Genomic DNA, 72,089 nt, shown 5'->3' on the forward strand with positions numbered 1-72,089 from the left:
TATAGTGTATCGCGAGCCAAATGACAAAATCTACTAGTTCTATATCCTCTAAAAGAATTTAAAAGCATCTCATAACAAAATCAAAATTAGTTAATTACAATCTTAAAGAACAAAAGTGTGGTTCAAAAGGGTGAAATGGCAAAACACCATCTAGTATCAAAACTCCAATGCCACATTCAATAAAATTGACAAAAGGTGATAGCAGGCTTGCAATGACAACTTTTACTTCAATGTTGAAATGTATTTGACACATGGCTACAATATTGATCCTAGTATCTATTCATTTATCGACTAAATTTGATGGATGTTCCTATGTCAATTGGAGAAAAGCTTCAAAACTCCATCCTTCTACCATAAATTAATACCTTAAGATGTGTATTGATTAGATTTTGATACCTTCTATTATTATTTTTTTTTATTGGAACACCTTCTATTATTGATTCCATGATACGTTATTGCGTTGATTCTAGTGTTGCAATAAGCCTTGCATTTCAACACTAGATGCAATTTTTCCTTTCTCACACTTTATTATGTTGTATTTCCATCTTATCCGTCCCTTGCTTCCTTTCTTGATTAAAGATATGACTTTCTTTCCTGATTTTCTACATAAAATTAACAATTCCATCAATTTATCGCCAAAAAAAAAGTATTAGCATTAATATATGTTTAAGTATAATGATTTATACATTTTTTTTCTTTCATTAAACTGTTCTTTAAGCTCTTTGAAAGCCATGATTTACATACAAATCACATTTGACATAAAATCTCCTTCAAACCACAAGTGTAATTTTCCAAATGCTCAAGTTATAGCTCCATGCTTGGCTTTGATACCATATAAGTTACAACCATCATTAAAAAAAAAAAAAAAAACAAAAAACCAAAATGGTGCTTACAATTTCGGTACTCTAAAGGACTACACCTCCACCTCTCACAATGGTTGAAAATGAAATTCAAGCCATCTTGCAATATTGATTAATCAAATTAAATAATAGCTATAATTTAAAATATTTCCACCAAACTAGGATTGAGACTTTGTTTAATTTGTTTTTAAGATAAGAGTCTTGAAGATTTTATGAGAAAATTGGGTTTTGAGTAATATAACAAAGTTGTAGTTTGAAAGAGAAAACAGAAAGGAGGAAAAAGAAAAGAGAGAGAGAGAAAAAAAAAAAACTTCTTCTTTCATTAAAATAAAAGTAAAAGATTGTTTTAGAAAAAATGGTTAAATGAGTGTTTGATAAAACTTAATGATTTAAATTGATTTTAAGTGTTAAAGTTGTTTGATAAAATTAATTTATAATTTATTCTAAATTATCAATTGATATATTTATCTTCATAAATTATAAATATGACAAAAGAAGTCAATTAGCAATGCAAGTGGTGAAGTAACAAAAGAGATCATAAAGGTAATTAGGGCAAATGATGGTAAAAAGGTAAAATAAACATGTAAACTTAAAAATAAGTTAATTCTTTTTATTTGTTACTTAAAGTTATTTTTTACTTTAAGTCATTCTATTAAATTATTTTATCAAATATATTTAATTTACTTAATAACTTAATTGGTTTACAAAACACCCACTCAGTTAAAAAATAAATATTTTTTAAAAATGGTTTTAAACCAAATTTAAGACTGAGCATAAAAAAAGTCTTTAACAAAATAAAACTTCATATAATGTGCCACCAAGACTATATTATTATTATTAGTCAATAAAATTTTCAATCACCATAGAACCACAACCTATGGGTCCATCCAACCTTCAAACCCTAAGTCAACTAATTTATAAAATAAGTTGTATTTTTTCCTACACCAACTCAAACTCAAATAAGATCAAATTAGATCATATGCATTGAATTCATACAAATTTTGGTGGCTCTAATTAAACCATGTTTGACATACATATTTTTCTCAATATCTAAAAACTCCTTATCTTCAAAAGTCCATGTTTTGCCACAAGAATTTATGAGAAATGATTTGAGAATTAATTTCTTTAATTAAAATTTGGCGTTGTACCTGCTTTGATGTAAATGTTTTCCAAATTATATTTCATTAGAAGGTATAATTTACTAGATACTTTGTTGGGATATATTTTATATTTTTTGTTTTGTTTTTAAAAATTAATAATAATAATAATAATAATAATAATAATTTCTATATAAAATATAAAAATATTAAATTTTTTATATTCTTAAAAATTATTTTTAAAATTTACCTTAATATTTTAAATAGTTTTTAACAGTTATTTATTTATTTATTTATTAAATAAGCTTCAAAGACTTGCCATATATATATATATATAAAAGAAAATATAATTTCAAAAATTTAAAAATTAATAATTAAAAAAAAAAAGTTCTGTTGGTGGGTCTGTCTACTGTAACCCAGGCCCAACCCAGTCATCCATATTGGCTCATAAAAAATTAAAAATAAGCATTAGGCAGAGAGATATTTGAGAGAGAGAGAGAGAGAGTTGCAGTTTTCATATAGAAGCTCACACCCAAGCAAGCAGTCTGTGAAACCCTAAACTCTGAATCTCTCATTCTCTCTGCTCTTTTTTCGTTTTTGGTGATAGGTATGAATCTGCCATTCTCTCAATCTCTTGCAAAGGAGCTTCACTGAATATAGGTGTTTCTTCTTCTTCTTCTTCTTCTGATTCACTAATTCAAATTCAAATCCAAATCGTAGAACCCTAATCATCGAAAACCCTAGAGCGGAGGAGGTCTTCAAAGAGAGAGGGGCAAGATGAGGATAATGATAAAGGGAGGCGTGTGGAAGAACACAGAGGATGAAATTCTGAAAGCGGCGGTGATGAAGTATGGGAAGAACCAGTGGGCCAGGATCTCTTCTCTTCTCGTTCGCAAATCGGCCAAGCAGTGCAAGGCTCGCTGGTACGAGTGGCTTGACCCTTCTATCAAGAAGGTCAGTTTAGTTTTTTTTTTTTTTGTTTTTTTCCCCAACACCCTCCAGGAAAATTTTGAACTGAATGCTGTGTTAAATCTTGTTAAGTTAGTTTACCCGGCTCTGCCGAGGCCCATTTAAGCGGGATTTTTATTTCTATTCTTTCCTTCCTTTTCTAAGAAACCAAGGGTACATTGATTTATTTTACAATGGCCTGTTAGTAGGGTTTGCAATCTCTCATCCTCTGTTTGGTTTCCGAGAAACTAGATGAAAATTAAAGCAAATGCTGGATAAGTCTTGTGGAAATGACAACTCAGCTCGGTCTTGGGTCAAGTCAAATGGGGTTTTTGTTTTATTTGCTGCTAATCTATATTTGTTTTTAGGGTTTTTTAGTGCATTGTTTGATCATAGGAAGCTTTGTTTTTAGGCTCTATGTTATCCTCTATTTGGTTTCCAAGAAACTGGTGGAAAATTAAATAAAACGTTGGGTATTCTCAGCAACCACATCCAGCATTTATATGCTAGATATATCCTGTTACTAGGGTTAATAATTCAATTATACTTTATTTGGTTGCTTAGGAAATGGAGGAAAAGCAAATGAGATGAGATTTTGAATATTTGTTTTCTAAAATTTCTAGAGAATGAAAAACTTCATGGAATTGAGTTAAATAGTTGTCTTAGGAACCTGAAGGGTGGCTTTTGCTTTCTCCAAATCTGATTAATGGTAAGCTTAAAATTCAAATTCTTAGTTTTTGTTCGTTTTGTATGTTTTCTGGGCAAAAGCATGCAGTTCCTTGATTACATTTCCATAATTGCACACACTTTACTGTAGAATATTTGCAGTTTGTGTTGTCTTATTGTATTTTTTACTTATTACTGTTGGTTTTATCATTGTTGCTTGAATCTCTTTTTATTTTTATTTTTTGATCAGTAAATGAAAATAGTATTGAAAAGTGCCAAAAAAGGGCGCACTAAAGTACACACGATGTATACAATGGTCTCCATAAAGCGCCAAAAAAAGGAAAAGAAAACAAAAAAAATTACTCCCTCTCTTAAAACGAACCAGACCAATCAATAAAATCAATTATGGACATTGAGTTTTCGTTTGTAAACAGTTTGGTCCAGGTTAATGAGTTACACAAAAACAAGATTTTCAGCATTTGGACAGAGAGTTTCACATTCTCAAAAGATCTTCTATTTCTCTCTTTCCAAACTGTCCAGAAGAGACTTAAGGGTGCCAAACTTTTTTCTGCTTTCTTCCAAAAAAAAAGAACCATGCCCACATAACAAAGTATCTTTAAGAGTGGGCTGCATCACCCAACAAACCCTAAAAAGAGAGAATAAGAGCTCCCACAACATCCTTGCCTTACCACAATGCAATAGAATATGGTCAATTGACTTCTCATGAGCTAAACAAAGGAAGAAATGATTGGCCAATCACCAACTCCTCCTTTGAAGTTGGTTGAGAGTCAAAGCTTTCCTCTAAGTCGCTTCCTATGCAAAAGAAGCTCATCTTAAGTGGAACCCACACATTCCACACAACACCAGTTGGAAACTGAACTAAACTTCCTATCTTAAGGCTAGCGTAAAGGGATTTAACAGAGAAGGTTTCATTCTTAGTTTCCACCAATCACACCTTATCCTCACTACCCTCAATTATCACCTTATCTTGTAGTCATGCCAAAAAGTGCTCCACAATATTAATCTCCCAATCATTTAGGGGCCTTGGGAAGTTAGGATTCCAAACATCCCTCTTATTCAAATGCTACCATAGGTCCGCTACCAAAGCCTCTTTGGAGCTAGTTAAGGCAAATAAGGAGGGAAAAGAAACATTTAATGATTCATCTTCACACCATTTATCTTTAAAAAACTTGATCCTTATCTCATTGTTCACCGAGAAGGACAATCTACAATTAACTAAATTCCACAGCTTCCTTATGGTTTTTCATAACCCAACGCCATAGTTGCCTCTCACATCCTTAGAGCACCAACCCCCTTCCATTTCTCCATATTTCTCTCAAATAATTTGTCTCCAAAGGGCCTCCCTTGTTGAAGCAAAACGCCAATTCAACTTACAAAGGAGGGCCTTGTTAAGTGAATGAAGACACCTAACTCTTAGACCCCCATTCCTTTTGTCAGAGCAAATGGTAGCCCACTTCACCGAATGAGGCTTACTTTCTAAGGTCTCACCTCCCCAAAGAAAGTCCCTTTGAATTTTTTCCAACCTTAAACATACAATCCTCGATATTTGGAATAGAGACATTAAGTAGATTGGCAAACCAGATAATGTACTCCTTATCAATATAAGTCTCCCCCCTTTGGACCATGCTAGTCTTTTACAAAACCTTTCTTCCACTCCATCCCAAGCCACCAACAAATTATGAGGGGTGCCTAGCGGAAGCCCCAAATAAGTGGTTGGGAGCACCCCCACTTTACAACCAATTTCAAGAGCCAAGTCCTCCACACTCCCAATTAGAATGAACTCACTCTTGGTTAGGTTAATCTTCATGTTCGAAATGACTTCAAACCACATGAGCAACCAACTTAAGTAAGTCATTTGAGCACGAGAGACCTCACAAAACACTAAGATATCATCAACAAACAACAGATGAGTAACCTCCAAACCCTCTCCATCTCTACCATTCACTTTGAAACTAGCCAAAAAACCACCTTCCCTTGCCCTTCTAAGGAAATAGCTAAGTGCCTCCATGGTAAGCACAAACAAATATGGAGAAAGTGGATCCCTTGGCCTTAATTCCCTAGAGCTCCAAAAAAACCTTGAAGGGCTACCATTGATTATAATCGAGAACCTTGGAGATGAAATGCACTAACTAATCCAACCGATCCACCTTTGCCCAAAGCCCATTTTTTCCAAAACCTCAAGTAAAAAGTCTTAATTGACATGATCATATGTCTTCTCAATATCAAGCTTACAGGGCACCTTGGACCTATTACTTTTCAGCATCGAGTCAATTGCTCTATTTGCTATAAGCACAACATCAAGGATTTGCCTATCTTCTACAAAGGCATTGTGAAAATTGGAGACTACTTTACTCACCATCTTTTTAAGCCAATTAGCCGACACTTTAGCCAATAACTTGTAAAGACCGCCCACCAAACTTATAGGCCTGATATCCTTAAGATCTTTAGTCCCTCCTTTCTTTGGCACCAACACCAAACGTAGAATTGAGGCTTTTTACAAATCTGCCCTGTTTATGAAATTCCATAAAGAATCCCATCACATCTCCCGTAACGAAATCCCAACAACATTGCTAGAACGCCATTGAAAATCCATTCAGCCTCGGGGCTTTACCACCATTTAGAGCTGACAAAGCATTGAACACCGCTTCCTTTACAAAAGGTTCCTCCAACTTGGTTGCATCTTGAATACTAAGGCTTCGAAGCTCATGTCCCTTATATTGGGGCTCTAGTCCCTTGGATTTGTCAAGAATTTGGAAAGCTTGGAAAATACCCACCTTAATGTTAGCCTCCTCAGTTAATGAAACCCCATTAATCTTGACCTTAGCCAAAGTATTCCTCCTATGTGCATTTGCCATTTTGTGAAGGAAACTGGTGTTTCTATCACCCTCCTTCAGCCAAACCTCCCTTAACTTGTGTCTCCAGCTTGTTTCCTCCATAAGAGCCCATTAGGAAATTCTACCCTTGAAGCTTCCTTGGCAGTCTCCTCCTTAAAAGATAAAGTCCCCACCTATGACATGACCAAATTCTTTCTAACGACCACATTGCCAAAAACTTCGTTGTTTTGACTATTCAAAAATCCCTTCAGTTTTTTTAGTTTTTTTGCTAGAATGAAGCTAGCGGATCCCCTAAAGTTGAGCCACATCCACCAAGACTTCACCAAGTCCTTGAAGCCCTCCTCTTTAAGCCACATATTCTTAGACCTAAAAGGAGAAGGTCCTCTCCGTAACCCACCCACATCCAACAAAATCAGAGAATGATTTGACACAGGTCTAGGTAAGATACACTGCATCACTCCGCTAAAATGGCCTTCCCATTCCTTAGATACCAGGACACGATCTAACCTTGAAAGGGCCTTATTATTCAAGCCCCCACTCCAAGTAAAAGATCCCCCAAGCAAAGGAAGATCCCTCAATTGAAGATCATCTATGACCTTTGTAAATCTTCTCATTGCTGAAGACAACCTAGAGGCACCAGTACGCTCCCCTGGAAATCTCACAACATTGAAATCTCCACCAATGCACCATGGGTCTGTAAATCTTCTCTTTGTTTATTATGCTTTGGTTGGTTGCAAGAACATCTTGTGAAAGATGAGAAATTAGAAGTACAAAAACCATATTAGAATATCTCTTTTTGATGGATTTCTTATCCTGATTTACACATCTTTGTACATCTTATGCAACTTTGGCTCTTGTTTCTTATGATATTATATGTTTTTAATTAAAGAAAAAAAACTACTAGCATTAATTATTTTGATTGCCTTGTAGTTTTTTTTGTGATTTAAATTTATGAGTTTACTGTTTTAGGTTCTTCCTTGTCAATACTAACGATTTATTTCCATCTTTATTTTATTTTCTTGTTTTTTTTTTCAAAAAAAAAAAAAAAAGTTCCTTACACTAGAAAATCCATAATTTTTTTGTTGTTGCAATATAAACTAAACTTAATTCTCTCTTTGGTTGCTGAGAAAAGCTAGAAAAAGATGTGAAATTAGATTTTTAATCTTAAAATTTTTTATCATTTGAGTTTTGGAAAAACCAAAAACTCCATTCAACTTCCTTTTCTTCGAGCTTTTTGCTTATCAGTTGTGTTAACTCTTTCAACTACTAAATCCCTGTGATACCCTGATCCTTCAATTTCACCCAACTTGCTCATGTTGATGTGACATGGGTGTGGGTATGGGATCCTTGTTGGACACTCTTATTTTACTTTAGGTGTAGCTGTTTGTTTTTTCATTAATAGTCTGTTATTCTTTCAACTTTCTTAGTAAATTACATAAGAGAAAAAGAAGAGTTAGTTGAAAAGTGAATTTTGTAAGAATATTTTAGGATAAGAAGACAAAAAGGGTTGGAGAGATATTTTCAATTTATTTTTAATTGATTTTTCTTTTATTGTGCCGTATCCCAACACATGTACCCATTTTTATTTATTTATTTTTTATTTTTTATCCTTTTTAGTCGAGTTCCCATATTGTAAAATTTGAGTGGTGTAGGATCAGGCACATACCTCCTTCCAACTCGCATATCCAAACCTGTGCAACATAGCTAAATCCTGAAGAAAGCATGTGGGGAGCAGGGTAGGGAAAAAAAGGATTAGAGAGAAACGATGAGAGGTTTTAAAAAGGATATGCTAGCTTCCAATTTATTTTAGTTAATTTTTTCTTCTATTATGACGTATTCCAGCACCTGTACGTGTTTTTGGATCCTTTTTAACCGAGTCCCTGTATCGTAAAATTTGATGTTGTGAAGGATCAGAGACTTAGATGCATACTGCAACTGATGGTTATACTCAAACCCATGCAAAATAGCTAAATCCTCCCAAAAAAAGCATGGGAGCAAGGTTTTTTTTGGTGGTGGGGGACTGTTTTTTTTTCAGCAATCAAAGGGAGCATAAAACATCTAAGCTTAATTGAATTTTGATCTAAAATTTGTTCATTTGTTTATTATTTATTTAATGGATGACTTCCTTCGGTATATGAAAATTTGTTCATTTATAGCTTGCATTTTCATTTTCAGTTATTGTTGTATTGGTGCAATTGATTTCATTGTAAAATCTTATTTTTGCATTTGGTTCATTTGTTTTTCTACACCTGGGGAGTGGTGATTTAACTCCTTTATTCTTTGCAGACTGAATGGACCAGAGAAGAAGATGAGAAACTACTTCATCTTGCCAAGCTCATGCCAACACAATGGAGAACAATTGCTCCCATTGTTGGACGTACTCCTTCTCAGTGCCTTGAGCGTTATGAAAAGCTCCTTGATGCAGCCTGTGTCAAGGATGAGAACTACGAACCCGGAGATGACCCGCGTAAACTGCGTCCTGGAGAGATTGACCCAAACCCAGAATCAAAGCCTGCCCGTCCAGATCCTGTTGATATGGATGAGGATGAGAAGGAAATGCTTTCAGAAGCTCGAGCTCGGTTAGCCAACACGAGAGGTAAGAAGGCCAAAAGAAAAGCTAGAGAAAAGCAGCTTGAAGAAGCCAGGAGGCTCGCGTCTTTGCAGAAAAGGAGAGAACTTAAGGCTGCTGGAATTGATGGTAGACATCGTAAGAGGAAAAGGAAAGGAATAGATTACAATGCGGAAATCCCCTTTGAGAAGAAGCCACCTCCAGGCTTTTTTGATGTCACTGATGAAGAAAGGCTAGTTGAGCAGCCCAAGTTTCCTACCACCATTGAAGAACTTGAAGGCAAAAGAAGGGTTGATGTAGAAGCACAATTAAGAAAACAGGATGTTGCAAAGAATAAAATTGCACAAAGACAAGATGCCCCATCAGCTATATTGCAAGCCAATAAGATGAATGACCCAGAAACAGTTAGGAAAAGGTCAAAACTGATGCTTCCTGCCCCACAGATTTCAGACCATGAGTTAGAGGAAATTGCAAAGATGGGTTATGCTAGCGATCTTCTTGCTGGGAACGAGGAGCTCACAGAAGGGAGTGGGGCAACACGTGCTCTTCTTGCAAATTATTCCCAGACACCACGACAGGGGATGACTCCTTTACGAACCCCACAAAGAACACCGGCTGGTAAGGGTGATGCTATCATGATGGAAGCAGAAAACTTAGCTAGATTGAGAGAATCACAGACACCATTATTAGGAGGAGAAAATCCTGAGTTGCACCCTTCAGATTTTTCAGGGGTCACCCCCAAAAGAAGGGACGTCCAAACGCCAAATCTAATGCTGACTCCTTCTGCGACTCCTGGAGGTGTGGGCTCGACTCCTAGAATTAGCATGACTCCATCAAGGGATGCCCATTCTTTTGGTATAACCCCAAAAGGAACTCCCATTAGAGATGAGCTCCACATTAATGAAGATATGGATATGCATGATAGTGCAAAACTTGAGCTCCGGAGGCAGGCTGATCTAAGAAGGAACTTACGTTCTGGTTTAGGCAGTCTTCCACAGCCCAAGAATGAGTACCAAGTAGTTATCCAACCTATTCCAGAAGATAATGAAGAACCAGAGGAGAAGATAGAAGAAGATATGTCTGATAGGCTAGCTAGAGAAAGGGCTGAGGAGGAAGCCAGGCAGCAGGCATTACTTAGGAAGAGATCAAAAGTACTGCAGAGAGAGCTCCCTAGACCTCCTGTTGCTTCATTAGACCTCATTAGAAATTCTCTGATGAGGGCTGATGAAGACAAGAGTTCCTTTGTTCCTCCTACGTTGATTGAGCAGGCTGATGAAATGATAAGAAAGGAGCTGCTTGGCTTACTTGAGCATGATAATGCAAAGTATCCACTTGATGAAAAAACAGAGAAGGAGAAAAAGAAAGGAGGCAAGCGCTCTGCAAATGGAAAATCTGCTGGTTCTGTCCCTGACATAGAAGATTTTGAAGAAGCTGAACTAAAAGAGGTATATGCTATGTTGCAACTCTATTTAAATTAAGTCTTTTGTTAGTTTCTTTACTGCTTCTATCATCGTCTAACTTTTATGACATTTTTTCTTGTTGTGGTTAGTATCTAAGCATCATGGTGAAATTAATAATGATATTAACATAGAATAGGTGATCTACCTTTTTTCTTTTGTTAATGACCCTGGAATTATGTCTTTAATGAATGATAATTGTTTTTGTGTTTGTTTTTTGTTTCATGGCACCCTTCTAGGTGAGACTCATAGAAGGTATTAGTGAGACTCAGGTTTCTCTTTCTCTTCTTTCTTTCTCTTTGTTTTTCTGAGACTCTTAAGGTTTAATTTTATCACTCTCCTCTTTCTCTTCTCTATCCTTTTTTCTTGTTTCACTTTCTTTCCACTGCTACAACTTTACTTCTTAATAACCTGCTAGGGCAGCCTAGTTGGTTAGGATAAACACTGGGAAGTGTGGTCATAGTAAGTGGTACATGGTTCTGGGTTCAAATCCTACCACTGATGATACCTTAAATTTACCCGATGCTGGTTGTTACGGGGCGGTTAGCATCCCGAGGTTTGGGTCCCTATGGAGAGTCCTAAGTCCTGGGTTCGAAACTTTACTTCTTATTTCCCCTCCTTACATTATAAAAGAGTGACTGTGTAACCCACCTTATTTGATCATGGAGCATCCACCTTAAGGCTACTCAAATCAGGACTGTTAAACGAAATCTTAACAAATGAATAAAGTTTCATTTATTGCTATGTCTAACTTGATTAAAATTTCTTTACTTGTATATGATTATTCAAGCATCCTGCATGAGTAGGTAAATAAATTGTCAAATGGCTTAGAGTGTGCTTGACAATGATTGTGGGAAGTGTTTTTAGTCTTTCTAATACTTGGAAAATGTTTATTTTTCAAGTATTAGAAATGCTAGAAACACTTCTCAAAATCATTGTCAAACGCATTCTTAGTATCATTTGAAGTTGTGTCTCTTGGTTTTAGTTTTCAACTCATTTTTCTGAAATTTCCTCCAAATATCGGTTCTCTTCAATTGATAATGTTTCTAAAGGGGAATGCTTTGCGATCTTTTTGTATAAGGAATGTTGAGTTGTTTTTCTTTGTTTTGTCTCTTCTAGTACCCTTTGGAGAAGGCTTCTCTACCTCTAAGTTTGATTAGATTTTGTTCATTTGTAAAAGGATTTTTCATCCTTAACTTTTACTTTTAATCCATTTTAATGAATATGTTTTTTTTTTTTTAAATAAAAAAATAATATTTCTAAAATGGATTAAGCTCTCGACTTGGTTGTAGTATCATATGAAGGTGCAACTCATTGTTTTAGATTCAACATAGCCTCTAAAATTAATGCCAAAAGCATTGGTTTTCTTAGTATGATAATATTTTCAACTCTAAGAATAAAATATTTGCAAGGTAGCGTACATACATACATACATACATAAAAAAAAAACTTGGAAAGTTGCTTTTCTATACTTGTGGCTTGGAAAGTTGCTCCTTCATACTTGTTCTAGACTTTGTGGAGGGAGAGAATTAGTCTAAAAGCAAGAATCCTATTTCAATTGATTTTTAGTTAAAGCCTTACAATCACCTTAGAGCTAGGAAGTCTTGTTTCTTTTCCAACAGGTGTTACTTGGAACTCTTGAATGCCACTGAAGATGGGTTTTTTTTTGGCTTGGGAAGCTATTTGGAATAAGGTTTTAATTTTGAATCATTTTTAAAGGAGAGGCCTCGAATCATCTTCAGAGGAGAGGGTGGTCGTTGGTGAACAAATGTTTCCTTTGTCACTTGGAGGAAGAATCGATCAATCACATCCTTATTCACTATGTCAAAACAAGGGTTTTATGGAATTTATTGTTTTCCTTGTTTGGTGGGTCATGGATGCTTTCTCTTCAGTTAGAGAAACACTTTTGCTATACCAAGGCTCTTTTGTGGGTAAAAAAAGGAAAAGAGTGTGGATAGCTGCTCCTTTATGCTTATTTTAGGCAATTTGGATTTGTCCAAATTGAGCCGCATTTTGTTCGAAGGTTCAAACAATGTTTTCTTTGTAATCTTTGGGCTTGGTCTAGGTTGTTTTTAGCCTTAGGTCCTTGTTCTACTGTAGATTTTGTTGATTGGTTGGGTTCATATTGAGGTGGTGTCGTTTTTTGTTGTCTCTCCCTCCTTTGGGTGGCATCTTTAGGTGTCCATTGTATACTACCTGTGTACTCTGGGGCGCTTTTTAGGTGTTTCTTTCTTTTTAATATATTCCTTTACCACAAAAAAAGAAAAAAAAAAAGTGGTCAGCCAAGTCATCATCTTGCTTGCGAAGGTAGCAGCCATTAACTAAAGACCATCCACTTGCAAATGTAGAAACTTATCTTAGAAGTGACCTTGGAATGCCAAACTGCTTTAGTTGGAAATAAAGAAGACTCCCTTGTAAAAAAATTGTAGTAGGATCCAATAGAGAAAGAGCCATTCTTGGTTAAATTCCACACAAGCTTATCCTCCAATTCATTTGCTGCTGACAGGGACTCAGCAGCTGTAACAAAGAGTCCACTAAAATCTCATCCCAGTTAAAGAAGTTCCTTCTATACTCCAATCCCAACATTTAGTAACTGGGGCTTCTTTTTGAGCTGCTGTGCTATATGCTTTGGGGAAGCAATCTTTCATCGGTCTACTTTCACACCAAAGGTCATACCAAATCTCATCTTGTTACAATTTCCAATCAAGTAGCTCATCCTTGCAAAAAAATCTTCACTTTCCTTATGGCTTTCCACAAACTCAACCCATAGATAGCTCTACTCTCTCTAAAATGCCAACCTCCTTTGACTTCCCCCATGCTTACCCACAATCACTTTTCTCTCCATAAATTATCTCACTCATTCGCAAATCTTTAGACCACTTCACAACAAGGCCTTATTGAACGGCCTAAGACTCCTAATTTGAACACATAATACCCCACCTTACTAAATGGATCTTAGTATTAAATTTTGAGTATGTACAAGAAAATACAAAGAGAATGGTAAGGACGTTGAAGGTCTCTATGGAGAGGAAGACCTTCTTGGTTAGGTTCGAAGGTGAGGCCGGTGGAAAATGGTGCTCGCTTACAGAGCACAGTAGAGGCTCGGTTTTTGCCTTAGGCTTTGAGAAGGAAGAGGTTGGTTGGTTGATAGAACATTTGATGAAGGCCATGGAGATGAAGAACCACATGGGTTTCAACAGAAAATTAAGAGGAAAAACCAGAGTCCATTTAATGGAGGTTTGCTTCAACAATCATGGTAGGTTTATAAGGCTCTCAGAGTTCGCTTCCAACAGAAAGTCAACTTTTCTGGTAATACCTGAGGGAGAGAATGGTTGGGGATGGGGACATCTAATGATTGCGTTGTCTTCAATGTTGGTGGTCCCCTCCTCGAGTATTGTTTAAAAGGGAAGGTAGAGGAGGGAAGAAGGGACTTTTCACAAACATGTGGGTCCTTTGTACCGGTCCTTCGCGAATGTAGTTAGAGAAGAAGGACCCAGGAGAGGAGGCCTTGTTCCAGTCGGGAGATGGATGAGAGCTGTGGTGTGCGAATGACATGTTGGTTTTGTTAACTGAGTTGAGATTGGCCGGGCTCTGGCGAAAAGATTAGGGCATAAAGGTCTGGTGACTATCGTCCCCTTCTCCGGTGGAAAATGATTATTTTTTGTAGAAGCCATAGAGGAAGCTTTATCACTCCACGATTTAAGGTTTATCAGGATTAAGAGTGGGCTTACAGTCTTGTTGAGAAGATGGTCGCCAAAGGAAAATTCAGAAGTAGTGGGGAAATTCAAAGGAGGTTGGATAGAATTACGGGGTTTGCCATTTCATTTATGGTCTGAGGTACATCTGAAGAAAATAATGGAGCAGTGAGGGACGGTGACAGAGATCGATTGGCAAATGTTGAAACTGTTCGATCTTTGCAAGGCAAGGGTGAGAGTTGTCATGAAGGAACGGTCAGTTCTCTCAGCTTTGATCGAGGTGTTAGATGGGGGATGGGAGTTCACAATTTCAGTTGTAGTGGTTGGAGAGGAAGACATTAGACGAGGCAGAGAAATGGGTGAGTCAACTCGGCAGGAGTTTGAGCCTCACTCGTGGATAGGTGGAAGAAAGAGGGTTGAGGAGGCTAGTTCAACGGCTGTAGGTAGGTCTATTGAGGGGGCAGTTGGCAGAATGAAGAAAGGAAGAGTTAGTCAAATGGCTGAAATTGCTCCTGTGGGGACACGTGGCAAGAGAGGACCGACAGTGGGGAACAATTGGTCCCAACCTTCCTCGTCATTCAGTTTGAATTCAAATAACCTGAGAAATGGGTCTGCCGGGCCAAAGTAGGATGGAGAAGTATGGGCTGGAGGGGACAAAGCCCAATCAACTGGTGAGAAAGGGCTTCGGGTCTCCAAACAAGTGAGAAGGGCCCATTCTTCTCTTAAGCCTAAACCACAGATTGAAGTAGACTTGGGCTGGAAGAGGGGAGATTCTTTAAAAGGCCCATTTCCGAAGATGGGCCAAGAATTGGGAGGTAAGCAGCCCAGCTTTGCGAAGGGCTCTTTACGCAGAGATGACCCCTTTGCAAAAGGAAAGGAGAAGGTAGGCTCTGAGGTTTCTGAAGCTCAATTGAGGGGTTCCATGTTGAAGTGTGGTTCAAAGAAGCTGTGGAATGTTCTATTCCCTCCAAGTTTTGGATGCCGACAAGGGGGTCGAAACCGAAGCGAGCCTCTAACGCTTGAGAGATTGTTGTCATTTTGCGATGCTCTTCCAAAGGAAGATGCTTTCGAAGTGGGAACACAGTTGGAATGAAGCTTTAGTGCGAGTCCAATCAATTTTTGTCGTTCGTTAAGGTTTCGAAAAGGTGTTCCGGGGAAGGAACGTCGCCGACGAGAGGAGATGCGGATGATCATCAAAGGTCTCATCTTAAGGCTCCTTTTCTTTCAAAGGGGAAGGAGAAAATGCGCAAATTCTCTGAAGGTGAAGATAAAGCAAATTTAAAAGGTTTCGTGGGTTTTCCTCATCGTGGCTCATCAGTCACGGTTTTTCCTTCTTATCCAGTAACCAGAGAAAAAGGGCTCAACTCTGTGGGGTCTTGTGGAGTGATGGTAGTGGAAAACTTTGAGATATCTTCTTATTGACATTCTCAGTCATCTCTATCATTTCTTTCTCCTCCCTCTGGCTTGGCTCTTCCACACTTAAGTCCTTCTGTTCCTGTTCTTCCCAATTCAGCCTTTCAGTCTCAGTATCCTATGAAACCTCGAGTTATATCTGAATTTTTTTTCAAAAAAAATGACGATGAGGCTTTTTGTCATGGGTTTGTTGGCAATCCTAACCGAGATGGTGTGGAGTCCCAGTTAGCTAGTCTGAACCAATTGTTCGTGAGTTTTAAATCTCTTAAGATCAAGCCCAACACGCCTCTTAGGGCCCCCAACCTGGTTACGGTTAGCCAGGGTGAAACGGAGTTCTCCCCCGATGGGTGAGTTCCAAATAGAAGGCCTTTCCCCCAGCAAAATGGCTAAAGTTTGTGAGGTCTTAAGCTCTCTGGACATTAAGGTGTATTCAAGGCAGAAGAACAGATTTTTTACAGTTAATTGAGAACTGTTGGTTTGGTTTGGAGGTTTAGGGTCAGTGAGGTGTTTTTATGAAAATCATCAGTTGGAATACTAGGGGTTTGGGGTCTAGGAAAAAACAAAGGATGGTTAAGGATTTTTTGCAGCTCGAGAATCCAGATGTTGTGATGTTTCAGGAAACAAAAAGAGAGGTGTGTGACAGAAAATTTGTAGGTGGTGTTTGATCGGTTAGGAATAAGGAGTGGGCTGCTCTTCCGGCGTGCGGGGCTTCAGGAGGGATTTTGATTATTTGAGACTCAAAGAAATTGAGCAATGAGGATGTGGTAATTGGATCCTTTTTTGTCTCAATCAAATTTGTGTTGGATGGTTGCAGACCCTTGTGGCTGTCTGCAGTTTATGGCCTAAATAGTCCCTTACTTAGGAAGGATTTTTGGGTGGAGTTAAGACATTTTTGGCCTTTCTTTTCCTTTATGGCGTGTGGGTGGTGATTTTAATGTTATAAGGAGAAGTTCAGAAAAATTGGGTGGCTCTAGGTTTACTTCTAGCATGAGGGATTTTGATGGTTTTATAAGAGATTGTGAATTACTTGACCCTCCCTTACAGAACGCCTCTTTCACTTAGCCAAACATGGAGGAGTCACCGGTGTGCAAGAGATTTGATCGGTTTCTTTATTCAAATGAGTGGGAACTTTTCTTCCCTCAAAGCCTTCAAGAAGTTCTTCCTAGATGGACATCAGATCATTGGCTGATTGTTTTGGATACCAATCTTTTCAAGTGGGGCCCAACACCTTTTAGGTTTGAGAATATGTGGCTGCAACATCCAAGTTTCAAAGAGTGTTTTAGTAGTTGGTGGAGAGAATTTGATGGAAATGGTTGGGAAGGCCACAAGTTTATGAGGAAGTTGCAATTTGTTAAGGCAAAATTGAAAGATTGGAATAAGAATTCTTTTGGAACGCTAAAGGAAAGGAAAAAAAGCATCTTGGATGAAATAGCTAACATTGATGCCATTGAGCAAGAAGGGGTTCTCTCTTTTGATCTTTCTGCTCAAAGAGTTTTAAGAAAAGGGGAGTTAGAGGAACTAATTTTGAGGGAAGAAATTCATTGGAGACAAAAAGCTAAGGTGAAATGGGTTAAAGACGGGGATTGCAATTCAAAGTTTTTTCACAAAGTGGCTAATGACAGACAAAATAGGAATTTCATCAAGTTTTTGGAGAATGAAAGAGGTTTGGTTTTGGATACTTCCGAGAGCATCATAGAGGAGATCCTTCTATATTTTAAAAAGCTTTACTCGAGTCTGCCTGGAGAGTCTTGGAGAGTAGAAGACATAGATTGGTCCCCTATCTCAGAAGAGAGTGCTTCTAGGCTGGATTCCCCTTTCTCCGAAGAAGAGATCTTTAATGCCATTTTTCAGTTAGATAGGGATAAGGCGTCGGGGCCTGATGGTTTTACCATTACAGTGCTTCATGATTGTTGGGATGTGATCAAGGAAGACTTAGTGAGGGTGTTTGCAGAGTTTCACAGTAGTGGGATTATTAATCAAAGCACTAATGCCTCCTTCATAGTTCTTTTGTCCAAAAAAAGCCAGACAAAGAAGATTTCAAATTTTAGACCTATTAGCTTGATCACTTGTCTTGATAAGGTAATAGTCAAAGTTCTATCAGGGCGATTAAGAGGAGTACTACACGAAACTATCCATTCTACTCAAGGTGCTTTTGTTCAAGGGAGACAAATTTTGGACGTAGTTCTTATAGCCAATGAGATAGTGGATGAGAAAAGGCGATTAAGGGATGAAGGAATTGTCTTCAAAATTGACTTTGAAAAGGCTTATGACCATGTGAATTGGGATTTTTTGGATCACGTGTTGGAGAAGAAGGGGTTTAGTCCTAAATGGAGGAATTGGATGAGAGGTTGTCTGTCTTTGGTCTCTTATGTTATTCTAGTGAATGGAAAGGCTAAAAGGTGGGTCAAGGCATCTAGAGGACTAAGGCAAGGTGACCCTTTATCGCTTTTTCTATTCTCTATTGTCGCAGATGTGTTGAGCAGAATGATGTTGAGAGCTGAGGAAAGAAGTATGTTGGAGGGTTTCAGGGTAGGTAGGAATAGAACAAGGGTGTCCCATTTGCAATTCGCAGATGATACCATTTTTTTTTTCCAACTCTTGTGCGGAAGAACTGCAAACTCTTAAGAGTTTATTATTAGTGTTTAGACAAATTTCTGGGCTTAAGGTCAATCTCGACAAGAGTAAGCTTTTTGGCATCAACCTTGATCAGAATCATCTCTCTAGGTTAGCCTTGTTGCTTGATTGCAAGGCTTTTAATTGGCCTATACTCTTCCTGGGTCTACCTTTGGGAGGGAATCCAATTGCTTGCGGATTCTGGGATCCAGTGATTGAGAGAATCTCTAGGAGATTAGACGGGTGGAAAAAGACTTACTTATCTTTCGGTGGTAGGATAACTCTTATCCACTCATGCCTTTTCCACATTCCTAGCTACTTTCTATCCCTGTTTAAGATTCTCGCTTTAGTGGCTGCAAAAATTGAGAGATTGCAAAGGGATTTCCTTTGGTCAGGGGTTGGGGAAGGTAAAAGAGATCATCTTGCTAGTTGGGATGTAGTGTGTAAACCGAGGGCAAAAGGGGGATTGGGGTTTGGGAAGATTTCTTTAAGAAATCTCGCTCTTTTAGGGAAGTGGTTGTGGAGGTATCCTAGGGAGAGTACAACTCTGTGGCATCAGGTCATTCTAAGCATTTATGGGACACATTCAAATGGTTGGGATGCCAACACTTCACATTGTTGTTCTTGGAAGGCTATTGTACAAGTCTTTCAGAATTTTTCAAAGTATACTTGATTTGTGGTAGGAGATGGGGAAAGAATTTGCTTTTGGGAAGATTTGTGGTGGGGGGACCAACCTTTGAGATCACAATATCCAAGACTATTTAGAGTAGTCACGGATAAAAATATCCTTATTTCTTGAATTCTTGGTTCTGCTCAATCTTTTTCTTGGAACTTTAATTTCCGTCGTAACCTTTTCGATTCAAAGATAGAAGATCTAGAATGTCTCATGCAATCTCTTGATTGTATGCATTTGTCCACTTTGGCTTTAGATGCGAGATCTTGATCTTAATCTTCTTCAGGATTGTTTACAGTCAAGTCTTTCTTTATAGCCTTGTCCCAAATACCTGATTTATCTTCTCTTTTTTCCCTACTAAGTTTGTATGGAATTCTCAAGTCCCTTTCAAAGTCAAATCCTTTGTCTGGTTAGTGGCACACAAGAAGGCAAATACTAATGACTTGCTACAATTGAGAAGACTTTACAAAACTCTTAGTCCTGAAATTTGTAAGTTGTGCATGAAGCAAGGAGAATCAACAGATCATCTTTTCCTACATTGTTCTTTGACGACGGGGTTATGACACAGATTATTTCAGCTAGCCAAGATGGATTAGGTTCCTTTGAGAAGCATTTCAGACATGATGTCCATCAATTATAAAGGTTTTGGCACTTCCAAGAGAGGGATAGTTCTGTGGCAAAATGCGTGCATCGCTTTAATTTGGGTTGTGTGGCGGGAAAGAAATGCTAGGATATTTGAGGACATAGCTAGGAATTCAGAGAATCTTTGGGATTCCATTCATTTCCTTGCTTCTCTTTGGGCTTTTTGTTCCGTGGTTTTTAAGGGCATTCCCCTTAGCATGTTACAACTAGATTGGCTAGCAGTGTGTAGTTCTAACGGGATGGTCTAGCCAAGAGAGCTTGCTCGTAGTTTTCATAGTGTAGTTTCTTGTTCTTTTATTGTGTTATTTAGTTTTATCTTTGGAGGGAGGATTCCTCATCCTTCTTTTGTACTTCTTTTTCTATCATTATTTATTATTGTTGTTTCCTATCAAAAAATAAAAATAAAAATAAAAATTGATCTTAGTATCTACAAGGCCTCCATCCAAAGAAAGTTCCTTTTGAAGCTTCTCCATTATCTTCGTTACCTTTTTAGAAATAGAAAAAATGGATAAGAAATAAATTGGTAGAAGTAACGGGAGTGCTATGCAACATAAGCTTGCATGATTTGGATGGGTACTGCCTTTTCCAAAAGGTCAACTCGCTTTTGAATCTTCCCTCAACTAAGGACCAAATTGAGGTGGGTTTGAAAGAGGCACCTAGAGGTAAGCCTAGATATTAGAGCGAGGACTCCCTGCCTTACAACCCAAATGATGGGTTATGCTTTCTGTATTCCCTACTCTCTTCTAACTAGACTGAGCTCACTTTTCTCTGAATTGATCTTCAATGCAGACATTGCCTCAAAGCATAGAGTGTCCACCTCATTTACACTAATTGCTCTTTGTTGACCTCACGAAACAATAAAGTGTCATCAACATAGAGAAGATGAGAAATCTTCTATTTTTCGCTTCCCTTTCCTTCCACCTTGAAACCTGAAATAAAACCCTTATTTTCATTGCCCTTTGCATGAAACAACTTTGCACCACCTTCACCAATATAAATAGATAGGGAAAGAGGGGCTTACCTTGTTTCAATCCCCTTGAGCTCAAAAAATGTTGGTGGGAGTGCTACTTATCAACACAAAAAAGCAAATTGTATATATACAAAATATTATCCACCCTATCCATTTTTTCTTAAGAACCCATCAAAATTGAAAGCAGAGAGTCCCAATTTACATGGTCATAATCTTTCTCAACATCCAACTTACAAATCATCTCAAGCTTCAAACTCTTAGATCTTGAACCACTGGCCTCATTTGCAATGGGGATTATGTCCAGAATTTGTCTTCCTTCCGTGAAAGCATTCTGTGATTGAGAAGCCACCTCTCTAATGACCTTTTGTAGTGTGTTTGCTAATGCCCTTGCCAACAACTTATTATTTTTTTTATAAGTAAATGCAATTGAATTAAGAAAGCCAAAAATAAAAAATAAAAAATGCACCTAAAAGTATACACGATGTATGCAAGGTTAAAAGGCTAAAAAAGAGAAGGAAAACACAAAACCATGACCTTACTTATATTCTAACCAATCAATGAAATCAAGTATAGACCATGAGCTAGAGCGTACATTAAACTTGACCCAATTAAAAAACATGTACAAAAACGATTGTAAAATAGCTTGGTCTGTTAGTTTGGTGTCTTCAAAGTCTCTTATATTTCTCTCCCTCGATAAGGACCAAAATAAACACAATTGGGCTGCATTTCACGCTTTTTTCCTTTTCTTCCCAACAAAAGAGCCATGCCAACTAAGTAAGAGGTCCTTGATAGAAAAGGACATGACCCACTGAACACCAAAAAGAGTGAAGATGAGCTACCAAATCATGGTTGCCTTGGGACAGTGAAGAAGTAAATGGTTTGTTGATTCCTCTTCAGCTTTGCATATAAAGCACACCTACTTGGTAAAGACCATCCCCTTCTTTTTAGTTAATCCATATTTAGGATTCTCCCCCAAAAAGCTTCCCAAGTAAAAAAGCTAACCTTCTTCGGTACCCAAGGATTCCAAACAATACTTGAAGGGAACTCTCTAGCATTGCAAGGAGTTAGGGAGGAGTAAAAGGACTTAACAATGAACAGGTCTTTCTTTGATATCCACCAATTCATGACATCTTCATCATTCCTTCTAAGCACTTGTCCTTTTAATCTTCTAAACAGAGCTTCCACATCTCTCATTTCCCAATCATTGTTGTGTTTTATGAAAATAGTTTTCCAATGACCTACTTCTCCTATTCCATCCCACAACTAAGCAACCCAAGCTTTTCTAGAGGAGGCTAACGAGTACAAGCTTGGAAAATCCTCTTTCAAGGAATTCTCTCCACACCACTTATCCTTCCTGAATTGCACTTTTCTACCATTCCCCACCTTAAAAGCCACCCTTTTTCCAAACACCATCCACCCATTCTTGATGGCCTTCCAAAACACCAAAACACCAAAACACCAAAACACCAACCTCCCTCTTCCTCTCCATATTTCCCTACAATTACTTGTTTCCAAAAAGGCTCGTTCTTAGAAGTAAACCTCTAACACCATTTTTCAAGGAGTCTTATTCAGTAAGGAAAGATTTCTGATGCCCAAGCCCCCATCCTTTTTCTCCATGTAAACAATAATACAATTGACCAGATGAGGCCTATTATGGAGCTCACCTCCCACTCGAAGAAAATCTCTTTGGTTCTTCTTCAACCTTAAGCACGGAGGAATGACAAACAAGGACATAAATTAGGTTGGGAGGTTAGAGAGAGTGCTCTTTACCAAAGTCAATCTCCCTCCTTTTGATAAGTATTGTCTTTTCCATAAAGTGAGTTGCTTCTAAAATCTCTCCTCCATTACATCCCAAACATGAGGGGACTCGAAAGTGGCTCTTGAAGGGAGGCCCAAATAACAAGAGGGGAGAGAACCCACATTACAACCCAACACCCTAGTTAGTTCCTCAAAATTAGGAATCTCCCCCACAGGAATCAACTCACTTTTATGAAGATTGATCTTTAACCTAGAAACTGCCTCAAACCACATGAAAGCCCAACTCAAAACCTCCAAATGCTCCCTGCATCACAAAATACTAAGGTATCATTAGCAAATAAAAGATGAGACACCACAATGCCCTCCTCTCTTCTCCCACTAGCCAAGAAGCCCTTTAGAAAACCTCCTCGCAAAGCCCTCTTTAAAATACAGGAAAGTACCTCCATTTCCAAAATGAAGAGGAAAGGAGAAAGAGGATCTCCCTGTCTTAAGCCTCTAGAACTTTGAAAAAGCCGATCAAGGAACCATTAAGAAAAATTGAGAAACGAACAGTAGAAAAACACCACCTCATCCAACTTACCCACTTAGCCCCAAACCCCATTTTTTCCATGATTGACATTAAGAAACCCCAATTCACATGATCATAAGCCTTTTTAATGTCTACCTTGCAAATAATCCCACCCTTAGAGCTTTTTAGTCTCGAGTCTAAGGCCTCATTTGCAAATAATCTCACCTACTTATGGACCTATAATCCTTCGTGTCTTCTAGTCAATCTTCTTTGAAATCAAAACCAAGAAAGCTGCATTTAAACTTCTTCCAAAAGGCCTGAATAATGAAGTTCATGTAGGAAATCCATTACCTCAGCCCAAACCACACCCCAACATTTCAGCCAAAAATCCATGGTGAAACCATTTGGCCCCATGGCATTATCCCCTCCTAAATCAGTTAGCCACTGCCAAAACTTCTTCATTGAAATAGTTTTCCAACGTTTTTTTTTTTAATAGTATGATGTATGACGAATAATGTGTGTATACTCTTCATTTATTTATTTTTTTGTTTCTCCCGATCAGATTATATTTTTGTTAGTGTGAAGGAGTGTGCGTATGTGGTAAGGGGTGGCTTGGAGGTAGACGTTTGGGGAGTGGAGGAGAGTGGTTGGAAAGAGCAGCAATGAGTGTTAGTATTAAATATAAACTGTTGCTAAATAAAAGCAACTAAGTATACCTATGCAATAGTGCAAAAATAATTACTTATTTTATGTTGTTTTTAAATATATAACACATAATGATTGCATATTCTTTTTGTTTTTTGTTTTAGTTTTTCTTGATCAGATGGTATGTTTGTGTGTGTGGGTTGTTTTACTGTTTTATTTTATTTTTTGGGGTGGGTAGGGGGAGGGTTTTGGAAACTCATTCATGGTCTTCAAAAGTGAACTATTGTAGACAAAAGTAACTAGCTATAGCTATGAAGCAATTACTCCTAAGGCTCTTCATTAAGTTTTTGAAGAATACTTTCCCAAAAACAATGGGCATGTTGGTTCTATACCCTAAAAGTAGTTTTCTACTCACAACAATAAAAGAGAAAACACAAAAACAGTTTGCTTGTTTTGTGTTTTTATAAAACAAAGTTAAATAGATTATTTTAAAGAACTATAATTTGATCTTAGTGTGTATTTAGATGCACTTCTTATTTCCTACTTTTAAAAATAGAAAATAGTAGTTAACTTATATACAAAATACAAAAACTCTTAGAAGCTTGCATTAAAAAAGTATTGGTTTTTAAAAACTGTTAAAAGAAAATGAGATATTAAAAATTTTTACTACCTCAAAATTTAAAATTTATCAAAGTTATTTTTAAGGATATAAAGCAAGCCTATGCTTTTTATATAAGAGTTTCTACTTTTTGTATAGAAGTTATTACTTGTTCCTACTCTTTCTCAAGTATTATTGCCATTTCTTGGAGTCCATTATAGTGATATGGTCTTTTCTTTTGGTAATGATGAAAACCACTAATGTCATTGCAAATGCATTTGACTCTTCTGCTGCTTCATCTTGAATGATCAATTGATCTCAACATTCGTACCATTAATGAACTATATTTTCCTGCATGTTATCTGTTTTGACAGTTGCGAGATTTTATTTTTGATGTGGATGATTCTTTCAAACATGTTTGTTTGCATTGCATATGCAAGCAGTTGAATGACCAAATTCTTTTTGGTAGGCTGACAATTTGATAAAGGAGGAAGTTCAGTTTCTCCGTGTGGCAATGGGACATGATAACGAATCACTTGATGAATTTGTTGAGGCACACAAAACATGCTTAAATGACCTGATGTACTTCCCTACTCGTGATGCTTATGGTCTGTCAAGTGTTGCTGGAAACATGGAGAAACTTGCAGCCCTGCAGAATGAATTTGACAATGTGAAAAAGAGGATGGAGGATGATACTAAGAAGGCACAACGCCTTGAGCAGAAGATAAAACTTCTTACGCATGGTTATCAGGTAAGCTGCTAATTTTGGTGACTCCTTAAGATTATTTCTCTATTTTGCAATCATTGTCAGTTCCTTATATGTCACCACACATTCTACCATAGGTGCACTTTTTCTCTTGATAGGCAAAGAAGTTTATAGATGTGACACCAAATAAAGGGGGCACATCTCTGGTACATGGGATATGGAGGGATTACCTGAAGCAAAAGAAGAAAATTTCAAACAAATGCCTTTAACCAACCCACCCAATCAATAAAATCTGGAAAAGACCTTCCCTCACAGACTTCCTTGATGACCCAAACAGGGGAACCTATTTTCAGTTCAATTCTGATTACCCTATGTCTTCAAAGATTCTTACAACAAAACAAGCTAACTGAGGCTGATTTCCACATTTACTCTTCATCTTACCAACCAAACTGCCTTGCCAACTCTGGTAAGCATATTTTCATATGCTCGAGCATCACCTAGGAAACTAAGGTTAGAAAACAGGTTCAGAAACTGTGATCACTCTACAATGAATGAGACGGTGATTGATTGATTCTTCCTTTTTGCACATGCAGCACCAATTGATTGGAATCCTATCTTTATGTTTAAATTGGTCAACAGTCAGAATCTTCCTCAAAGAGTGTCCAGTGCAAAAATAACCTTCCTTGGAAGGAACATTGCAGCCCTATAGGGCCCATACCACCTGTAATGGGAGTTTCTATTCCGAAAAAATAAATCATAAATGAAGTAACAGGTTCAAGTTCCCATTCATGAGAATCTCTTAAGAATCTAAGGTTCAACTCTCTTTACAGCCCATTTTTGCTCCAGTTTGGATAACATTGCCATGCTTATCTTATTATTCTCTCCAATGCCTTATCCAATTGCCAACCCCTTTCAGTTTTTTTTTTTTTTACGTTAGGAGGTTTCTAAAAGCACCATTGTTTTTTGAGGTGTGCGTTAAATGCAATATCAAGCAAGTATTGGTGCTTGGTACCATAAATTTATAATTTGTGAACCATTTGACTTGAATGATCAGATGCGGGCTGGAAAACTGTGGACACAAATTGAGGCAACTTTCAAACAGATGGACACTGCTGGAACAGAACTTGAGTGTTTCCAAGCTTTGCAAAAACAAGAGCAACTAGCAGCATCACACAGGATCAATGGTCTTTGGGAGGAAGTTCAGAAGCAGAAGGAGCTTGAACAGACTTTACAGAGTCGCTATGGGGATCTTATTGCAGAGCAGGAAAGAATCCAATCTCTCATTAATGAATACAGAGTACAAGCAAAAATTCAAGAAGAAATTGCGGCAAAGAATCATGCTCTTGAGTTGGCTGAGGCTGAAATGTGCCAAATGGATGTAGAAAATCCTGAGCCTGCAGCTGCAGATGAGCTTGGGAACTCTGTGCAAGTTGATCCATCTCATGGTGGATTGCCAGACCAGAAAATGGATTCCAGCCAAGAAGAATATCATACAAGCCCAAAACATGATGCAGATGCTGATGCAGATGCAGCTAATCATATTACTGTGGCTGGCTTGGAAACTCCTGATGCTGTAGCCGCTTCAGATGTGCTTGGAAATTCCTTTCCAGCTGATCCATCTCATGATGAAATGCCAGGCCAGAAACTGGATGCTGCTGAAGGGGAAGCTCATGCATCCCCAAATCCTGATGTGAATGTTGGTGCAGAAAATGAAACAATTGTACCAGACACAGAAACTGCTGAGCCTGTATGCCCGTCAGATGAGCTTGGAAAATCTATGCCAGTTGGCTCATCTCGTGATGGAACTCCAAATGATCAAATGGGTGCTGTCCAAGCAGAAGCTTATGCAAGTACAAAACTTGATGGGGATGTTGGTGCAGAGGCCCAAGATGGTGGAGGATCGTAGTTTATTGTAGGTGGAGAGCCAAGTTTCTGTATTGCACTTGAGATATCAAATGATCGGATATGTTGGATTGCAAGTTGGAAGATCGATTTGGAGTAGGTTATACCCACATCGTTTGTTGGTATTGTGTTTTAGGTATCCAGTGGACTAGATGGGGATGGGGAGTCTGGAAGTTTTGCTGTGGCCGAGGTTTGTCCCTCATTATTTGTTGAATCTAATCTCCTAAAGATACATATATATATATATTTATGGATTATATAGCAGGTCTAAGAAACTTGAAAAACAAAAAACAAAAAAAAAAAAAAAAAGGGGGAAAAAGAGATGGAATCGGAAATGAGTTTGGATTTGTACTAAGCATGTACTTCATGTGAGCAGGTCTTGTCCTTCAGCTTTTTGGTTTTTGGTTTTTGGTTTGGTGAGAAACTTGGACAATAATTCAGCTATTTGTTTGTGCCTGAATTTTATTTTAAGGAAACTTGATGGAATTCACCAGAAAATTTTAATGCTTCACTGTCACTGTATAGGGTAGTAGTGCTTATGTTGTGTGCTAAGTGGTAAGTGCTAACTGCTAAGCAAAGCTGGTGGTTTTTGCCATGTACTGATGTTTGTATTCAGCATTATATTGTAGTCAATTACATACTCAATTTCAGTTGGGACCCTACTGTGAATCAGATGCTAATTACTTACAACTTTAATCTTTTCTTTTTTTCTTTTTTAAAAAAAGTTATTCTTGTTATTATTATTATTATTGTTAGTTTGTGGAACTCAATGTGTAGTTGGAATATTTGCTTGATATTCTGTGACAAAAATTGAAAAGTATGATGAATTGTTGTGACCTTCTTCAGCTACACAAGACAAGAGAGCTCTCTCTTTCTCCCTCCTTTACCACGATTGATGGAAAATGGCTTGTGCGATGGGTAGCGTCTCTTGTTGAAAGAATCTTCATATGGAGAATCCTAAAAAGCCTAGACCCCACTCTCTATCAAGTTTCATCATTATTCGAAGACAGAATCCTAAAACAGTAGACTTCGGATCTAAATATATTTGAATAATATTATTTTCCAATGCACACGTCATGCAGGTTTCACCCACGCTAATATCATACGCTCTTATACACACAGGATTAGAAGAAGGTTGAAAATTGTTTGTATTTGCTAAATATTAGTAAATACCTCTAACCTTTGCAATGGATTATTGAAAAAAATTGATTAAGAATTAAAAAAATACTGTGGGACCCACAGACAAAGATTGTATGCATCCTAGTATCCTACATAGACTTGAGTCATCATCCAAATCGTATGACTCGTATAGATGTTGTAAAGTTAGGAATTCTATCAACACTCACCTTATCGTTCATTCGTTATCCATCACAATCTTGCGTACCCAATTTGATTCTGACCCCAAAAGGGGGACCATTTATATACCATGCTTCTTTTCTTCTTTACTATTTCTTATTACTCTTTTTATATGTAGATTGATAAATAAATATAATTTTTTTGAAATATTTATAAAATAATATTTTATTTCAAATATAAATGACGCCACAACATCTTTTTTACCATTATATTTTCTCTTTTCTTTTCAATTCCTTACCAAAATTTTAAAAACGTTAATTTTTTAAAAAATTTATTCTTTTTAAAAAAAAATAAAAAAAATATTATTCAAATATGTTTTTAGATTTGATTTCTATTTCCTTAAAAAAATAAAAATCATACATATATCATGTAAATATTCGAAAAAAAAATCATTTTACTATTTAAATATTAACCATAAATAACATGATTATATTTGAATTTAAGAACATCGACATTTTTTTTATATATCTTAATAGTATATTTGATAATGATTTTATAAAATATTTAAATTTTTTTAAACGGTCGAAAAGGTTTGAATCAGGCGTCTCGAGGCTATGGTCCAATAATAACCCGCCACGTCAGATGTCAAGACGTGTAGAATGTTACTCCACAGGTTGCTAGGTTCCACACTTCCACGTTATTTCCAACCAAAGGAAAGCAAAATTCAACCTTCCTTCGTCTTCCCATATGAATACTAAATGATGCCTAAGCCGCCCATTCAATCAACTATCCATTTATTATCTTATTTTCTATATGCATACAAATAAAATGGTGGGAAAAGAAAAAGAATATGAATATATTTTCAAAAAATAATTTTTAATGTTAAAAAGGTGAATTATGTTTTAATTAGTATAAAATTAATTTGTTTTAAAAAAAATATTTTAAGTATAAAAGTATTGTGTTTTTTGTATTTATTTTTTTCGAAGAATTAATTTTTGTAAATAATATTCTTTCAAAAATAATATTTTAAAAAAGTTAAAAAATCCAAGAATATGGGGGTGTTTGGTAGGCTGGCGGCAGTTGCATGCAAAAGTGAGGTTGGCCGCTGCCGCTGGCCCGTGTCGTGATACGTGGTCTCACCTCTTATTTTTATTTTTTTTGTTTTCCTTTCTTGGCCTCTGCAAAGCAAAGTTGGAAACGCCTTCAATGTTACAGTAAAATTTCCACACTATATATATATATATTCTTGTATCGCTCTCCTGGGGTGTCACTGTAAGGTCTGCTCTATAGTTTTTGGTTTTTGGATCTTGGGAAGTGCTTGGATTACAGAATCTTGGCTCGTTTTAGATTTCAGTAAAGCGGTTTGATTTTGGTACAGGGCTTTTCATTTTCTTTTGGGTTTTAATTTTTTTTTCTTTTCCCCTTTTTTATTGTGTGGAAAATTTTGTTCGGTTTTTTTTTTTGTTGAAGATTTGTGGTTTACGTATTTGTTTTGTGTCAAATTTGTCATTTCCATGGAAGTTTTCATGGTGTCTGCTTTTTCTGCAGAGAATAAGGGACAGAGGTTAAAGGGTTTTCTCTGAAATCAAGGGGAAAGAATCGAATTGTGCCTTTCATCTGGGTTTGAGCGCAGAGAAGACGGACAGTTTGTTTATGTATGATAACCCCTCTTTTTTACCCTCTTTTTTCTTGGATTTCCTCAAAGACTGGTTCAAAGTGGCATTAGAATAGAATATTTCTTTGTGAAATGGGGTCAGTACTTGCAAGTCTTGCTTTGAATGTGATGGCTCCCACATGAATTGAGGATTAAGTGGACTCCGTAAACTATTTTCTCATTAGAACTGAAGTTTTTGGCTTGTTTCTGTGGATTGTGTTAAAAATTCTTACAAAATCTACTATATTTTTATTTTTTATTTTTTATGTTTAATTCTCTTTTTCCACTTTCATAGAGGACAAATTTGATTTAAAAATGGTGTTTTCTTAAGGATTTGCGATCATTTTGGTGGGGTTTATGCAAAAATGGTTGTGGAAAAAACCAAATTATAAGCATAGAGGCCGGTTGCTCTGTTTTTTGCTCTGAAGTCATAGATTGGGGGAAAAGAAAAAAAAAAAGGAAAGAAAGTTAAAAAAATGATATTTACTTTGGTTTTGGTCTCAAGAATATGCCAAAATGGACTCAGCTAAGCCTAATTAATTTAGAAGATGAGTTTTGCTTGTCTTAAGGTCTGAAAGGATGGGAATAATAGATTTCAAAGTCTCCTTTTTCTTTTCTTTTTCTTAATTTTCTGGACTGCCAGACAAATAACTGTTGTTCTTCAAGACATGGAGTAGCAACTAATTCCATTTTATTGTTTTGATTTGAATCCAGTGAAAATGGTTACTAGAACAGTGGATCTCCGGTCTGACACAGTCACCAAACCCACTGAAACAATGAGGGCTGCAATGGCAATTGCTGAGGTGGATGATGATGTATTGGTTTGTGACCCTACTGCCGAGCGCCTTGAAACAGAAATGGCAAGGATCACAGGGAAGGAAGCTGCTCTGTTCGTTCCATCAGGCACCATGGGCAACCTCATTAGTGTGCTTGTTCACTGTGAGGTGAGGGGAAGTGAAGTCATTCTAGGAGACAATTCCCATATACATATATATGAGAATGGAGGCATTTCAACCCTTGGAGGTGTGCATCCGAGGACAGTGAAAAATAATGAAGATGGAACTATGGATATCAATCTCATTGAAGCAGCCATCAGAGATCCAAGAGGGGAGCTTGTGTACCCAACCACAAGGCTTATATGCTTGGAGAACACGCATGCCAAGTAAGGACCCTTCTTTTATAAAACTATCACCACATCATTCATGACATGACTTTATGTTTTGGTAGATTCCCACATTCTGGATGATTCTTCCGGCAAACTGGGCCTGGGTTTTCTTTTTCAACCTTGGGCCATAGTACTTGATTGCTTTTGTTGTCAGTATATTCCAAATTCCACTAGCATTGGGGGGCCAAACTTTCACTTCTTCCTACACTTTTAATTTTTGTCTATACTAAGGTATGTTTTTTTTCGAGAAATTTGTTTGTTTTTCTATGCTTCTACCATAGTGGAGTTAAGTGCCCTTCAACTGGAAGCCCGATGCAATTGTAGGCACAAATTGTAGATTTGCTAATCTCCATAGAATACCGTCTTTTAACATTTTTCAGTGTACTAATATTTTATATTTTGTAAAATATTAGATTAGCCTGTACTTTTAAGAAATTAGAGAAGCATCTTGACAAATCAATCATTTTCCCTAGTTTCTAGTCCATGTGAGCCAAAGGCTTTCAACTTTGTTATGTTGAATGTGCAATATAAAAGAGGAAATGAAAGAGAGAAAGGCAAAAGGTGGGGAACACAAGGTTTTGGAACTTGAAATGCCACCAAAATTGCGGCACCCAACTCCTCCATGATTGGAGGTTTGGCAGAAACCATTTCAGGCCATTGAGATTGTGATAGCTTGTTTTCCCTGGTCATTAAGTGTTACAACTTTAGCATAAAAATTTCAAATCCATGCATGTCACTTTGGAACCATCTTAGTGAATTTGGTATGCTTTATCACTTTGCCCTGAATTCCAAGCTATGCCACATTCAATCCTAGTAATTACATATTTAAAGTCATATTAAGAGTTCTAGTTGGATTCTTTTACTTTGAACCGTAACTGTTCTGTGTAGTAGCACTCTCACTTTTCCATTTCCATGGAGGGTATGAATAAGTTGTCACATAAAATTTGGTGTGGATTGGTTTGGACACATGTTTTCATCTTCTAAAAAGAATGGGTGATTTTATGAGTTATTCTCTTCTATTCAATTTTATGAGTTACTTAAGGTATACACTGCTAGTGCACCGAAGTTTTAAAATTCAGTGTTAGACCCCTCTAGGCTGTATGTGCATCTCCATATGTATGATAAATTTTGATTCATTCTTGTATTTGTTTTTCTTTGTTATATTTGTAGTTGTAACATGTGATTCCAATTAATATAGATCTTCCCCACCCCATTCTGCCATGGTTTATGTTGAGTCTATCTTGTTTTCGGTTCATCTTCTGTATTATGCAGCTTCAAAGAACAATTCTTTGTTCAAACAATTTTCTGGGTCAGATCAATCTGGTCCATTGAGTTTAGGAGAAAATTTACTGAACAAATTTTGGTTAGAAATGGAATATGTGAGGTGACTACAGCCAATTTCATGTTTGGACCTAGCCTAGAGCTGGATTTAAGATGGAAATATTTTATTCATCATGGTAATGCCTTTTTTCCAGGTCGGTTACATGAATTGGACCCAAAAAAGAAAAAAAATAAAAAAAATAAAAGGAAAGGGATAAAATTGCCAACCTTTTTCCATAGAGAAAAGAAAAAAAGAAAAGAAAAGATAAAGAGTATGATTCATTCCATTAGTCATACTCATTGGAACATACCTTCTTCTTTGTTTATCACAATGCTGAATTTTGTGGATTTTTGAGCTAACACCCAAGGAATGCATTAACAAGCAGAATGAGTCAATATGTACCTGATAACAATAGCTTGTGGAACATCTATAATGCCTAACTTTATTGCTATTATAGGAATATTTGGATTATTCCTTGCCCATTTCTCTCTTGCCTTTCTTATTTGTTTATCCTTCACTTTCTCGCTTATGTACAGTGTTTTACTAGTGCTTCTTTATTGAATGCAGCTGTGGTGGTAGATGCCTTCCTGCAGAATATATAGACAGAGTTGGAGAGTTAGCCAAGAAACATGGGTTAAAGCTTCATATTGATGGAGCCCGTATTTTCAATGCATCAATTGTGAGTAAAAGCTTTACTTTATCCAGATGTTTATTGCTATTTATATTGCTCAATTATCCAAATGGGTTCTGAGTTCAATTTCTGTCTTGTGGCTCCAAATTGGACTTCAGAAAAATAAGCTTATTAAATGATAAAACTGGCTACTCTTTATGCAGAGATGTTTCACACCACTAACTAATGGCAACTAATTAATACTGGGGAAGTGATTCTGAAAATTAGTTCAGGGACATCAGGCACCTGCTGCAATAAATGACAACATTAGGGAAAGTTGATTGCAGTGGTTTTGATGGAAGTTCACATGTTTGTATGCTAAAAGTAGCCAGGACATCCATTTCAGCTACATACATCACACACCACACAACAGATAACACCTCAATAAGGAGCTGCTTCAAACTTTCCAATAAAATGAAAATGTAACTTCTTTTTCAAAAAACAGTATTCTAATAATTGCAAATATTTGAACATGGTATTCGAATATGATAATAACAAAGTACTAGGAAAGAACTCAAGGGAGAGATAGTTTCTAATAATGTGATTTCTGGGAAATACTCACAAGCAAATTTTACATTTTCCTTTTTGATCAACTACTTCAAGAATGGTAGTAGGCAAATAAAACAAAAGTCTATTGGTCATGAGGCAAAATTCTGCTTCACAACTTCCAATTATATGGGATCTCATATGTGTAATTTATTACTCTGTTTGAGAGTTCCTTTCATTTGGTAATTCTTTTTGGGACTTTTCTTATCTTTGCCGTAAACCCTTGCTCCTTTTTCTACTTTCTCCTCTGATTCTCTAAGCTATATATATATAGCATTTAAAAAAGTTTCTTTCTCAACTGATGTTTAAAGTAGAGTCATTATAGGATGCAACAATATAAGTCATGTCTATCTTTAGTATCCTTTGGGTGATTTTTATTGGATTTGACTCTTCACATGAAAGATCTTTGTGTTTGCGATACCAATGGGTGCTAAAATGAATCATATCATTTCAATTTGGTGACCTGTTTTTCATTCTGTTTCTTTTTTGCAACCTATCAAAGCATATTGTTCTGTCCAAAATTTCCTTTATATTTTACCTTTCCTCTTTCTGTTTGTTTGAGTTTCAAATGCTTATAAACTGGCTTGGTTTCTCACTTCAAAAATTGGTTTCCCCAGGCACTTGGTGTACCAGTTCACAGGCTTTTACAAGCTGCTGACTCAGCTTCGGTATGATTCCTAATGGGAGTCCCTAGATTTTTGTTCTTTGAGTTTGGAGAATTGATTTGTTCCCTTATTTATAATTTCAAAAATTATTCCTTGTTTAAAGTAAATGTGCAACTTATTTTGGAATCATAAAAATTAAGCACATAATTACATCGATTTATCTCATCTAGGTTCTTGCTTTTATCATGTTATGTGTGAGCCAGGTATGTCTCTCAAAGGGTTTGGGTGCTCCCGTTGGAAGTGTGATTGTTGGTTCCAAAAGTTTTATTGCTAAGGTAATAATGAGATATTTTGAGTGATCATTAACAAAGGCTCTTCTTCTTTCCCAGAGAATCTGGAATCAAGCTCTTCTCTTTCTTCTTTCTAGGCTAGGAGGCTGAGGAAAACCTTAGGTGGTGGGATGAGACAGGTTGGTATCATTTGTGCTGCTGCTTTAGTTGCACTGCAAGAGAACATTGCAAAGCTTGAGGGTGATCACAAGAAAGCTAAGATTTTAGCTGGTAATTTTTATTTTCTTTGGGTATTTGGTTTCAAATGCTATTTTTTTGGTTGGAAGAAATGATTGTTGTCTTCTCTTCTCATACCTCTGCATTATTTGGATTGCACTCTGCCAATTTATGGATTTTGGTTTCAGAAGGACTGAATCAAATTAAGGGCCTAAAAGTCAATGTTACTTCAGTGGAGACCAATATTGTGAGTATCCTAATAAATGATGTTTAAGATGTGAACAAGTTGTTAGCTGATTAACATTGCTTCCTAATGGTTTCTTATTTGTTATTCAAATCAAGATTTAAACATAATTTTACCTAGGGGTTTTCTCAGGCCAGACTTCAATTAGAAGTGCTGAACCTTTTTTGGAGGACTCTCTCTCTCTCTCTCTCTTAAATAGATGCTTCCTCTTCATCTGGATTCCCTTCTGAAAATTCGTTGCATGGATGCACAAGAGTCTACAACTGATTTCTTGTAGGGGGTTTGCCTTACTTATGGAATAAACTATTGAACTTTTTGGGGTTGCTTCCTAAAGTGGGTTTGAATAGGTCAGCATTATTTTCTCCAAATTTGGAGTTCTTGTTGGATGAGTACCTTCTCGTACTTCCTCATTAATTGAAGGGTATCGTGTTACTAATAAAAAAAAATAAAATAATTGAAGGATATCATGTTCTTATTGATCCCTGCTCTTTAAGCCAAGGAAATGACTGATCCCAGCAGTAGGGAGATGAGAAAAGCTATAATCTGCCCAATATATATTGGATTGCTAGTTTAGATGTTGAATTAGTTGTGCATATTTAAGGGCTTGTTTGGTATAGTTATCAGTTTTCCTGTTTTCACAAGCAGGAAATGAGCCTGCTGTTTCATTTTGTTCTGCTTCTCTAGAAGCAGTCGACATGTTTGGTAGTTATAATTGCAAATGTCCATGGTGTTGTGATGATAGTGGTGCTTTGGTGTTCTGCACCAGTGTAATGTTTCCTGTGTGTGTGAGAAATTGTATTTTGTGGATCTATGCAATATTATGCACATAAGAAACGGCTATAGTTATCTAAACATTCTAATGTCTTAGCTTGGTTTATTTGTAATTTCATACTGGTTCTTACTTTGTGGCTTCATTCATAAATAGACTTTGAGCAAGCAGTGTAGTGACTTTATGCTTCTTACAATCAGGTATATTTTGAAATAGTGGAGGGCTCAAACATCACGGCAGAAAAACTATGCAAGTACTTGCAAGAACATGGCGTGCTTATGATGCCAGAGAGCTCGTCGAGGTGTGTCTCAGTCCTTAAATATCATCTGAGATTCATGAATTTTCTTTACTTCGTCTTTCCTGTCCCTGAAGTGAAGAGGCGCTTCAAACTAATGGAATTTATCCAACTAGTATTGACTAGTTAACAGAAGTTTGAAACCATGGAATTTTCATTTCCAATGAACTCCATACATACCAGCAAGCTCTTGCATGGTTGGTTTCCAGAGTTGTGAGGTTGAGTGAAAGGCAGTGCATTTGAGAATGTGAAGAAGTTTTATTAGGCATTTAAAAGAGCTCCTAATACAAGCGTCCTTTTATCCTCTGCAACCCATCCTTATAACCCTTGTTTGATGGGTATCTCAAACCTCTATCAACAAAGATATGGCAGAATTTCTGTGGTGAATCAGTAGTTCTGGTTCTTATACATAATCTTACTGTTCTTTTGTGGAAATTATTTCTAGGATTATGATTGACTTAACTTGTGCTGTTGTGGGGCACAAGTCCTTTTTCTGGGGATCACTTGGGGTGTTTTTTTCTAGTATTGGGATTTCCAGTGACAACTCTCAGGCTGGGTGAAGTGCCCTCTGAAAGCTGCTAAAGAGTTTGTCACCCTTTTAGCTTGGAGTTCACTTCCAAATTAAGCACCCAAAAGTTCTGGATTTAGCATATTCTGTGGATCAGAATCCAGGTTCATGCAATGTGATATTTTATTTTTCTATTGATCAACCTTCAAGATTTATGAGGTAATAAAAAATCTTGAACATGAAACTGATATTGGTAACTTGTTATCTCAGGATTAGAGTTGTGCTCCACCACCAAATATCAGGAACTGATGTGCAGTATACATTGTCATGCATTCAGGTGATGAATTGCACACTGAACTCCACTTCCTGCCCCATTCTTTCCCATAAATCTGACACTTGCTCTAATGTGGCAGCAAGCTGTAACTGGAGTCCATGATTGCAACGGCGACTTGAAAGAAATTTCTGTCTAAAATGATTTAGTGTTTGTGTATGCCATGCTCTAAATTTCAAGGACATAAAACATACTGAATCACCCTTGAGTCTCTCTGAGTGAGACTTTTTCAGTAAGAAACTGCATTGTATGTTGAATGTTTTAGAATAATTATGGTTTGCCTGGTTTTGGCTTTTGTTACTGTGAAACTGAATGAAATGTCGAATGCTGCTTCTACATTTCTAAATTTAACATTGGATTTTTTTTAACAATAACCATCAATATTGCTTTGCAAAACCTGTGGGCTCTGGTCTTTTGTCACTTAAAGATTTTAGTTTAATTACGGCAAACAAGTAGTTGAACAACACAACCATAACAAATTAGGGATGGGAGAAGACCCTGAAGCTAATGAACCCAAAAGGATTGAACTAAAGGAAGTTTGGTGTCTAACTTGAATTTGAACAAGGTCTGTCTAAAAGATTGTTTTTGCTGCAAATTGATTAGTTAATGGGTGCAACTGGTTTCCAAAAGTTATCCTTGATGGATGTGTTTGTGCTATATGAGGACTTGTAGTTCTTCATGGAGGTGAATTGGTGCATCCCCACTTGATGGTGGCATTTGAACCATGTGGAGAAATCATTGTTTTATTTTTTAAAATTGTTTTTAGGTTTGGAGTCGCTATTTATTTTATTTTATTTTATTTTTAAAAGGGAGAATAAATTAAGAAAGAAAACCCTAAAAATGATTTCAAAGTGGAAAGGGTAAAGTTTGTAAATCGAGATGGATTTGAGGATCATATTATTTAATGGGAAACCTTATGACTGGCTACTAACCCCATTTACCTATGGTCTTTAATAAACGAATAGAGGAAGCTTTAATGTTTTCGAATCATATATGGATACTAAATGTGATCATATCTAAAGGGATTCTATATCGAAAATCATTTGAAAGATTATTTTTAAGTTTGAAAATTGCTCAAAATATACTTAGAAAATGAATTCAAGGTTGAGAAAGACAATAGTAGATCTCATTGAATTCAACACCAAATGAGGTGTCGAAATTTTGATCTGGAAAGAGACCAAATTGATACCACAAATTGGGGTATCTAATCATTCACGGGCACAATTTGATACCTCACTATGGTATTGAAATGCAAAATGAACCAAACAAATTGAAGCACTTTAATGTCATCCATTTGACACTAAACCCATAGGATATTGGAATGTTGATAAAGGGCAAGGGTATGGTTTAGTGTCAAAATGAAAATCGACATTAAATTCGACATTAGAAAACCAATTTAATACTAGAATGTGTAGAAATATTGTTGTCGATTTCAATCCAATATTAAGAGCAAAGATTCCCATAAATGGGTGAAAAATAATCCATGAATGATAAATGGGTGAAAAACTATCCATTAGCATGTCCATATGTGGTAGAGTTAAGTTATCCTTGGGGCTAGCCTTATTCAAATCTTTAAAATCCATGCAAACCTTTACTTGACCATTCTTCTGCAAGAACTATGTTGGCTAGCCACTTTGGATGCTCCATTACTATTAGAAATCCAACACTAACCTACTTTTGAACCTCCTCTTTACCCTACAAGCTCCATTTGGGGTTTAGTCTCCTTAATTTCTACTTAAACGACTTAGCATGAGGAAGAAAGGGTACATGGTGCTAAACTATGGTGGGGTCAAGGCCTAGCATGTCTTCATAAGACCATGCAAACATATCAAGGTAAGATCTCAAAAGGTGAGTGAGGTTTATGCTCTTGTCTCAAGATAATAAAGTCGCGATCCTAAGCTCTCTAGGAAAGTCCTCTAATCCTAAGTCATTAGTCTTTACATCTTCCATGATGGGTTTGACTCTATGGTCTATGTGATCATAGTTAAGGGAGTCATCATTAGAGTCATGAGATTCAAACTTGTCCTTTAAGTCACATATGTTGGTGCAAGGTGATAACTACCTTATATCAAAAGTAAAGCGCTTGCCATCACATGACAAAAGGAAAAAGAAAACCCTCAAGTGAATTCACATCATAAATGGAAAAAAGGATACATCATTAACTTGAGACATAAAACCAAACTCGACATCATAACGAAGTACATACTCATCAACATGACAAACACCAACCGACTTTGATTGAGAAAGCTTTGTAATTGGCTAAAAGCCTTTTAATAGGGAATAAAATGTTATCCTTTGATCTCCTTTACTGAACCATATTAAAAAACAAATACATGGAAACCAACCAAAATGTTAGGAAGAGTCAAGATTTGTTAACTCTTCTGAGAGACGAAGAAAGTAGTCTTAAGAGGAAAGGTTTGATGGATAAATTAGTAAAAATAGTACCTCTACATTGTATGTGTGAATCATCATCAATTCAAGGGTGTCGATTGATGTGTCATGTGTATCCTCTCTAAAACTTGAATATGTCTCATGTTCATAGTGGTTAACTTATTACAATACTAACCCCTCTCAACCTCATCTGTCACATCTCCTATCTTAAGTAGGTCTCCATATGTCTCTATTTCAATAGGGAAGTGAAGAGAAATCATGCTAGTATGGTTGGTGATGTGGGACCACCTCTTTGGGTAATCAAAACTTTAAACCCATCATCTATTTGCATCTGCCTGAATAATAACTCTTAAAGCTCATATCAACTCTTGTCAATGGTATTGGCAATTGGATTCAACACAAGTTGCTTAGTGTCATGTCATTGACTCTAACCACATACTCTATCCATGTCTTCCCATAAGGCATGATGAGGTAATTGAATCTATTATCTCAATGGCATGCCAACTCTCTAGCTTATTGAATTTGTGATACTTGAATGAAGTCACACTCGACTAGTGAATATCCTAGGATGAATGGTATATTCTAATCGATTGTCATGTTGAACTTTGCGACTCCCTATTGGTGGTAACCCAATCCCTATCCATGTAGGTAGAATATCTCTCCAATCATCTATCAATACTACATTGCTATGCTCATAAAAAGAGAATGAAATATGGTCTAGGTAAGGCCCCTTTTAACTTTAAAGTTTGGACCTCATCAAATGTAAATCCAGTAAGCAATAAATCATTCCTATTAATAGTCATCTCTAATATAGGCTCTAATGATGGGGCAGTGTCCCTACTTGAATACACCAATATCACTCAAGCTTCATGTTTGAACTTCACCTTCTAATGAAAGGAAGATGGAATAACATGAGCCTCATGAATCCATGGACAACCTAACAACAAGTCAAAGGGTGTAAGCACCTTCAACACTTAGAATGAAGTGAGAAAAGTGACTAATACACAACTTGAATCCCTAATGACAAAGTATGCATCACTTCCCGATGGGTCTCATAGGTGAGCATGGCATGAGTAGATAAACCAAAGTTAGTAGGCTTGAATCCCAAAGTGATAATAGAAGATAATGGATAAACATTCAATGCTGACCTATTGTTTAACAAGATTGACAAAACTTTCCTCATTAAATAACCAATTGTAATATAAAGTGGTCGAGTGTGATATGAACCTCCAAAGGGAAATGAATGTCTAAAAATACTATGCATGTAGCTTGGTCAATAGTCACCATATGTACAAGCTCTTTAGGTGAGGTGGAGGCATTTATTTGTATTTGACTCAAACTTCTCACGAAGGCCTCTTTGTAGGCCATAGATAATGAAAGAAAACCCTAGATATATAAGTTAGCTTAGGTTTTCTTATAGTTGTGAAAGGCGGCGCCTCAAGCGGTGCGACACGATCTTTCGGCGCCTCGCTTAAAGACAGGCGACACCTTTTCATGAAAACGCCGCTTAGGCTTGCAAGACACTCGCCTCTAACAAGGCACGATGTAGCCCACAGGTGTGCCTCCATCTCCTATCTCCTTTTTTTTTATAGTATTTTTCTTGTTCTTCGGTGACAAGTTGTAGAGGGCAAAAAGAACTTTATTTATTTATTTATTTTTATTATCTTAAACCAAAACGATGTTGTTTGGTCTATTCTTTTAAAAGAATAGGGAATAGAACAGAGTTGTTTTGACCCCTTTTATTTTAAAAAGAATAGGCTAACACGATGTTGTTTTGGAGTCTGTTTTTAAAAAAATAAAAAACAGGCCAAAACAACATTGTTTTGGTCCTGTTTTTCATTCCAGCCCCATTTTTTTTGGTAGTTTTCAACTAGACAACACCCCAAAAATTGTCCTATTCTCTTTTGTGCTATGAAGAAGCGAAGAGGATGAAGAAGAGGGGAAAATAGGAGAAAAATAGAGGAAAAATAGACGTATCTTTCTGGGACCTTGGTATTTTTCTATTTTCTTCACTTTTCTGCATTTTTTTCGTTCTTATCTCACGACTCTTATTGACATTTAAAAAAAAAAAAAAATATTGTATTTTGACATGAAAAATTTACTAAATAAAAATAAACAAATAAAAAACATTCTCATGTGCATATTTTTTGTTAATATGATATGCATATTTATTTTTTTTATTTTTTATTTTTTATTTTCTTAATTTAATTATAATTATTTTATTATAGTATAGATAATTTGTTTGCAAGATGGATAATGAGAGTGAAACTCAAGTAGACTCTAGTGCAAGTGGAAGAAGAGATCCTGGATGGAAGTATGCTCGTTTGCCAAATGAAAAAAATTTGAACACCATCATATGCATTTTTTTGTGATAAAGTAACCAAATAAGGCATATATAAACACATACAACATCTTGTTAGTGGATATAGAAATTCTAAAAAGTGTAGAAAATGTTCGAAACATGGTAGAGAAGAAATGGAAGAGTATATGAGTTCCAAAAAAAGTCAAAAAGAGCAAATGAATATGGGGAGCGAAAATGTTAATGAAGATTTGTTTGGTTTGGAATATGAAGATTTTGGTGAGAAGATTAATAGTAGAATGAATGTCACCAACATTTCTAATGGTGGAAGTAACTGAGGAGAAAGTAGTGGTAGAATGTTTTCTTCAGAAAAACCAAGACAAAAAGGTCCCATGGATATTTTTTCACTCTTAATACAAAGATGGTTGTTTAAAATCTAAAGAGTGGGAAGATGAACCAAACTACTATCAATGATGCCTATAAAAAGGAAGCAAAGGAAAGAACTTGTATGCTTGTCATAAGATGGATGTATGAGGCTGATATTCCATTTAATGCAATCACATATCTAAGTTTCCAACCAATGATTGAGGCTATTGACCAATATGGCATAGGTATGAAGGGACCAACTCTTCATGAGGTAAGAGTTACTAACCTTAAGAAAGAATTGGCTTTTACAAAAGATTTTGATAAAGGATCATATGGTGAAATGGAAAAAAAAAAGATGTTCAATTATGTCGGATGAATGGACAGATGGGAAAGAGAGAACTTTGATGAATTTTTTGGTTAATTATTCAAAGAGAACCATGTTTATGCAATCCATTGATGCTTTTTCGATGATTAAAATAGGAGAAAAGATATTTGAGTTACTTGAAAAATGGGTAGAGCAAGTTGGTGAGGAGAATGTTATTCAAGTTATAACATATAATCACTCAAGTTATGTGATGGCAGATAACAAATACTATTTCTTGAATTTTTATTTAATTTTAAAAATTGAATTATTTATCTTGAGAACTTATGTAAATTTATTATGTACAGTGTCGCATAGGGAGGTTGTTAGAATTAAAGCGCCCACATTTGTATTGGACACCATGTGCTGCACATTGCCTTGACTTGATATTGGAATATATTGGAAAGCTACCAAACATCAAGAGGACATTAGAGAGAGCTATATCACTAAATGGGTATATTTATAATTGCTCAGGGCTACTTAACATGATGAGACGGTTTATTGGAATTGCTTAGGCCTACTAAGACTCGGTTTGAAACCACTTTCATCACATTATCGCGATTTCATGAATAGAAAAACAAGTTGAGGAAGATGTTTACAAGTTTAGATTGGTTAGATAGTAAATGGGAAAAAGAGCAGAAGGGGAAAATTATAGGCAACATAGTTTTAATGCCTTCATTTTGGAACACTATTGTGTTTTTCTTAAAGGTTTCAGGTCCCCTTGTTAGTGTGCTTTGTTTGGTTGATGGTGAAAAAAAAACTTCTATGGGATACATCTATGAGGCCATGGATAGAGTTAAGGATGCAATTGTGAGAAGTTTGAATGGAGATGAAGAAAAGTACAAAGAAATCTTCAAAATCATTGATAAGAGATGGGAGATTCAGCTTCATCGGTCTTTGCATGTAGTGAGGTACTTTTTGAACCCAAAATTCTTCTATGATAAGCCAAACATAGAGTATTTTGCAGATATTATGAGTGATTTGTATAAATACATCTTAAGGGACAAGAGACCTTGTTAAGCAAGAAAATTTTGTGGCTGAAGTGAATTTGTACACAAATGCCTAAGGATTATTCGAAAATGAGTTAGCTGTTAGGACAAGGAAGACTAAAGCACTAGGTTAGTTATTTAGTTTTGTTGATTTAAATGATTAGATTGTATTTTTTCTAAAATAGGTGAATTGTTTCACTAATTGTTAATATCTATATACTACAACTGAATGGTGGGCTGCAAATGGAGCTTCAACTCCAAATTTGCAAAGGTTTGCAATGAATGTCCTCAATCTAACATGTAGTGCATCGGGTTTTGAACGGAATTGAAGCATCTTTGAAAACGTAAATCACCAAAATAATTACAAGTAATAGTCTAATAGAGCCTTGAATGTAACTTAAAAGTTAAAACTTAAAAATATATTTATGAGCTTATAAATTTTTGCAGATTCATAGCAAGAAGAGAAATAAGTTAGATCATCAACACTTGAATGATTTGGTATACATTAAGAATAATCGAGCCTTGAAGAGAAGATACAATGAACATGACACCATTGACCCAATTTCCTTGAAAGATATAAATGATAGCAATGAATGGTTGATAGGAAGAATGGAAGATGAGAATTCTCATGGAGGTGCACAAAATGATTTTGTATTTGATGATGATAATTTAACATGGGGTGATGTTGCTAAAGCTATTGGAGCTAAGGAGGCTTGGTTTGATACTAGAGCTAGAGCAAACTCAAGTATAATACCACCGCCAAAGGGGATAGCTTCAAGCTTTAGAACTTTGCCTTTTCGTTCACTAATAAAATAATATGAAGATGAAGAAATGGTTGATTTAGTAGATGAGGAAGATGGGTAAGGCTACAAATGTGACGATGGAAATGATGATGTTGATTTTTTTGATTTAGAGGACAAGTGATGATTGATTGTTGTGGACAAATTTGTTATTCAAGTGTTTTTTAATGATGTTTTTGAATTGTGAACAAATGTCATGTTTTGGTTTGGAAACTTTGGATTTGGATATGTATTAGGCTATTAGCAATCATGATGCTTTGTTTTAATGCTTGGAGTTCTTTATTTTTATGTTTTTTGTTGATTAAATTGAAGTTTTGGGTGATATTTGATGATTTATGTGTTTAGGACAAATAAATGATTGTTAAATTTGATTATATTATATAAAAATATATATGTAAGTTAGGATGCACCTTACTTCACAAAAGGCCGCACCTTAGGTGCACCTTGCGCCTTATGCTCCAGGAGTACTTTGCACCTTGGTGCGCCTTGAGCCTTTTAAAACTATGGGTTTTCTTAAACTATCGTACAACCTCATCATCCTCTTCTTTGAAATGTGCCCTAATGGTATTTCCTATAGGTAATCTATACTATGCTTGACACAAAAGTGTCCCATTATATGATCCAATATCTAGTTAAAAAAGAGTCTAAGTCCTTACTTTAATCATATGAAATGTAAGGGAGGCAAAAACTATTTTTGTAGGGGTATATTTAGGGTAAATTTGGTATTGGGATAATGAAAATTCCTATGCATACTATATATCACATCAAAGGTCCTTAAGTTTCAAATGCATTTTATGAGACTTCATTTGGGGTTCTAGAGAGGAAGTCATATTCAATTTTCCATAGAAAGGTTTAGTTGTCTAGTGCTACTCAAGAATTGGAGAAGTTCTATTTCTTAGGTATATTATAGTGGAATTTGTGATATGAATTAGAATATATAACTTATAAAATATAGTTTTGGAAATTGCTCATGCTTGGAGGTTATTCCAAGTTATGGCAATTGGAAGTCAAAAAGAAAGTTGTTTGAACAGAGGTAGATGCTTTGGAGAAAAGAGTGAATAAGTAGATTATGTGAACAAAGGATTGCTTCCTTACTTTGTATCCCTTGTGGATTGCTTTGGGTAGTGATTGAATCTATATCCCTTAGGGTTTTCTTCTTGGGTAATGATCTTGTATTTTCCTTGCTATTTATTTAGTTTTTTTTTTCCATCATCTTGACATCAGCTGATATCAAAGTGCTAAGTGCCATGGCTAATCATTGTTGTTGCATTTAGAATGTTGAATAAACTCCTACTCGAGAAAGAGATCTTTGTGACCTTGAGATTGAGGAGCTAAGAAACCAAATGCAATGAATACAACAATTTTTAGAATAATTTGAATCTCTTTAACACTAGGCTTCAGGGGAAGAAAGTTCCACTAATGAAAAGGAAAATAGTAACCCCTTCTATCAAAACCGAAACTCCCATTTAAGAGAAAGTTCATCGTCTACAACTCATGTTAGAAGAAATCATAACTTATAGAGTGACTATAAAGCCAAATTTGATATTCTAGGGTTTGAAGGAAGAATGCAACTAAATGAGCTTTTGGATTAGCTGCAATCTATTGAATGTGTATTTGACTACAAAGAGGTGGTAGATGATTGCAAAGTAAAACTAGTTTTTATGAAATTGAGAAAATAAGCCTCTTTATGGTAGGCGAATCTTAAAAGGCAAAAATATTGAAAAGGAAGAGGAATGATTGTGAATTGGAAGAAAACGAAAAGAGATCTAAAAAGAAAATATCATTTAGGAAACTATAAAAAAGATATTGTGGACCCGCATTTTTCATGTGTGCCCTCACTTGATTGGCGAGATTCGCTTTTATTTGTGAAAAATTAATTTTGGAAAATTTGGAGTCGCCACTTATTTTATTTTTATTTTAAAGGGAAAATAAAATAAGAAAGAAAACCCTAAAGAAGTGACTCCCTATTTTTTTGAAAAAGCATGTCTTTGAAAAAATCCGAGTCTAGGTTTGGGGATCAGGTTACCTATTGGGAAGGCACCTTTAAAAGGTAGCACCCCTTTAAGCCTTATAAAGGTTTCTACTGACTAAGTTGAGGGCAACGAGACAATTAATTGGTTGATCATAGATATCTAGGTAGACTAAGGTGATTTCAGAATTAACATGCCAAGCAAAAAAACCAATCACAATCATAAAGAAGATTTAGGGTGTGTACCTGGACTGCTTCTCAAGCACTATCACAAGACATCAATGGTTAGTTTGGAAAATAAAACACACAACATATATTTTAACCTTGTCTCTTAATCAAACATAGCAAGCTAAGCAAACAATAAAAAAGATATGCTGAACAGGTTGAGAATCGCATACAAAGCAATACATAATTTATGGAATTAAGATACGAAGGTAAGACATGTACTTGAATAGCATAGGTAACTTGTAATGTGCTTCCACAAGACATGAGGGGTTAGATAATAAATAATAAAATAAAGAAATCCTAGCATGCTTGTTATCTAATTAGCATAGCAAAAATGATCAAAGTATACGAAATTATCAATTATCACATACATCTTATATACAATTCCTAAAAAATAGATAAACATGATTTCAATAAGTAGCAAAGGTGGTAGCAAAAATAAGTTTTGAAAAGATTTTCTTATGTAAGGGTTTCACCAATTCCCCAATTGATATTCACTAATCTAGGCTAGAATTATCCCATTTATTTGGGACCACAAGCTTGGATTCGTGTCTTACTCAAAATTGTAGCTTTCTGAACGCCTATGAAAATGATGGCGGCTCTAAATGCCTATGAAAATGATGGCTTTGAATGCTTATGAAAATGATGGCTTTGAATGCTTATGAAAATGATGGCTTTGAATGCCTATGCAAATAGTGAAGAAAAATTTGATAATCTCTACACTGGGGATATGCCCCAATATCAAAGGTGCATCAAGCTACTAAAATGTTGAAAAAAACAAGTAGCTGCAAATATCATAATGAGAAAGAAACAACACATCATGATGAAAGTCTCAATAAGTCTAAACATAAATCTCTTCATATCTCAAATAAATTCCTTCTCAATTGATCTTAAACATAAAGCTCAACATATGTACATCACAGTTTGGCAAAATAACGACTATGGCAAAAACAAATTGTCTCATAAACTCTTGACTAGGGAGTCCATCGATGCTCTCTGGGTGAAATTTGATGTGATCCATCTCAGTCCCAAGCAAAGTCATATGTAGCCAATCATAATATCACAAATCATGAAAAAACTGAAGAATATGCTCAAATTAGGAGATGAGTTGGCTACGAAAGCAATAACTGATCATGGAGATATCAACCCCTGTGTAGAATAGGGAATCATATATACAAGGCATAAAACTACCCATCTCATCAAAGTGAGGAATATGTCCTAGTGTAACAGATGGTTTCACATGAAGTAAGTAGTCAATACTAACCATCCGCCCATGCACTACCGCCCTAATTAGATCTTCTTAATGAGAGAAGGATATGCCCCAGTATGGCACTTGATGTGCAAATCTCAGGAGGAATGAACAACATCGATTATCCATTTGTGCATCCAACAATCACACAAATCTTAGCATCCTAAGGAAAAAATAACACATTCATATAATGATGACCCAAAGTGCTGGGCCAAGATGTAACAAAGTAGATGCATAGCGTATGACAAAGGTTTATCATTACCAATCAAGCATCTCTACAAATCATGGATGTGGGAGTTGTACAAACTAATGACAACTGGGGAAAAAAATCCATGATGAGGGTAATATGCCCTAGTATGACACCTGATGTGTCCAAGAGACGAAATTGATATCACCAACCGAATACTATCTCCATACTCAGGTTCTACCAAACATCATCAGATTAAGCAGAAGAGGAACCAAATGTCCCCCGAAGCATCTTCCATAAGGGAAAGCACAACAACACCCATATTTCAACCAATTGTTAAAACCTGCCTAACTAGAGATGTTAAAGATAACATCTAATCTCATGGCCTTAGGGTGGTCTTATGACACGAACCGTAATGTAGGCTTAGGGTAATAGGTTGAAAGAAATGAAGGGAAACTAAGCTCAAGTACCCAATGATCAAACCCAATACACTCGTGGGTAAGATGTAATGTGCATGATAATCTCGTGAGCCAACTAACTTGATAGCAAATAATGGAAGTGTTAATGACGAAATATAAGAGAAAAGGGAAATGGTTAAGTCTTCAATGCGATATGTAATGGATATGGAGAGGCTAATAAATCAAAGACATGTATCAATGTAAGAAAGGAATAAATATGGAATAATCAGCATGAAAAGAGCTGATGGGAAACAGATGAGAGAAGCGAAATGGTACAAAGGATGATAACCAACTCATATTAGTGTAGCCAAGGAAAATCATATCACGAAAGATGGAATAGTAAAAGGATGGTAATAAGAAAAATGAAAATAGATCAAAGAGTTGAAACTCACGAGACTATCCAAGTAAAACATGCATACACAACCAAAGGCCCCTACCTAGGTGATGAAAGGTAAGCATAGCTATAAGAAAAGAAGACTATAATGTACTCGTGAGGCTCAAGGGGCTAGCAACGGGATGTATGTGAAATGGGTGTGATAAGACATAAGGCTAACCGAAATGATGGCCACCCATCCTTCAACCATGATCTTAAACATAATATTTCTTCAGCTGATCCACGTTGGTTGGCTCTAAAAATTGGTTTCCATCTAGGTCAGTCAACCATGCAGCCCTTTCTGGAGTCGGCTCTTGAATAACATAAGGTCCACTCCAACTAGGTCTGAACTTCCCCCTAGGGTATCCAATCAAACCTCTGAGAATCCTCAAAACCAAATCTTTTTTTTGTAACAGCCTAGGTCTGACTTGTTTCCTGAAGACATGAGCCATCTTTCTCTGATAGGCCTTAACATGATCCACTGCTTTCAATCTCCTCTCATTTAAAAGGTTAAGTTGATCCAATCAAGCCTGAGCCCACTCTGCCTAAAAAACCTATTGCTCAAGGGCCACTCTCAATGAACCCATTTCCATCTCAACGGGCAAAACAACCTCCATACCGTACACTAGGGAGTAAGGTGTAGCTCCTGTAGAAGTGCGAAAAGAAGTACGGTATGCCCATAAAGAAAAATGAAGCTTCTCTGACCAATCTTGAGAAGTCTCAACCATCTTTCTTAGAATCCTCTTTATATTCTTATTTGCAGCCTCTACTGCTCTATTAGTCTATGACCTGTATGCAGATGATTTGTGATGTTGGATGCCATATTTCTGTAGCAAAGTTTCAACTTCAGCTCTTAAGTGTGCTCCCCTATCCGAAATCAACTCATGTGGAACTCCATAGCGGGAAATGATGTGTGACTTAATGAAACTGGAAACTCTAGCAGATGTCAACTTCGCATATGATGCAGCTTCCATCCACTTGGTAAAATAATCTATGGCTACTAAAATGAACTCACGACTATTAGAAGATTTCGGCGAGATCTTTCCAATGATATCAATACCCCATATTGAGAATGGTCATGGTGATGTCAAAGCATGTAACTTTGAGGGCAGTACGTGGATAAGATCACCATGCATTTGACATTTTGGGCATCTCTGAAAAAATTGACAACAATCTGTCTCCATGGTCAACTAGAAATAGCCAATCCTCATGATCTTATGGGCTAACATGTGTCCACCCATATGTGGACTACAAACTCCTGCATGAACCTCTCTCATCATTTGATCTGCATAGGCTCGATCCAAACATAAGAAAAGCATACCATCGACGGATCATCTATTTAAAGTCTCTCCACATATCACAAATCTAGTGGCTAATTGCCTAAATGCTCTCTGGTCCTTGGCTGTCGCAGCCTCAGGGTATGTGCCAAATCTGAGAAACTAATAAATGTCATAAAACCATGGTAGGTCATCCTGAACCTTTGTCTCATCAATCAAGTGACAATAAGTGGGCGTAGATCTAGTCTCAATCAGTAAGAGACGAAATATCACATTAGTTGGAATGTCAACTGTAGAAGCTAGGGTAGCTAAGACATCAACAAACTGATTCTGTGTTATAGGGATATGACTGTATTTTAACTCCTCAAAATTTTCAATTAATAACTCCAGGTAGGCATGATATGGCTTTAGCTTCATGTCTCTGGTCTTCCCATCACCTTGAACCTATCTAAGTACCAGATTGGAATCACTAAGTACATCCATCTATGTGATGCCAAGCTCTAATGCGGTCTCTAGATTGAGGATACATGCTTCATACTCAACAATATTATTTGTGGTGGGGTGGTAATAAGGAAATATTAACCAAACATATCTCGGAATGTGATCACCCTGTGGAGATACCAACAAAACACCTATCCCATACCCCAAATGATTAGCTGCTCCATCGAAATACATGTGCCAACCTGATAACCTAGTCATAGTGACAAACTCCTCATCTGGAAAATCGTCATGAACTGGTATACTCTCGATTGTTGGTAAGGACGCTAAATGATCTGCAACAACACTCCCCTTAATGGATTTATGAGAGACATACTGAATATCAAATTTTGTAAGAAGCACTAGCTCATCAGTCTACCAGCCAAAGCAGGCCTATCAAACAAGTATCTCAAAGGATCAAGACGGGAAATCAAGTACACTAAATACTCTGTCATGTAATGCCTCAACCTCCTGATAGCTAAGCTAGTGCTAAGCAAAGACGCTCAATCATAACATATCTCATCTCCTCTTCTAGCATCCTCTTACTCTGATAGTGAATAGCTCACTCTTTTCCTGAGTCATCAAGCTAAGCTAGCATACATCCCAAGGCCATGTTTGAAACTGATAGATATAAAAGAAGTGGACATCCCGACATGGGAGGCACTAAAACAGGAAGAGAAAGCAAGTACTCCTTAATCCTTTCAAACGCAAGCTGACAATCATAATTCCAAACTGTGGGTTGTTTCATCCTCAATAAACGAAAAATGGGCTCACATATGTCTATCAATCTGGCTATGAATTGACTGATGTACTGCAACCTACCCAGAAAACCCCTGATCTATTTCTTAGTCCTCGGCACAAGCATGTCAAGTATGGCTTCGATCTAATCTGGGTCAACCTCTATGCCTCGTTCACTGACCATATGCCCCAACAATTTTCCAGAAGTGACTCAAAAAGTGCACTTCTTGGGATTTAGCCTCAATATGAATTTTTGAATCATCTCAAAGAATTTTTCTAGAGCTTCTAGGTGATCTGCTTTGCCTCGGGATTTCATAATCATATCATCTACATAAACTTCAACATCCCTATGCATCATGTCATGAAATAAAGTAGTAGCAACCCTTTGATAAGTGGCTCATGCGTTCTTCAACCCAAATGACATAACCCTGTAACAGTAGGTACCCCGCTCAGTAATAAAGGTTGTCTTCTTCATATCCTCTAAAGCCATCAAAATCTGATTATACCCTGAAAACCCATCCATGAAAGACAACATCGAATGGCATGCGGTGCTATCAACCAACAAATCACTATGTGGGAGAGGAAAGTCATATTTAGGGCTGGCTTTATTAAGGCCACTGAAGTCAACACAAACTCTAAATTTTTCGTCCTTTTTGGGAATAGGGATGACATTAGCCAACCATTCTTGATACTCAACCACTGATATAAATCCAACACTGAGCTATTTCTGAATCTCCTCTTTCACCTGCAGACTCCAACGTGGGTGTAATCACCTCAATTTCTACTTAACTGGTTTGGTATGTGGCAGGAAGGGCAGATGATGTTGAACTATAGAGGGATCAAGGCCTGACATGTCCTCATATGACCATGCAAAGACATCTAAGTATGACTTGATTAAATGAATAAGTCTATCCCTCTCATATGTGGATAGGGGTAAACCAATCTTCAGCTCTCTAGGCTGATCATTTGTGCCAAAATCAACAGTCTCAACATCCCCTATAACAGGTGAAACTCTCTCATCTATGGGATCAGAGTCATGATCAAAAGAGTCTCTATCTGAATCGGGTTGTGCAATTTCATTATTTATATCAAACATCTGTGGAATGGGTGAGTGGGGTGCAGATACAGAGATACTATCATAAGAGACAGACGAATACTAAAAAATGCTCAAATCCATAACTAAATCATCAGAAACATAGTCAGAGCGGGTGACAAATTCCGACAGAATGTCAAATGAAAGAGGTGGGTCCACATAGTCAGACACTCCCTCAACTGGGCCAACAGTGCCCTCATACATATCAATAGTAGGAACAACAAAAGTAGGAAGCTTAGGAGCAAGGACAGTCTGATCCTCCTCAGCAATCTCGATGACAGATACTCTAAAAAGCTCCAATAGTGAGAAAGACTCACGCTGAATTGCATCAAGGAACTGATTGATACCCAACATGTCCATCTTATCACGATACTCATCATGAGGAACTACTCCATCAATCATATCTGCAGGCTTAATGACTACCCCAAAATCAGTAGTCTCATATAGGAAGCACAAGGAGAATAAATTGGCTCGATCCGGAGATGGTGGAGCGATCGTCACAGAAGCTGACGTACTAGGGGTCTCATCACCCATCTTCATTTTATGGAGCATATGTTGAAACTCATCCACTATACTATCATCAACACCCATCTCCTCAACATGAGGCTGAACCTCTAATCCCCTAATAAAGTAATCGACCAAACTGAAAGTGTAAGGGCGAATAGGATAATCAAATTGGATGCCAGACAATCGAGCCCTCACCCTGTTCCTACGTAGTCGTGCCATATAACGAACATCATCCCCTCAAGGGATGAATCCTAGTTCAAAAGGAGTATCATGATCAAAAGTAGTCACAAAATCACTAGATCCATGCTGGCGTCGTCCTAAACCAAAACCAGGTAGAAAAGACATGTCTCTCATCATATCAAGAACAAGAGTACTACTGTGCTTGATCTATAATACTAGCTCAGAGGATGAAATCATGTCTTTGGTAGATTGTACTATAATAATCTACCCATCATGAATAAACTTCACCTTCTGATGAAGGGAAGATGGAATAGCTCTAGCCTGGTGAATCCAAGGTCGGCCCAAAAGCAAGTCAAAGAATGAAGGAATCCTCAAAACCTGGAATAGTATAGAGAATGTGGTCAGGCCGATCAACAAATCTATAGTCAAGGTGCCCATGACCTCTCTCTGAGTGCTGTTATAAGCTCTCAATGTCTGTGTAGAGGAACCAAAATCTGAGGGTGCAAAGTCGAGGGTTACAACAGTGGCTAATGGGTAAACATTCAGGGCAGAGCCATTGTTCAATAAGACGGATTGGACTCTATGACCTGAACAAACAACTGTAAATATAGAGATGACGAGTATGGCCAAAACTCTCCGGTGGTAGATCATCAGCATAAAACACAATGCAAGTGGCCCTATCGGTTGTCATCATATGAATCAATCTCTCTGGAGTAGTAGAGGTCTCAACACATATTTGACTCAAAGCTCGAATAAGTGCATCTCTATGGGTACTAGAAGTAGCCAACAAGCTCCAAATGGATGTCCGAACTTAGGTGCTTTGCAGCTGTCTCAAGATCTCATCATTCTCCCTCATGACCTCCTCGCGAGAGTTCGTAACACCAAATAGTCTAGTAACCGGAGATGCAGCCTGAACTATCCTCCCACTATGAGTCATAACCTATATATCAACATCCTCAGGCCATATAATAAATGGAGCAAACGTGCCCCCATGCTCAACATATGACGGTATAGAACGAATCAACTGTAATAGCGCTTTATCCGGGATCAAACTGAATGGTGTAGGGATTGAAAATCTGATATTACTCCTACAATCTCATAGCCAACGTCTGGAACAATCATATTAGGCAATCCATCATCCCAACTCAGTATGTGTATGACATCATACTGAGCAAAATGCATGTGATGAACACCACCAGTAGGGGAGACATTGAATGTGTAGTGTGAGCAGGTAAAGGGTTTGTGGTCACACTTGGTTGCCCCAAGTTAACTAGACCCTGATCTATCAAGTCCTGAATAGCATGTCTCAGAGCAGAGCAGTGGTTAGTGTCATGTCCTGGACCCTGATGGTAAGCACAGTGAAGGTCCAACCTGAAATGAGGTGGCATAGGCTGAGGTGGTGGTTTCGGTGCCAATGCAGTCAACAATCCTCCCTCTGCGAGCTTCTGGAAAGCTCTACTCAAAGGCATTCCCAATTGGGAAAATTGCAGCATCTGTCTCTATGCAGGTTGAACCCTAGACTGGGGATAATGAGCAGGTGGCCTCTATGTGGCCTGAGTAGCATAAATTGGATGTGGAGCTGGGTGTAGATATGTGGGAGACATGGGTCTAAAAGGAACAGGTGGCCTGTACTGCATATGAGGTGATGACGAGTAATAAACTCCGAAATTCTGCTTAACTATTTGATAATATCTAAGAGGCCTCGGTCTGGCGGCACTGATGGCACTAACGTCCCTTGGTCTCTGTCCAATAGCTGGTTTCTTCCATTTCGAGTCTGAAGGGGAAGAATCAGGCCACAATCCTTTAGCAATACCCTCCTTAATACCATATAATGCTTGCACCAAAGATCCAAAGTCCACGTGTGGGAATTTCATCAAATGCCTAGAAAATCGAGGTTGCAAGCTCCTCATAATCATGCTGATTTGATCTCTCTCAGATGGCCTATCAATGATCTAGGCAATCTTCTCCCTCCAACGGGAAATGAATGATGTGACTGTCTTATCGGGCATCTACCTCAAGGCCTCCAACTCTCTCCGTGAGACATCTAGGATAGTGTTAAATGCAAACTGTCGTAGAAACTCCTGGGCTAAATCATCCCATGTACGATGATGTGATACATCCAAAGAAGTAAACCAACGTTGGGTCGTCTCACTCAAGGACATGGGGAATAACATAATCATTTGAGTCTCATCCAAATCGTGGGCCATCATAGTACTATATAGTCTCAAATGAATGCAAGGGCATCCAATCCCCGTGTATCGCTCAATCTCTGGCATCCTGAATTTGGCCAGCAGACTGACCACTGGTAGTCCATTAAAATCATCCCATACCATCTCTCCATTTGATACTCTCATCTATCTCATCCTCTACTCAAGCCTATCCATGCGTGCATGGGCATCCTCCGAGGTCGGAACAACCACCATGGTAGGCAGTGGGGCAACCTCAGTTTAACTCTATAAAGTAGATGGTGTAGGCTGTGGAACTGTCTGACCAAGTGGGGGAGGTGGTGGTATTTGAGTGTCTTGTGGATCTGTCTGACTAAACGGGAAAGGTGGCTGAATAGTAGGATCATACTGCACACTTTCCTGAACTAGAACCTGTTGGGCCTATTGCCCATCCATTCTTTGATTGAGACTAGTTATGGCCTCTTGGATTGAAGCCAAGCAGTAGTGAACTGATCAACTGTAACCACCTATGAATCCATATCTATCTGATATGATTGGTCTGACACTCTGATCAATCTACCTCTAACTCTGATCCAAGAAGCTGAACCCAAATCGAACGTATCGATACTTCTATAATAGTGGAAATACTAGATATGATACGGTGTAAGGGAAACTCTACATGGAATGTCTATCAACTATGCAGGAAGGTAACTGATGCGACTCATGGTAGCTTAGCTTTAAAGGCGTATCAACAAAATTTATACCTTAAATACTATTACTAAAGTAGCCAAGCTACTATAGCATAGTGGTTCTAGGATCGTTCACTAGGAAGGGTTTTCGCAAACACAAGTGATATTCAAATTAGGAAAATAGGTGATTTTCTTATGGATGTTAGCTTTAAAAGAAGATGAAAATGTTTTAGAAAGATTTAAACTAATCTAAGCTAACATTAAAGACTAAAATGAAAGGGTGTAAAAACAAGTTTCTCAAAGATAGGATAGCTATGCTCTGACTCTTATGCAAATTGGAAATCTCAGGATAGGCTCCTCGCGTTGGGGTTGCAACTATGGTGATGCTTGCTTCCCGAACAGGTATGGATTTAGCAAATCAAGTTTTAATCCTTGAAAATGGCAAAACAGATGGTAGTGAATTTCATCAATGGTTATTCACCTTAGACTTCCTTTGAATGGCTCGTAAGAGATAACTAATGGTCTAAAGCCAAAAGCTTACCAAATATTGGCAACTCAAAGTCATTCCAAGTGATAAACTCACATTTCAATGGCCATTGAAATTGGTTCTAATGGATTAATGCAAAACTTGGAATTGAAAACCTCACCTTCCAATAGCTCATAGGAGATAACTAATGGATAGAAATCCAAAAGCTTATCAAGTATTGGCCGTTGGAAGTTGTCCAAAGGAAATAAAAACCAAACTTTGCATTAATGAACCGTTAATGAAAAACGACTACCTTACCTTCCAGGTGCGAGAAATTTCCATGGGATTGCATCCAAGCCATCACATAACATCCATACTTTGAGAAACTAAAAGTTTAAGCCAATCATCCTCTGAGGAAAAGCCCTCAGAGGCTGTTTGGCTACTAAGAAAATAGAAATGGGGAAGAACAGGAGAAGAGAGAAAAACAAAGCTTTATATATTCTTAAGTTAATGTACAGAGGATCGATCCCCCAATCATCCCATATGTTTTGGAGGTGTTGTGCACCTCTATATATAGCAAAATTACAAGATAAAGCCTTATGTCGGCTGAATACAAGGTTACAAAAGGAATTTACATGAGAAAATAACAAGCTACAAATATCTGGGAAGTCGGTGGTGTGTGCGTGGAGAAACAGAGGAAATTTGGCAAGGTAAAAGGCACCTTGCGAAATTTTCACAAGGTGAATTACTCATGATGCGAAGTGCCATATTTTCGCATCATGAGTTAATTCACCTTGCGAAATTTCGCAAGGTGGGTCTTCATGGTGCGAAATGGCCAAATTTCGCACCATGAGGAAAATCTCCTTGCGAAATTTTCGCAAGGTAAAATTCACCTTGCGAAATTGGTCATTTGGCATGATGCAGTCGTATTCCGAAGGCCATATCTTCCTCATTTTAGCTCCAAATCATACACGGTTTGAACTGTTGGATTCTTGACTTTCTGAGCTTTGAAATGGTATATAGAATGTAGAAAATGAACTTCGGAAAGTGCTTCAAAAGTGCGAAAGAAGACTGCAGCTGTTTTCTTCACTCTGTTTTCCTCTTCTCCATTGCTTGTGCTCGTGTTTCCACTTGAAAGTCAAGCCTGTAATCATCCAAAATCCTTGCTTAACTCGCCCAAATAGCTCCTCCATCAATTGGCATGTTTGAATTGGTTCATAAGCTGATAAAAACATGTAAACTTGCCACAAAATGGTTAAAACCAATTACTAAGGACCTTAATGAATTAATTGGGTTAAATGAATATGATTACTACTCAAAGGTGCTTAAAACCATTATTATTAGGTCTACAAAATAGCACTTTTTGGTAGTAATCAGTAACCTGGAAATATTCAAACTGATATCCAATTCTAAGCAAATATATAAGAGACTACTACGAAGGTAATGAAACCTATCGCTACTAACTCGGTTCTAAAGGCCCATAAATGCACCCATGTGTAGGAAGAGAAACCTAATGGACCTAAGTTTAACCTATAAGGATAAGGTGGCTCTAAAAATAACAGGATGGGTTAAAGGATCCCTAGTAGAGGCGATCATACCATCCAGTGGTACGCAACCCTCTGCACGCTTTTGAAAGACGAGGCACTTTCATGCAAGGTGGTCATCACCTCCACACATGCACTACCTCGACATCCCAGGGGGTTTCCTATGGTGAAAGCTCTCGCAACTCTCAACACTCAATAGTCAACTAAAGTGCATAGTGAGTGGTGTGGGTGCATCCGATATTAAGCTAAAGCAGAAGAGGAAACACATTAATCACACAAATATCCATGAAACCTAGCTTTGAGCTATACAAGTCTTCAAAGATCGGAGTCCAATCAACATCAATGTGTTGGTATTCTCCAGAATGCTCCCAAACATCGATATAGCCCATCTCTAGACCCTACTCTTAACCACTAGCTCAGTCAAAGAAGCAAACACACACAAGACCTCACACTTTAAAAAATAAGAGCCGAAAGAAGGAAATGACCGAAACCAGAGGGTTGGAGGTAAGGGAATAAATGTGCAACCCACACAGATAAACAACATGCTATCACACAAAAGAAGAGTAGTCATACAATAAGAAGTCAAGTAAAACGCAAATATATCATCCATGTCTATACACAAGCTAAACGAGAATATGATAATCAAGACGAATAATGACAAAGACAACATACTCAAAGATGATCAAGATAATATACAAGCAAGAGAATCATTACATCCAGTTGGAAGATATATAACAATGAGTCTATACATGTGAGGTGAGCAGAACAATCATGGCAATATCAAAGTCACTATGCTAAGACAGGCAAGATAAACAATCAATGTCATCAACACGTTAATGTCCCAAATGAATATGAGAGTCAAGCATAGGAAATTATCATATCAAACTTTCAGTGTGCTATGAACACTCAATCATAGAAAAACACAAAGTGAAAGTATCCATCAATCGACTAGTCAAACGCCATATAAGCCTCAACTTAAGTTCAAGCTTGATCTTCTATGAAACCATAAATTTTGGGTTCGATCCCCAACGAAGTCGCCAATTTATGGACCCCACATTTTAGCATGATGTGTTCCTACTCGATTGACGAGACTCACTTTTTGTTTATTTGGTAAAAAAAAAATATGATTTTTAGAAAATACTTGGAGTCGCCACTTATTTATTTATTTATTTATTTAAGGAAAAACAAAATAAGAAAGAAAACCTTAAGTGAGACTCTTTATTTGGAAAAGACAGTCTATGAAAAACCAAAACTAGGTTCGGGGATCAGGTTACTTATGAGGAAGGTATGATAAAGACCATATCACCCCTCTGAGCCCTTAAAAATGGGTCTTTACTAAATAAGGAGAAGCAAGCATGACAATTAACTAGGAGATCAATGGATACCAAAATGATCAAAGTTAAGAAACAAGTCATGATAACGAAATAATAAACAAAGTGAAGGTGAGAGCGTACCTTGATAGCAGATCATAAAGTGCTATCATGAAAACAAGGTTAGTATACGATGACAATTGTAAAAAAAAAAAAAAATCTCACATAAAACCAAATCAAAATCAAACAAAAGTGATCACACAGTTTACTTGAATTATTTTCGAAAGAAATGTTATGAATGTTGGGCCCCCACCAAAACCCAATTTATTTTGTTATGAATTAATTCTTATAAATTTTTGAAATTATGAAATCTTATTCATTTAAAAAAAAATTGAAAATAGAAGTTTTGAAAATTTTAATTTGAAATTTGGGATTTTGAAAAATTATTTGAAGATGGCATTTAAAAAAATTAAATTTGGAAATCAAAATTTTTGAAAATTTATTTGAGAATGATAGTTTAAAAAAAAATTGGAAATTTGGAAAATTTATTTGAAAATGGGATTTAAAAAAATTAAAATTGGAATTTTGGAATTTTGGAAAATTCATTTGAAAATGGGATTTTAAAAATTAAATTTAGGATTTTGGAATTTTGGAAAATTTGATTGAAGATGGGATTTTAAAAAATTGGAATTTTAGAAAATTATTTGAGAATGGTATTTTAGAGATTAAATTTGGAAAATTTAGAAAACTATTTGAAAATTGTATTTTAAAGATTGAATTTTAAAAATTTAGAAAACTATATTTTGAAGATTAGATTTTAAAAATTTAGAAAACTATTTGAAAATTATATTTTGAAGATTAGATTTAAAAAAATGGGATTTTAAAAAGTTATTTCAGAATAATAAAATGAATGAATAACATAAGTAAAGAAATGGAATTTTAACATTAAAATAATAAAAAAACAAAAGAATGGAACGTGGCCACTGCATGGGCGCTGGAGGGTGGCTAGATTGAGACCTTGAGTTGCATATGGGTTATGGGGAGGAGATTGGTGTATGTGGGCTGCATGTGGTGGGGTGCGGCTACATGGGGAAGATGTGAGCCCATAGGTGAGCTGAATGGTTGGGTGTGGGATGGTCGTGAAGGGGGTAGGGGTCTATGAGATGAGTGTGGGTTGCATGGGAGCTGAGTTCCATGAAGGATGAACAGTGGAGGAGGTAGGGAGAAAAGTGGATTTAGTGGGTTTGAAAATGAGTGGGGCTATTGGTGGTGAATATGGTGGTCGTGTGGGGGCTTTGTGAGCAGTGAGGGTGGGGTGTGAGAGAGGTGCAGTTGCATGGTGGAGGTGTGGGCTATGTGGATGAGCTGTGAGATGGTCGTGGCTGCATGGTGGAGGTGAAGTTGCGTGGGTGAGCTATGAGATGGTCGTGGCTGCATGGTGGAGGTGAAGTTGCGTGGGTGAGCTATGAGATGGTCGTGGCTGCATGGTGGAGGTGAAGTTGTGTGGGTGAGTGATTCGCGGATGTAAATCCAGTCGGGTCATTTAATCAAAAACATTTATAAAACCTATGACCTCATACTAGTGTAGCAAAGCTACTATAGTATAGTGGCTCTAGGGTCGAACTCTGGGATGAGTTTTCATTCTACCAGTGATATACTCATGATTAGGAATTGAATTTAATGATTTCCTTTATAAAAAACTTAGAGTTTAAAAGAAAATAAAATTGGTTTTGAAAGTGTTTGAAACTAAATTAACATAAAATAATTAAAAATGGAAGAAAGAAAGTCTCCCGGAGCTCAGGATTGCTAGGATCAAGTTTAGAATGCAAAGTGGAAAATTCCGGATTTTTCTCCTCGCATTGGGGATTTAACCTATAGTTATTTCCCGAACCGGTATAGGTTTAACAATGAAGATTTAATCCATAAAAATCAATAGAAATGGTAGTCAAGGTCCATTAATGGCTTTAGACACTATGGGTCTTCACCTTGAACCACTTTCCAATGGCTCGTACATGATAACTAATGGACTGATATGGATCTAGCACTAAACATCCATAGAGACCTGAAGCTTACCATGTATTGGCCATTCAAAGTGATTCTAAGGGATTTAAAGCAAAACTTTGGATTTAAAAGCCATTTATGAACTTCAACTACCTGTATTTAAGGCACGAGCGTTTTCCACCTTGCATCTGGACTTTTCACCTAGCTTCCATCACTCCAAGAAACCAAAAGTTTAGCCTCTCATTCTCTGAGAAAACATCCTCAGAGGTTGTTTGGCTTCCAAGAAAAAGAAAATAGTAAAGAGAAAAGGGAAAACGAGAGAGCTCTGTATATTTTTCTAAGTGTAAAACATAACATGCGTGATACCTCCAAGAGGTGATTTCCACCCCTTATATAGTTTTTACAAAAGCAAAGCTTGTGATTGGCTTGTTACAAGGAGAAGAAAGGAAATTACATCAAAAAATACAAAAGGAAATATCTAAAGTGGAGTCGGCAAAAACAGAGGAAAATTCGCACACCTGAGGGGGGTGTGCGAGTTTCGCACACCATTCGCACAGCTAAGGGGGTGTGCGAATTTCGCACACCATTCGCACACCTAGAGCAGTTTTCTTCCGAAGGCCATATCTTCCTCGTTTCAGCTCCAAATCGTACACGGTTTGAAGCGTTGGATTCTTGACTTCCTGAGCTTTGAAATGGTATATAGCATGTAAAAAAATAGGCTTCGGGAAGTGCTCCAAAAGTGCCAAAGAAGACTGCAGCTGCTGTCCTCTGTTTTCCTCCTTGCTTCTCTTTGCTTCTCTTTGGTTTTCTTTGCTTTTCTCCTTTGGATGGCTTGTCTTAATGATCTAAAAAGATGTCAAAAACACTAAAACTAGCCACAAATATGATTAGGATTCATTGCTAGGTCCTTAACATGCCAATTGGAATAAAGATGAAGAATTACTACACAAAAGTGCTTAAAACATAATGACTTAAAGGTGTAGAATAGCAGTTTTTGGGTAGTAATCACTGCCCCCAACTGACACATTGCTAGTCCCTGAGCAATGAAGGAGAGAAAAAGAAAGAAAAATAGGTAATAAAATAAAATTACAAAATCATGCTGATCACTCTAAAAAATAATCAAGTGGCATGATTGGATCAAACTCTCACATGGCAAGTCAAGGATATAAAACTCAATCATCAACAAGAGTTATCAAATAACTTACCTATCACAACTTGCAAAGAGCGGGCATTATGCAAATTTGAGTATCAAAATAATTTCCACTCCCAACGGATCAATTCTTAATCTTCCACAAAAATCTAAGTGTTAAGGTGCTTAGTTTCCAGTTATAGTATGTCAAACTATATTCTCCCTCCCAACTAAGGTTTTTCTCTAACTTTAGCAACACTAACTCATATATAAAAGGCTAAGAACGCACCTTTTTTTTTTTTAGGGACTCCACCCATCCACCCATGTAACGAGCAGTGAGGTCGGTGACTCCCAACCAGTAAAGGCTTAGGGCACCAGGCTTTAAAGATTTTCACCATATACCCCTCGGACCTTGCTCGGGTTTCAAAGCAAGTGAAGCAAAAATTATTCATAAGACACATTGGCCTTTTATAAGGTGTCCCAACACTAATAGAATGAAGTCAATGGCACCAAGTCGAAAATTTCCTAAGTTTAGGGGGGTGAGAAAGTTTTCCATCTTATAACTGGAATCTAATGTGTTCAGTGTGTGAAAAGATTAGAGTGGAAGACTTAAGATTGAAATCAAAAGGATCTTCAACAATTTATCAACTTTAATAAGCATAATACAAACTCTGAGACTATGGCAATAAGATAAGAATTTAATTTCTCCCATTTACTTTTGAGAATTTATCTTTGAGAAAACAAAGAGAGTTTGCAAAAAAAAAAAAAAAAAAAAATTGTTAGCAAAATAACTTAACCAAAAATTCAACAAATTACTTCCTCAACTCTCCCCCCAACTAGGATGAACATTGTCCCCAATGTTCCAAAAGCAAGAGATAATAAAAGGGAGGAAGTGATACCTCCTGATAGTAAGGGAGTTTGAATGAACAGAAGAAACCACATGTTGCATAAGAAAAGAAAAATCATAAGATTGATGAATAGAGGAAATAAAATGGAATAGCTAAAATACACAAAAAAAGAAGATGTCTATATAAACTGAGAGAGTACAATATACAAGATAAACATGAAATACATCCAATCCCAGTATAAAAGTGGTCCAAAATATATAAGACATCCAAAAACGTAGCATATAGATACAAAACAAAAAAAAAGGGAGAAGAGTGATCGTATGATCAAGTAGTAGGCTCCTCTGGTGGATAGGAGGGGTCCTCCGCTGCAACTGTGGAAGGAACCGCTACAGGTGGAGCTGGTGGTGAAAGACCGAGGTGGTGCTGAATCTCACGGAGAATGAGAGTCTGCTGGTCCTACTGAAGCTGGAAGTGGTCCATCCGCTCCATAATGGTCGTTTGAGTAGTGGTTAAAGTCTGGAAAGAAGCGAGCAAGGCACGATACTCTGGACCAGGGATAGTAATGGGCGGCTCTGATGTAGGAGGAACAACAGGTGGGGCATCAGATGATGCTGCCTCCGGTACTGGCTGTGAAGGGTCTGAAGTGGACGGAGCAGGAGGGACTTCCCTTGGCTCGGGAAGTTCTGGGGACTGGCGATGGAGCCATATCTGAGTCCATTGGTCAAGAGAGAAGCTCTCTCGACAATGGCGGCGGGGCTCTGAACGAGGGTCTGCAAGAAAACCCATATGCGCCAAAACATGGCATAGCAGCCGAGGGAAAAGTAAAGGCATGGAGTCTGCCCTCGCAAGACACCGCGTATGCACCTTTTCTCCTCAAAATGGAGGAGAGCTGCCATAATCAAATGATGGGGGCCAAAATAGTAGCCCTCAGAGATACGGAATAATGCCTCCATAATGGCCCCTCGTCTCTGCACTTTATGCTGAAGAGGAAAAAGATTGGCGCGAAGCACCACATCAACTAGGAGCATCTCTGGGGGAAGCTCTCTCCTCAAAATGGTCCTCTGGGAAGATGTCCCTCGAGATAGGATACGAACCATGTCCCACTCAGAAAGTGGGGCCCAGAGTCTAAATGTAGCGGGATCTGCTGGTGCAAAAGGGATATGGAAGGCATCGGCAATCTGTCTAGCCCCCAAAATACTCTGGCGTCCATCAATGGTAAAAAGGATCGAGGCTGGTACCGGGACGCCACGAGTAGTCATAGACTGGTAAAAGTCTAAAGCTACTCGAGGATAAAAGAACTGGGACAGAGTCATAAAGGGTATAAGATGGTACCTCTCAAGTAGGCGGTATGAATCCCGCAACTCAGGCTGCTGTCGCATAAGAGAGTGATCGAAATATGCCTCGACATGAAAGTCTCTCGATCGGCAATTGGAGTTGCCCTCAATGGGCAAGCTGGGTCTAGGGCGCCTGGCGGAAGAAGACTGAGACTGTGAATCCCAAGGTGCTCTGGAGGACTCTCCTGGCTCTGAAGTCTTGGCTTTCTTTGTAGGAGGAATCCGAGGTGGAATTTGTGGAGGGGCCACAGACGTGGCAGATGCTCTCCTCGTATGGTATCTGCTCTGAGGGGCAGAATCAGGTAAATGTGAGGGTGCATCTAGTGGGGCCCACACAGGGGCGGCTCTCTGACTGCTCTGGGGAGCTGTGGTAGATCCTCCTCGGGTCTTAGGCATGATGAAGCGATGAAATGAGCCTCAAAGGTTTGGGATTAGGGAAGGTAGGGATGGAAAAGCTGAAATTTTCGCATAAGGGGGGGGGGGGGGGGTGTGCGAAATTTTCGCACAGGGTACTATTCACCCGCGCGTTTGAAGAATTGTGGCTTGTTTGAGATGGTGAAAATTTGTGGCCTTTGAGGGTGGAAAAAGCTGGCTTAGGTATGAAAAAGATTTGTCATGGTGAATAGGCTTGGAAATTGGAGCTTTTCAAGAGGAAAATTGAAGATGGGGAGTTCCCATGGCCGACGACAATGGGTTTCTTATGAAGAAACCATGGCTTGAATGCTTATGGTTTAGGCTTTGGTTTGGTAAGAACAAGGTTTGGGATTGGATTGTGGATGGATTTAGAGGGTTGGGTGAAGATTTGAAAGGATTTTGATGGTGGAAGGAGGTGAAATTGCCGAAAATGGGAAGTGGTGAATAGTGAATGCGCGGCTATGGAATGGAGCTATGGAGATGGGCTGCCATGGTGGTGTTGATGATGAGGAATGATGAAGAAGAGGGGCTTTATGGATGGAAATGGGTGATCGGAAGAGAGGTTTTGAGAGAATTGAAGAAGAAGCTAAGACTTTGAAGTGGAGAACATAGCTTTTAAAGAGAAAAATGAATTTCGCACAGGGGAAAATGGTGTGCGAAATTTTCGCATACCTGTGATTCTCCAAGACAGAGAGCATGGTTTTGAAAATTGGCGCAAAAAATGAATTCGCACAGGGGTCGCACAAGGTTCGCATTCCTGTGAAATTCGCACAAGGGACCGAGAGCATGCAATTTTTGAAAAGTGGTGCAAAAGCAAATTCGCACAGGGTAAGTGGTGTGCGAATTTTGCTGAGTCTTGTCTTTTCTCCCTTGTTTTCCCTTATTTTCACCAAGACTTCATTCTTCAAGCCTTCCTACCTACATGTTAACATTCAAACCACATTAGAATGAAATTAAAGTAAAAAATAGAAATCAAAACATGCATAAACACAAGAAAACATTAGATTAAACTAAAATCAACTTAAAAGAGAACAAAAAGAGGATGAACTTTTTAGTCTTTGGAGAGACTAAGTTCAACCATGAACCAAGTGTTTTCATGTTGGAGGTGGATCAAGGAGGATGAATTCCTCCTTGTCTCGGGAAAAAGATTCGATATAGGGCTTGAGACGATGCCCATTAACTTTGAAAGTTCGAGTGCTATTGAAGTTGAGTAGTTTCACTACTCCATTTGGTTGCACTTCATGAATTATGAAAGGACCCGTTCATCTTGATTTCAATTTTCCCGGAAAAAGATGAAGCTTAGAGTCATAAAGCAAGTCTCTTTGCCCCTTGGCAAAATTCTTCTGATTTACCAATTGATCATGCCATTTCTTCAACCTCTCCCTTGCAATTTTTGAATTGAGGTAAGCATCATTCCTCATTTCCTTCAATTCATTTAAATCCAAACATCTTTTCAACCCGACTCTTGTCAAATCCATGTTAAGTTTTTTGATTGCCCACCATGCTTTGTATTCAATCTCCACTGGAAGATGGCACGCTTTGCCATAAACAAGGAGATAAGGAGACATTCCAAGAATGGTCTTGTAAGCGGTCCTATACGCCCATAAGGAATCTAGGAGCTTAATAGACCAATCCTTCCTATTCACATTCACCACCTTCATTAATATATTCTTGATCTCCCGGTTGGCTAACTCAACTTGGCCACTTGTTTGAGGGTGATAAGGTGTAGCTACCTTGTGCTTAACCCCATATTTGGCTAGAAGAGTCTCAAAAGGTTTATTGCAAAAGTGGGTTCCTCCATCACTTATAATGGCCTTAGGCACTCCAAATCTTGCAAAGATGTTGTCCTTGAGGAATTTAAGAACCACCCTATGATCATTGCTCCTACATGGGATTGCTTCAACCCACTTAGAGACATAATCCACTCCCACCAAAATGTAGGAATGTCCAAATGACATTGGAAATGGTCCCATAAAGTCTATCCCCCAAACATCAAAGACATCCACTATCAAAATGGGGTTCAAGGGCATCATATTTTGGCGTGTAAGCTTACCAAGCCTTTGACACCGATCACATCCCTTGCACATAGAGTGGGCATCATTGAAAAGAGAGGGCCACCAAAACCCTGATTGGATCACTTTCATAGCTGTTTTCTGGGAGGCAAAATGACCTCCACATGCACTATCATGGCAATGGGAAAGAATTCCTAATTGCTCTTGTTCAGGAACACATTTCCTTATGATTTGATCCGCACAATATTTGAAGAGAAAAGGCTCCTCCCAATAATAGGCATGGATCTTAGCAAAGAAATGCCTCTTGTCTTGGGCACTCCACTCGCTTGGAACTTCCCCAGTAACCAAGTAATTTGCAATGTGAGAATACCAAGGAGCTACATCTATTGACATGAGAGACTCCTCAGGGAATTCATCATTGATAGCAAGACCATGTGAGTCATGTGCTATCACAAGTCTTGACAAATGGTTAGCTACCACATTTTCTACTCCTTTTTTATCCCGGATTTGGAGATTGAATTCTTGGAGCAAAAGGATCCATCTTATCAATCTTGCCTTGGCATCTTGCTTGGTTAGCAAGTACTTCAAAGCGGAATGGTCAGTGAACACCACTATAGAGGACCCTACTAAATAGGCACGAAACTTATCCAAGGCAAAAACTACTGCCAACAACTCCTTTTCAGTAGTTGTGTAGTTCCTTTGAGCCTCGTTCAAAGTTTTGCTCGCGTAATAAATCACATAAGGCTTTCCATCGTCTCTTTGCCCCAAAACAGCCCCCATAGCAAGATCACTTGCATCACACATTACCTCAAAAGGTAATTTCCAATTTGGGGCTCTCACTATTGGTACAGTTGTGAGGAATTGCTTCAATTCCTCAAAACTCTTCTGACACTTCTCATCCCACACAAACTTGGCATCCTTTACCAAGAGCTCACAAAGAGGCTTTGAGATTTTTGAGAAATCCTTAATGAACCTCCTATAGAACCCGACATGTCTTAGGAATTGCCTAATTCCTTTAACATTTGTGGGAGGTGGCAACTTAACAATTAGCTCCACCTTTGCCTTGTCTACCTCAATGCCATTTTTGGAGATTACATGTCCTAAGACAATGCCTTGTTGTACCATAAAATGACACTTCTCCCAATTTAGCACTAGGTCTTTCTCAATACATCTGTGGAGAACAGCTTTTAAGTGCAACAAACACTCCTCAAAAGAACTTCCATATACAATGATGTCATCCATGAAGACTTCCATGATACGTTCCACCATATCACTGAAGATGCTTAGCATACATCTTTGGAAAGTTGTAGGAGCATTACATAAACCAAAGGGCATTCTCCTATACGCAAAAGTGCCAAAGGGGCAAGTGAAGGTTGTTTTTTCTTGATCTTCCAAATCAATCTCTATTTGGAAGTACCCCGAGTAACCATCTAGAAAACAGTAGAAAGGATGTCCTGAGACTCTCTCAAGGACTTGGTCCATGAAAGGCAATGGGAAATGGTCCTTCCTAGTCACTGAATTCAACCTCCTGTAGTCTATACACACCCTCCATCCTGAGGTAGGACGTGTAGAGACTTCCTCCCCTTTCTCATTCTGGATCACAGTGATTCCAGATTTCTTTGGAACTACTTGGGTGGGGCTCACCCACAAGCTATTTGAAATGGGATATATGATCCCTGCTTGTAGTAGCTTCAGAACTTCACCCCTCACCACCTCTTGCATGTGAGGATTCAACCTCCTCTAGGGCTGCCTCACTGGTTTTGCATCTTTCTCCATGTAGATATGGTGGGTGCACACCAAAGGACTAATCCCTTTCAGATCAGAAATTTTCCATCCAATGGCTTTCTTGCATTTTCTGAGGACTCCCAAAAGACTATCCTCTTGATCACTTGTGAGATTTGAAGAGACCACCACTGGACATTTATCATCTTCCTCCAAGTATGCATACTTCAAATTAACAGGAAGTGGCTTCAAAACAAGCTTTGGAGGGTCCTCCATAGCTGCTCCTTGTGAGTCCTCCTTATTGAACAGTGGTAAGATCTCTTCCCGTCTCCTCCAAGGAGACATGATAGCTAGCACATCAGAGGGTTCAGGTAACCCTTCTTCAAACACTTCAAGGCTTTCATTCAAGCTCTCTTCTAAGCTATTGTCACAATGATCTTCAACCAAGGTGTTGATCAGGCACACCTCCTGCAATCCTTCATCCTCATCTGGGTGAAGATGCCTCTTGCAAAGATGGAATATGTTTAATTCCAAGGTCATGTTTCCAAATGTGAGTTGCATCACCCCATTTCTACAATTGATGATGGCATTGGAGGTAGCCAGGAAAGGTCTCCCAAGGATGATTGGCACGTAATTGGCTTCCTTAACAGTGGGATCAGTATCAAGCACAACAAAATCCACGGGATAGTAGAATTTGTCCACTTGAACTAGAAAATCCTCTATCACCCCCCTTGGGATTTTGACAGACCTATCAGCTAAGGAGAGAGTGATGGCTGTGGGCTTCAATCCTCCAAGTCCCAGTTGCTTGTACACAGAGTATGGGAGCAAATTCACACTTGCCCCCAAGTCTAGTAAAGCTTTCTCCACAAGTGTCCCTCCAATGTTGACTGCAATGGTGGGGCAACCTGGATCTTTATACTTAACTGGAGACTTACCCTGAATGATAGCACTTACTTGCTCAGTGAGGAATGCATTCTTTGTCACATGTAGCCCTTTCTTAACCGTGCACAAGTCCTTTAGAAACTTTGCATATGTGGGGACTTGCTTGATCATATCAAGTAAGGGTATATTCACCTTCACTTGTCTCAAGACTTCAAGAATTTCTGATGAATTCTTGATTTCCTTCTTTCCATGTAAAACTTGAGGAAAAGGGGGAGGCATATGTTTCTTCATCATATCTTTTTTAATCACTATCCTCGGCTCTTCTTCAATGCTTGATTTGGATGCACTTTTCTTCCCACTATCCTCTTCTTGGTTATTGCTCTCTTTAACCAAGGTTTTCTTTGACAAGAGTTCTTCATCTTGCCTCACCTTAGGCAAGGGTTGATCAACCTCCTTTCCACTCCTCAAGGAGATCACAGCTTTGACCTTCCTCAACTTTGAAGAATCCCCCTCTTGGGCTTCAACTTCATGAACACCCTTAGGATTTTGGCTTGGTTGAGAGGGGAACTTTCCTTTCTCATTCACTGTGTTGAGGTTGGTAAGCCTAGAGATGGAGTATTGAATATTATCTATCTTCTGATATAGATCATTTTGCATCCCATCCATTCTCTTATTTAGAGAACTCTCAACATTCTCAATCTTTTGGTGCAATTGGGAGTTGATTGCCCTTTGTTCACCCACAAAGTCATTCATGACTTTACTTAGGTTCGCAATGGCTTGCTCCACTGAAGAGGTTTGTTGAGGTGCTTGAGTTTGGGCTTGTGGTTGGTATGGAGGTGGTCTTGGTTTCCAAGAAAAATTTGGATGGTTTCTCCAGCTTGAATTATAAGTGTTTCCATAAGGTGCATTGTTGTTAGGCCTAAATTGCCCCACAACATTGGCTTGATCACCTAACATCTCCCTCACAGCTGGCATGGTTGGGCACTCATCTACCACATGATCACATGATTGGAAAATGGTGCATGACATGGCATGGGCTTGAGTCTCGGAAATGTCTTGGACTTCATGCATCTTTTTCAACTCAAGTTCTTCCAACCTCCTTGCTATTGTTGCCACCTTAGCTTTCATGTCCATGTCTTCACTTAACATGTACATTCCACCCTTTGGATTTACAGGAGCTTTCATCCTTCCCAATTCCTTTGAGTTGGGCTCATCCCATCCTCTTGTTACCTCAGATACATAACTTAAAAAATCCATGGCTTCTTCCGGATTCTTACTCATAAAATCTCCCCCACACATGGTTTCAAGAATTTGCTTCATGGAGGAAGACATCCCATCATAGAAATAGCTCACCAAGAGCCATGTATCAAAGCCATGATGAGGACAAGCATTGATGGCCTCCATATACCTTTCCCAATATTCATGGAACTTCTCATTTTCTTTTGCAGAAAAGTTTGAGATTTGTCTCCTCAACCCATTGATCCTATGGGTGGGGAAAAATTTCTTCAAAAACTCGGCCTGAAGATCAACCCAATTCCTTATGCTCCTTGGCCTTAAAGAATTAAGCCATATTTTTGCCTTGTCCTTCAAAGGGAATAGCTTGAGTCTCATCAAGTCTATTGAAGCTCCTCCCTCTCTAAAGGTATTGCACACCTCATCAAACTCCTTGATGTGGGCATATGGATTCTCACTCTCCATTCCATGGAAATTTGGTAGAAGGGGCACAATATGGGGCCTTATAATCAGCTGCTCAAGAGGAGGTATGATGCATGAGGGTGCACTCATCCTTGGTGGGTGCATTCTATCCCTCATGGATAGATATGCATTTGGATTACCCCCTTGACCTTGTTGAGAATTCTGATCCTCTTGTGGAGGGTCCATGATGTTTACACAGATATCCAACTCTGTGTCTTGAGGATTCTCAATCCTTACTAATCTTCTCTCTTGGTCCCGAATCCAATAGGGCATGCACAAATCACTACTTGCCTGAAAACAAAACAAAGACAACAAAAACAAAAGAAAACTAGAAGAAAGTTAAAGTTAGAAAGAAAACAAAAGAAATTCTACAATAAAAAAAAGGGAAATAAAGTTAGTGAAAAAGGAATTCACCAAACTTGTGATGAAAATCACAAGTAGCCTCTAAAAGGTTGTATCACTGTATCGTGGCACCATCCTCGGCAACGACGCCATTTTGATTTGCAGATGTAAATCCAGTCGGGTCATTTAATCAAAAACATTTATAAAACCTATGACCTCATACTAGTGTAGCAAAGCTACTATAGTATAGTGGCTCTAGGGTCGAACTCTGGGATGGGTTTTCATTCTACCAGTGATATACTCATGATTAGGAATTGAATTTAATGATTTCCTTTATAAAAAATTTAGAGTTTAAAAGAAAATAAAATTTGTTTTGAAAGTGTTTGAAACTAAATTAACATTAACTAATTAAAAATGGAAGAAAGAAAGTCTCCCGGAGCTCAGGATTGCTAGGATCAAGTTTAGAATGCAAAGTGGAAAATTCCGGATTTTTCTCCTCGCATTGGGGATTTAACCTATAGTTATTTCCCGAACCGGTATAGGTTTAACAATGAAGATTTAATCCATAAAAATCAATAGAAATGGTAGTCAAGGTCCATTAATGGCTTTAGACACTATGGGTCTTCACCTTGAACCACTTTCCAATGGCTCGTACATGATAACTAATGGACTGATATGGATCTAGCAATAAGCATCCACAGAGACCTGAAGCTTACCATGTATTGGCCATTCAAAGTGATTCTAAGGGATTTAAAGCAAAACTTTGGATTTAAAAGCCATTTATGAACTTCAACTACCTGTATTTAAGGCACGAGCGTTTTCCACCTTGCATCTGGACTTTTCACCTAGCTTCCATCACTCCAAGAAACCAAAAGTTTAGCCTCTCATCCTCTGAGAAAACATCCTCAGAGGTTGTTTGGCTTCCAAGAAAAAGAAAATAGTAAAGAGAAAAGGGAAAACGAGAGAGCTCTGTATATTTTTCTAAGTGTAAAACATAACACGCGTGATACCTCCAAGAGGTGATTTCCACCCCTTATATAGTTTTTACAAAAGCAAAGCTTGTGATTGGCTTGTTACAAGGAGAAGAAAGGAAATTATATCAAAAAATACAA

At 37.7% G+C, this 72,089-nt stretch overlaps 2 protein-coding genes and 1 non-coding gene across 12 annotated transcripts; all 3 read left to right on the top strand.

Moving 5' to 3' along the window:
- Positions 1–2,404: 2,404 nt before the first annotated feature.
- Positions 2,405–27,235, top strand: LOC100243262 (cell division cycle 5-like protein). Its single transcript, XM_010661925.3, has 5 exons — positions 2,405–2,564; positions 2,678–2,911; positions 8,713–10,440; positions 24,437–24,718; positions 25,728–27,235. Exons 2-5 carry the CDS (start codon positions 2,735–2,737, stop codon positions 26,577–26,579), a joined length of 3,039 nt encoding a protein of 1,012 aa, XP_010660227.1. The 5' UTR covers positions 2,405–2,564; positions 2,678–2,734; the 3' UTR covers positions 26,580–27,235.
- A 1,421-nt stretch (positions 27,236–28,656) lies between these two features.
- On the top strand, positions 28,657–36,823 carry LOC100265578 (low-specificity L-threonine aldolase 1). 10 transcript variants are annotated; one of them, XM_002266956.4, is made up of 11 exons: positions 28,657–29,243; positions 29,420–29,526; positions 30,240–30,687; positions 32,579–32,690; positions 33,845–33,895; positions 34,096–34,167; positions 34,260–34,392; positions 34,527–34,585; positions 35,552–35,652; positions 36,425–36,491; positions 36,568–36,823. In XM_002266956.4, the coding sequence occupies exons 3-11, from the start codon at positions 30,245–30,247 to the stop codon at positions 36,622–36,624; spliced, it is 1,095 nt and encodes a 364-aa protein (XP_002266992.1). In that variant the 5' UTR covers positions 28,657–29,243; positions 29,420–29,526; positions 30,240–30,244; the 3' UTR covers positions 36,625–36,823. The 10 variants fall into 10 exon arrangements, with proteins under 10 accessions (XP_002266992.1, XP_003633695.1, XP_010660226.1 ...); XM_003633647.4 differs by having other exon boundaries at positions 28,931–29,085; XM_010661924.3 differs by having other exon boundaries at positions 28,937–29,148.
- Positions 36,824–70,309: 33,486 nt separating this feature from the next.
- Positions 70,310–70,416, top strand: LOC132255143 (small nucleolar RNA R71). The gene has a single exon (XR_009467761.1). It is a non-coding gene; the product is annotated as a small nucleolar RNA R71 (small nucleolar RNA).
- Positions 70,417–72,089: the final 1,673 nt, after the last annotated feature.

This window comes from Vitis vinifera, chromosome 14 (assembly GCF_030704535.1).
Source record: "Vitis vinifera cultivar Pinot Noir 40024 chromosome 14, ASM3070453v1".
Taxonomy (NCBI): domain Eukaryota; kingdom Viridiplantae; phylum Streptophyta; class Magnoliopsida; order Vitales; family Vitaceae; genus Vitis; species Vitis vinifera.

Coding starts and splice junctions, on each gene's coding strand:
- LOC100265578 (XM_059742810.1), top strand. CDS start 30,245: ATGGTTACTAGAACAGTGGATCTCCGGTCTGACACAGTCACCAAACCC. Junction 33,896..34,095: donor AAGCTGCTGACTCAGCTTCG/GTATGATTCCTA, acceptor TGTGTGAGCCAG/GTATGTCTCTCAAAGGGTTT. Junction 34,393..34,526: donor GAAAGCTAAGATTTTAGCTG/GTAATTTTTATT, acceptor TTTTGGTTTCAG/AAGGACTGAATCAAATTAAG.
- LOC100243262 (XM_010661925.3), top strand. CDS start 2,735: ATGAGGATAATGATAAAGGGAGGCGTGTGGAAGAACACAGAGGATGAA. Junction 2,912..8,712: donor TTGACCCTTCTATCAAGAAG/GTCAGTTTAGTT, acceptor TATTCTTTGCAG/ACTGAATGGACCAGAGAAGA. Junction 10,441..24,436: donor AAGAAGCTGAACTAAAAGAG/GTATATGCTATG, acceptor TCTTTTTGGTAG/GCTGACAATTTGATAAAGGA.